This window comes from Haemaphysalis longicornis, unplaced genomic scaffold (assembly GCF_048455015.1).
Source record: "Haemaphysalis longicornis isolate Haplotype H1 unplaced genomic scaffold, Haemaphysalis longicornis Haplotype H1 scaffold_12, whole genome shotgun sequence".
In the NCBI taxonomy this organism is placed as follows: domain Eukaryota; kingdom Metazoa; phylum Arthropoda; class Arachnida; order Ixodida; family Ixodidae; genus Haemaphysalis; species Haemaphysalis longicornis.
In genome coordinates, this window is record NW_027526225.1 from 35723415 (window position 1) to 35795503 (window position 72089).

General features: G+C 47.7%; 1 long non-coding RNA gene across 2 annotated transcripts; it reads right to left on the bottom strand.

Moving 5' to 3' along the window:
• Nucleotides 1-6104: 6104 nt before the first annotated feature.
• LOC144161919 (uncharacterized) lies at nt 6105-19697 on the bottom strand. Of its 2 annotated transcripts, XR_013320530.1 has the most exons (4): nt 19501-19697; nt 18805-18891; nt 14464-14638; nt 6105-6205 (listed from the first exon to the last, which is right to left on the bottom strand). It is a non-coding gene; the product is annotated as an uncharacterized LOC144161919 (long non-coding RNA). The 2 variants fall into 2 exon arrangements; XR_013320529.1 differs by lacking the exon at nt 6105-6205 and having other exon boundaries at nt 13789-14638.
• Nucleotides 19698-72089: the final 52392 nt, after the last annotated feature.

Below are 72089 nucleotides of genomic sequence, written 5' to 3' on the forward strand. Positions count from 1 at the left end.
GGTACACTCGGGCACATTATTGCAGAATGTAAAGTGACGCCACAATTGCCACCCCTAATATTCTATTCCCCGCATTGCACGAGCAGTGGGAGACACTGCTGTCTTGCCCTTCCCATGCCGAGCCAGCTGATCCTCGTCGAGAGGGCAGCCGTGGTCAAGACGTCCAATGGATTCCCGTGCATAGGGAACCGCTACCACATGATCATCTGAGCAATGCTCATAATAAAAGTGGTTCTCTCTTCCTGATGTCAGTGGCTCTCTTCCTCTCAATGATGTCACTTCCAGCAACGAAACACATTAAGGAGCCTAGTTTCTAGCCTTGTAGTCATCTCATAAATTTATATCTCTGTATTAGTACCGGTACCTGTTATTAACCAAGATTCTAAATACCCAGTCGATAAGCTATATAATTACTGGATAAAGTTCCAAAGTGTGGCCCTGCATTAGGACATATAGCACTTAGATTAATAAATAAATTTATGATAGCAATCAACACAAAAAAATTTGAAATCAATTCAGTAATTAGGCAATAGCAACATTTCACATAAGACACACAATAGGGTAGATTTGTTGTAAAAATAGCTCTAAGATCTCTGTTCTACAACAAGTACAAACATTCACGGCAAACAACGAACTATCCCTGGAGGACTATATATTTACAATAACATCAGTAACTTTGGCGAAACTAGTTGTATTGCATAATGCGTACCTTTTATGTTTATTTCGCAACAGTTCTTAGTGAATGGACGTACAGAGGGATGGACGTATGCCGGCGGACATGATCAACAATATGAAAAGCTTATTTGAAGTCAAGCAATGGGCCAATAGTAAATTTTGTTTCTTTTTTGCATGTTTTTCAATATTTTGTCTTTGGTAATTCAATAGCCTATTCCGTGATATTTTTGCGAACCATATTGGCGTTCCGTGATGCATTGTAATTTTCTAAAAGACGTCAACTTGCATCAGAAGAGCCCTTCAAATACTGGATAATCCCGACGATCATTATAGGCTCATAATCAGATATGTCGCCTCGGGCAACACTTTTGAACATTGCTGCTCCTGGTGCAGGTATTAGTTGCTCATAGAAAATTAATGTAGAGATAGAGAGAGAGAGAGAGAAACATCTTTATTAGCCCTTCTCTAAACGATTCTGCGTTGTTGGGAGAAGGGGCTGGTGTTACCAGTCGCCCCCAAGAACTGCCTCAATGTATTGGAGGAGGGCCTCCCAGTGCTGCTCTTCTGTGAGTCGTAATGAGGAGGAGGTCAATTGTGGGACTGAAGGTGGGTACCGGGCGGCGGTTTTCGTGCGCTTGCGGAGAGTTACTTTGAGCTGTTTTGCGGATCCTCAGGAGGGCTAAGCCACTCTGCCCAAGTGCCAGGAGAAGGGAAAAGGGAGCCTGTATATATGTTCCTTGTCTGTAAAATCTCTAAGCAGTCCCACATGTAGTCCTGGTTGTTAGTGTACCCGTGACCGCAGCTAGAGTGGCCAGGTGTATTTTCTATTTAGTGCATGATATGTGGGGTGCGTAGGATACCTGCTTGAGCTCGGCGGATGATATTTCTCTTCGATCGCGGCCAAGAGATGGGGAACGCAGTGTGGGTCTTGATCGGTGCGAAGCTGTACCAACGTTTTGTGCCTGGCTTTTTTTCTTCGACGCGGCAAGTGTGGTGGCCGTAATCCTCCGGGAGGGGAATTGTAAGCTCAGACTCGCGGAAGAGAGTTTCGCGCTCGAGTTGGTGAGCCGCCACATTTCCTGGTATTCCTTTAGGACCTGGGATCCAGCAGGGTTCAATTGAAAGCTCTGGTTGCGAGGTTAGATGCACTTCGAGAATGTTGCGAATATACGTGGCTATTTTGTTGCGGCAGAAGAAGCGGATCGAACCCTGGCTGTCAGTCAGTTTAAGCCGTTACCGTCGGCCGGTGAAGTTCGTGATGACATCTTCTATGGCTAACGCTTCGGCATGAGCAGCATAACGAATGCCCAGAAAGCGACGAGTACTTTTTCCATTCCCGTAGTACGCGGCGGTAGCAACTATACCGCCGTTATACGGCGGCATCGGAGTAGACCGGAGTGTAACCCTGGTCTATCTTCTGCGCCACTAAATGGAATGGCGGGTGGCACGCACTCTGCGGACTCTGCGCTCGTGCCCATTTTTTACACTCATGTGGCGGGGGATAGGATGTACAGTCAGCATCGGAAGGTGTTCCCAGTTAGGGCGTTCTGTAATTTAGCCTTCTGGGTCCTCAATTTATGCCCCTTTGGAACGGAGTATAGCTTGACCCTGTCTAGACGCACGCTGGCGAGACACTTGGGCTTCTTTGTGGATGTCTATGCTGAGTGATATTGGAGTGTGAACTCCCGTTCGTCGAATCTCGTGGAGTGGGGTGTAATGTGGGAGTCCCAAAGCAACACGAATGGGTTTGCGCAGTTGCGTTTCTAGTTTGTCTATCTGAGGGCGTGTTAGCCGCATGTACATGATGCGGGCTGCGTACATGATGCGGAAAATGATGAACGCATAGAAAATTCGTAATAGTTCATGTCCTTTTACCCCATGTCGCTTCCTTGAAATCCGTTTCATCATGTGCGTGATCTAAATGATCTGAGTCATGATTTTAAAACCTAAGTGTCCGCTTTGCCTTGTTGGTGAAGCAAAAAGGCGAGCACTCAGATTTCTTCTTTCCTTACTATGGTGCCGCCGTGTACTGGTAATTTGATCAAATTGCGACTATGGTCAGAGCGGCCGGGTGCACCATCCTCCACGACGATGTATTCGGTCTTAGAGGGGAAGCAGCTGAGACCAACATCGTTCATGTATGCGGTGACGACATCAATCGCTTCCGGTAGTAGGTGCTCCTGGTGCCCCGGGGAACCCTGACAGCTCCACAAAGTCAGATCATCAGCATATAACTTGAAGTGAACGTCAGCGATGGGGTTTAGTTTGGTGGGCAGGTATTTGAGGACTATGCTAACAAGAGTTGGGGAGAGATTAGAGCGTTGCGGTACTCCTTTACTTGGTTTGAAAGGGCCTAGCAAGCGGCCGTCTACAAGCACCTCAGTGGTTCGGTCAATTACACACTAAACTTTTTTACACCCTTTTTGGCCAAAAAGGGTGTAAAAACCTTGTCCCATGGCTAACACCTTTAAAAGGTGTTTTCGCCAAAAAAGGGTGTACGGATGAAAAAAGGGTGTAAGAACAAAAAAAGGTGTTGAGGATGCTCAACACCCTTAAAGGGTGGTGAGGACGCTCAACACCCTAAATAAAAGGTGTTGAGCATCCTCACACCGTTTTTTAAAGGTGATGGCATGCGCAGTACCATGGTGTTGCGCATGTCATCACCATAGCCTTGGAGGCTTGCGACCTATCACCATGGTGTCCTAATGCAATTCATGGCGACAGGTGTATGTCTGGAGGCTCTGTAAGTAAATGAAATGCAGCAATTTATGACTAATGGCACAATTTTAAGTTATATATACAGTGATCCCTCGTGGCATCAAACTCGGATATCTTGAAATATCGGTTAACTTGACATGACACACAAAAAAAACGTAGTAGTCTGAACCAAAAAAGAAGAAATAATAGAACTTCCCAATTTCATGCACGTGACGATCACAACATTGGTGCACTAGAGGGACCACTGAAAACCGTTATCAGTGTGCTCACTACACATTAGCATTCAAGTGATACAACTAGACAGAACTAGACCCCCACTACAATTGCAATCATGTTTTCTGGTGGTAGCTTCCAAAAACAATATCCCATGTGATGTGCACCCGTAGAGAACTTGTATTGGTATTTGTCGTCACAACTTTTTTAAAAGGCAGACAACCACATTTATAAGTTCTATTGACCATAAATTGCACAATTTCTTTTGTGTCAAAAATCTTGAGACTCAAGCCGAATGAAACCACGTTTTCCGAACAAACTTTTACAATCGACAGTAAATGTTGCAACACAAAAAAAGAAACAAGAATGTTTGCAAAATTCAAATTCACAACCATAAACTATGATTGAGGTGTCTATTAATAAACATTTTGGCAACTTCTCTTAAAACTTTACAGCCAAGCACATACCAAATATTAAGATACAAGCAATTATGAACTTCCTTCCCTCCGAATGCAATGAGGTGGACACAGCAGTCTGAACTATAAAGAACATTTATCTTTGACCCATCCTATAGCCAGTATTCATTGAAAAGTTTAGCTGTCAATTTCTTCGTTTGGCAACACTGAAATAGCCACGAACATGGCTGATCGCACGGTTCGTGCCACTGCGGCCGCACGCCGAAGAAAAATATAACACCGACGTGCGTCGCCTGCTCCGTTTCAACCGATTCTCAACAGTGGTGTCATCAAAGTTGTTATTAAAAGCACTCGCGTTGGAGTCAAGGCATTACTTTGCGTTCGGCGGGCTAGAGCTTGGAATGTCCAAACCATATCATGCGCTTAGCACAGACAAGTACCGCCAGAATCCAAGCACACCCTTTAGGGTGCTTGGATTCTTTCGCCGCAGGAGCACCCTTTTCTGCCCAAAATATCATAGGTAGGAGCTTTTCCTGCAAAAGCACCCACCTAAAGGGGTACAAAAAGGGTGCATCATCCTCGGTTCACAAATGGCGCTGCAGGTGTGCAGCCACATATGGCACAGTATGACACACAATTACGGTATGAAACATTCGTGCTTTCCAAGCTCCGTTCTATGAGACATTCCATTAAAGCTCAATGTCAGCTGATAATTTACTTGAACTTTCTGACCCACCGATTTTTTAAACATCCATTTATAAAGTCTAATATTACAGCCAAATCGCAGTACAGAAGTTGTATCATTAGAGGATGTTGATTATTCGAAACGGTGTTAAAAATTCAATTTTATGTTCATTTTGCTAAACTGCAGCGCACATCCTTCGAGCTTCACTGCACAGCATAAACGTGTTATGCAGTGAAAGCAAGAAGGCGTGCAACAAATCAACTGCACAAAAGTTCTTCGAACCTTAAAACCCTTGGCTTCTCAGCATTTCATCAAACTTCCAATCACGGTAGCTACTCGCAATGTTTAGTGCCTTATTCTTAAGCTGAGCAGAAAAGCTCAATATTAAGGCAGACCAAATACAATATGTATACTTCCCTACGTACTGTGGCTTTATTCTACCCATAAAAGTTGGGTCCCCACTGCCACTTATTTTATTTTCCATTTTTCTTTTTGCTTCATGAAAAATGACCCCACATAGCAATACCAAGAACTGTAAACATCACAGAACAATGCATATGAGTTCCCTGGTTGAAATGTGATGACATTGTTGTTATAGCAGTATTTTATCATGAGTCTAGCTTGTGCATGGTGCCTTGCATTATGTCCCTGCTGGTGGATGTGGGGTCATTTTTCGATGTTGCAAATGAAAAGCCAACAGCCAGTGCCCATTAGTTTCGTCTAGTATTACGAGGTGCGTCATGGGAACCATCAAACCCGTCTATAGCCCTTTTAAGAATTGACTAGAAGTAAAATCAGCAATATTATCAATAAAACGTTTAGCATCTTTTTTATTAGCAGCTTTACTGTTGCTACTTGCCATATTTAGGTTTTTTCTGCTTTTCTTAATGACATTTTTGTTTCGCTGAGAAGGTGCATAACCAATGAAAGCTTTTCTGTAAACCTTTGGTAGCTATGCAATTGTTAGAAAATATTTTACTAAATAAGGCAGCTTAAACTTAGAATACTTGCATTTAGAAACATTAAAATCAATTTAAATTGATCATACATTTCTGGCTGTTTTTACACAAAGCTGCACATGGGATATTAAGTGCACCGCGAGGAGGGCTGTGGATTAGCTTTGGCAACTTTGGGATATTTATTGTGGACTTAAATCTCCACACATGGGCATTTTCACTTTCTGCCTCCACCAGGAAAATGGCCACCAATTTAGAGAGCTATTCTTACTAGTATTTGATGTACATTTTAAAATAATCTCAAGTATTATAGCCACAAAATTATTCTCTACAACAGCACCCAGCGCCCAGCGGGTGCTGTTATAGAGAGATTGTGCACTACACCAGACAATGTACTACACTGTCGAGAGCTTTGACATCTACAAAGCAAGCTAATACTGGTAAAATGTTTCATACCATAATTACTGTGTGTTCAAAGCTCACGTGTGAAGTACAGATACTGGTGCTTCAGCAAGAACCGAGGATGAGCACCCTTCCTGGTTCTGAAAAAAAAATAAACATGGAAAAATGCTTTAAGCAGGATTAAGAAACAGGGTTGAAAGAAAGTGAGCAAGCAATTATTTCAAAATATGCAAAGCAATGCAAACAAATATTTATTTCAACTTCATGTCTACAAAAGACAATCTCATTAAGGCTGGTAATGGGGTCTTGGGTAAAAAAAGAGCAGAGAGCACTTATATAAATGCTACAGGGAACCTTCAAACCAAAAATTGCTTGAGCACTTAAACTAATCACTGTTGAACAAATTCATGAAAATTGAATGGATGAAAAACCAGCGGTAAACACAGGACACAGTTAAGAGAGAACAACAGGACAAGCTTACCCCGTCGTTCTCTTCCGTACCCTGTGTTTTCCACTGGTTTTTCATCCATTCAAACATGTACCAACTAGCACAGTTCGATGCCTTGGTATCATAAAAAGACGAATTGTCACTCCTTACAGACAGTTGAAAAAAAAGAAAGTATAAAGCAGGTGACAAAATTAAAATGACAGCAGATTGGTTAACTTTTAATTTTAAGTGATAATATAAAAAATAATGGCATGAATGAAAGTGAGCAGCAACCACAGGACCATGATGCTAGGCCAACATTCCACTTTGAAGCAAAATATCCGCTTTCAACGCTACATAGGCCAAACATGCAATGCGGCAACCCTTTAGGCCCACAAAACCTTCCATAATCTTTAAAAAAGCTACAATTTAGTTGAGAAAAACTGACCACAACAAATTGGAATTGACAACTAGATACAGTTGTCACACCAACGCAAGCCGGCGAAAGATGAACAGATATCTAGCTGTTATACCCCCTATTTGTGCCCTAGCCTCTGATCCGCTGCAGCAAACAAAAAAATTGTTTATATGTAGAACTATGGCTCTTGGTCAAACATAGACAGTTCTAATGAAGGAGCCAAGTAGGTTCCGAAACGTTGGGAACGCTTCGGATAAAGTCCTTGGTTAGAGTATTATATTTGTTTCCATCAAACACAAAAAAAAATGCATGGTAAAGCGCTAACATTAACTTTGTCTACTGCGGTTCCTTCATGGTGACATCACTACAGGATACAATACAGTGCATTATAAAGGGGCCATTCGGACAACATAGAAGTTCGCTTCGTTCGAAATATTTCCTGTTTTATAGTGCCCCACCGCTTCAGCAAATGATGCTGCATTCACTGAGAAATTAATTTAGGTTAAAAGTCTGATTCTCCCAACATATCGTGTGTTTTTGGGATGTCAGCAATGAAGCCGTAAGTGCATGTAATCAAACAAACTACTGCGTCACTCGGGTCTGCAGCCTTGCTAGCCATCAGTCCTCCCAGGTGGAGCTACCATACTCATCCACAAATCGTTGTTTGCCATTGCTTTGTTTTTGACCGCGTCTGCACCTGGCTTGTTTTCGTTACTGTAGAAAGCAATGGTTTTGTGAAACATGAGGTATCCTCGACAAACAGGGTCACGTAAGACAACATCGCCTATGCCAATCGGCCAGGGCCGTGCAAGCCAACTCCAAAGCGGCGGAGTGCTGTGCAGCTAAAACAAGCATAGTGCACGCCGTACCAACAGCAGTGCGCATTGGTACTTGTATGTGTACGCGTATTTTCGTAACTTTGTTTACTGCCCCATTTTTACTGCTGTAAAATGAATATGCATTACATTTAAGTGCAAATAGCTCATTCGGCATGCTTATAAGGCCTGCCCAATTTTCGTTTGCTTTTGCCGGCCTCAGCCAATCGCACAGCTGGGGACATATGAGATCATAGGTACTGCTGTGGGAAATGAGCTAGTGGGTCGCATGGCCATTCCCTTTTTCCTAATTATATAGCTTATTCGAGTGAAGTGCAGCTAAAAATGGTGTCAGTATGATTCTAACGAGGCAATCTGTCGAATGAATCAAACTTGTGTGTTGTCTGCATGGCCCCTCTAAGCAAAGACAAGGCAGCCAATTTTTTTAATTAGGCTGCCTTCATGCACACAGTACGGGACTCCTGACATATTTACAGTTGCAATAAAAATCAGAAATAGAACGAATATACATTGAACACTCCACAATGTACAAAAACAAAGGAATAATGTGCGAGTGAGCTACCTAAAACACTGCGACAGAAGATCATATACATCAAGGCAACTAATAAAAACCATGGCTAGTGCATAGCCACTACGCAGCTCATTTGTTAAGAGCTTATGTGCGTCCCCACAAGTTGGCTGTGTAAACCCACTGACACCTAACAGAGTCCAAGGTTCGACGAAAACTCGTCAGGGGAGGGTGATTCATTGATGAAATACAAGCAGGCACTCGCCTGGTCAAAAACAAATAAATAAAGACGCCTTGTGGCCCCTACTGGCCCCTTGTTCACAATGAAGAGGGGGTGAAAGGTCGCGACTATCTATAGGTTCGGTGGCGCAGATTGCGCATGTATATCTCGGGGAGATTACCCCGCTACCGGTTAATCGTGTTTTTAGTTGGTTGAATATGCTCTGATCCTAAAAGTAGTCGTGTTGACAGGCGCTTCTCTGATGCGATTATGCTTGCGGAATCCTAATCGATGGAGTGGTCAGTAGCCAGGTGATGATCCGCCGAAGCAATTCAACTTGCATTGCCTTTTTTGACATCGTTCTGGTGCTATTGAATTCTTTTAAAAATTTCCAGTTTCACCTATGTAGGATTAGGAACGAAAAAGAGACGCCGACCAGTCCAAACAAAACGTACTGACGTTTGGGCTTCCAGCACGGAAGCCTTGTTCACAATAAATGCATCACCAGAAGTGGGTCGTTTAAGTGGGCTTAAATAATCGCTGCAAAGAGCGTGCGTAGATCGGGTTTAGATTTCCGTCGTTACGATTGACTGTGTTAGATGTGGTCTGAATGATTAGTGATTCCAGATGTAGCCGTGATGCTGTCACTTTTTCTGTAGCGACGATTCTTGCATTGTACCAATCAATCTTGTGGTCATTCACGACGGCGTGTTCGGCTAAAGCATTGTTGCGGACGCTTTTATTCTTTACGTCACGTGCGTACTGCTGCAGACGATTCTTATACTTTCCTGATTCCCTGATATACACGCCACTGCAGTCTGCACAAGGTATCTCGTATACCACACCGGGGAAGCGCTCCTTGGGCAAGCGGTCCTTGACTCTCACGAGCTCATGGCGCATCTTTTTGGCTGGAACGTGGGCCACCTGCACGTCATATTCCCGTAGGATACGTGCCAAACATTCACTTGTTCCTGGAAGGTAGGGCACAGGAGCTCGCTTCATCGGGGCAGGAGGCACGTCCAGTTGTCCCCGTCGGGTCAGTTGGCGTTCCGTTGCGTTTTTAAAGTGCCTAGGGTAACCGCAGCTAGCCAGGTCGTCCCGTACCTTTGCCGTGTCCACCGCCGCATCCTCGGGCTTCGAGCACAATCTTTTCGCACGCTGCAGTAGCGTGCTAACAACAGCCGTCTTGCGGGAAGCGGGGTGCACGGAGTTGAAGTTCAGGTAGCGGCCTGTGTGCGTTTCCTTGCGGTACACGCTGAAACGTAGCCTCTGGCCCTGCCGAGACACGAGGACGTCCAGGAAGGGAAGTTTGCCATCGGCCCCCTCTTCTGACGTGAACTGAATGGCACGTTCCATACTGTTGAGGTGGGCCAGCAAGCTGTTCGCCGCGTCTTTCTGAACGACGCCGAAACAATCGTCGACATAACGCAAGAACACTTTTGGTTGAGGGGCAAAGGAGGCTAGCGCGCGTGCTTCCTGCGCTTCCATAGTCAGGTTCGCCGCCGTGACCGAAATAGCAGCACCCATTGGAGTCTCCTGCCTTTGCTTGTAAAAATGGCCTATAAAGACGAAGTACGTATTGTTGAGGCAAAAATCTAGAAGCCTACGTAGTTCTGGCACATCCATCGGTGATCTCTTGGGCAACGTCTGATCAGCCTTGAGAGCAGCGGTGCATAGGTTGACAGCCAGGTCAATCGGAATGCTCGTGAAAAGGGACTTCACGTCCAAGGACACCATCAAGTCGTCTTTCTCGATCACGGTGTTGCGAGTCTTCTCGACAAAATCGAAAGAATTACGAATGTGAGTGGTCCCTTTACCAACGAGCGGAGCCAGAACTTGGTGCAGGAACTTCGACAGGTGGCCCTGCACCAAGTTCTGGCTCCGCTCGTCGGTAAAGGGACCACTCACATTCGTAATTCTTTCGATTTTGTCGAGAAGACTCGCAACACCGTGATCGAGAAAGATGACTTGATGGTGTCCTTCGACGTGAAGTCCCTTTTCACGAGCATTCCGATTGACCTGGCTGTCAACCTATGCACCGCTGCTCTCAAGGCTGATCAGACGTTGCCCAAGAGATCACCGATGGATGTGCCAGAACTACGTAGGCTTCTAGATTTTTGCCTCAACAATACGTACTTCGTATTTATAGGCCATTTTTACAAGCAAAGGCAGGAGACTCCAATGGGTGCCGCTATTTCGGTCACGGCGGCGAACCTGACTATGGAAGCGCTGGAAGCACGCGCGCTAGCCTCCTTTGCCCCTCAACCAAAAGTGTTCTTGCGTTATGTCGACGATTGTTTCGGCGTCGTTCAGAAAGACGCGGCGAACAGCTTGCTGGCCCACCTCAACAGTATGGAACGTGCCATTCAGTTCACGTCAGAAGAGGGGGCCGATGGCAAACTTCCCTTCCTGGACGTCCTCGAGTCTCGGCAGGGCCAGAGGCTACGTTTCAGCGTGTACCGCAAGGAAACGCACACAGACCGCTACCTGAACTTCAACTCCGTGCACCCCGCTTCCCGCAAGACGGCTGTTGTTAGCACGCTACTGCAGCGTGCGAAAAGATCGTGCTCGAAGCCCGAGGATGCGGCGGTGGACACGGCAAAGGTACGGGACGACCTGGCTAGCTGCGGCTACCCGAGGCACATTATAAACACAACAGAACGCCAACTGACACGACGGGGACAACTGGACGTGAATCCTGCCCCGATGAAGCGAGCTCCTGTGCATTACCTTCCAGGAACAAGTAAATGTTTGGCACGTATCCTACGGGAATATGACGTGCAGGTGGCCCACGTTCCAGCCAAAAAGATGCGCCATGAGCTCGTGAGAGTCAAGGACCGCTTGCACAAGGAGCGCTTCCCAGGTGTGGTATACGAGATACCTTGTGCAGACTGCAGCGGCGTGTATATCGGGGAATCAGGAAATTATAAGAATCATCGGCAGCAGCACGCACGTGAAGTAAAGAATAAAAGCGTCCGCAACAATGCTTTAGCCAAACACGCCGTCGTGAATGACCACAAGATTGATTGGGACAATGCAAGAATCGTCGCTACAGAAAAAGTGACCATCACGGCTACATCTGGAATCACTAATCATTCAGACCACATCTAACACAGTCAATCGTAACGACGGAAATCTAAACCCGATCTACTCACGCTCTTTGCAGCAATTATAGAAGCCCACTTAAACGACCCACTTATGGTGATGCATTTATTGTGAACAAGGCTTCGGTGCTGGAAGCCCAAACGTCAGTACGTTTTTTTTGGACTGGTCGGCGTCTCTTTTTCGTTCCTAATGTACCCTCCCGGCCAGACGGGATTCCATCATGCTCTCGATTTCACCTATGTAGGATGCGTCGCAATCCTTGCATGGAATTTTGTAGGCAACACCGGGGAATCTTGATTTTTCTAAAGGGTCCTTCACGCGTACCAGCTTCTGATTAAGCCTGTTCGTTGGCACGTGTGCAATTTTAACGCCATATGTGCCAGACACCCTTGCAAGAGCTTCACTGATGCCTTGCGTGTAGAGGACGGCAGCGCGGTTTTGCCTGTATTTTTCAGGAACCCTTTCGGGGGAGGCAACTGAAGCCCGCAATTGTTGCGTCCTCACAAGCTTTGAAGGGTAGCCATTGCTGCAAAGGTCCTTCCTTACCACGGCTAGCTTTTGCTTGCGCAGACCAGGCTCAGAGCACATTCGTGATGCGCGTGAGAAGAGTGCAGCGGCGACGGAGCGTTTTTGGCCTATAGGATGCGCAGAGTCGAACCCCAGGTATCTACTCGTGTGGGTCGGCTTTCGATACACACTGGTTGAAATCCTTTGGCCGACCGTCTCACAAGTACGTCGAAGAAGGTGATCTGTCCATTATTTTCCTGTTCCATGGTGAACTGGATGCTTCGAACACAAGAGTTTAGATGCTCAAATAAAGGCATGACGTCTCGGCGGTGGATCACACAAAAACAGTCGTCTACGTAGCAGACAAACATCTTGGGGCCGTCTTGTACGAGTATAGCGCAGAATTTTCTAGAGCCTCTAGGACAATATTCGCACAGACTACTGAAACGGAAGCTCCCATCCCTGTTCGAAACCGCTGGTCCGTTGAAAACAAAATATATGTGTTCTGCAGGCCAAATTCCAGGAGACAATATAAGTCTTGCGTCTCAATTGGCGAACGTGAAGGCAGAGATGCATCGTTCTCGAGTAGATCCTTGCAACTCCGGACCGCGTAATTTTGCCTGGAATTTGGCCTGCAGAACACGTTTTGTTTTCAACGTATAATGTTACAAGCAGCGGTTTGGAACAGCGATGGGAGATTCCATTTCAGCAGTCTGTGCGAATATTGCCTTAGAGGCTCTAGAAAATTCTGCGCTATGCTCGTACAAGACGGCCCCAAGATCTTTGTCTGCTACGTAGACGACTGTTTTTGTGTGATCCACCGCCGAGACGTAATGCCTTTAATTGAGCATCTAAACTCTTGTGTTCCAAGCAACCAGTTCACCATGGAACAGGAAAATAATGGACAGATCGCCTTCCTCGACGTACTTGTGAGACGGTCGGCCAAAGGATTTACAACCACTGTGTATCGAAAGCCGACCCACACGGGTAGATACCTGGGGTTCGACTCTGCGCATCCTATAGGCCAAAAACGCTCCGTCGCCGCTGCACTCTTCTCACGCGCATCACGAATCTGCTCTGAGCCTGGTCTGCGCAAGCAAGAGCTAGCCGTGGTAAGGAAGGACCTTCGCAGTAACGGCTACCCTTCAAAGCTTGTGAGGACGCAACAATTGCGGGCTTCAGTTGCCTCCTCCAAAAGGGTTCCTGAAGAAGACAGGCAAAAACGCGCTGCCGTCCCCTACACGCAAGGCATCAGTGAAGCTCTTGCAAGGGTGTTTGGCACATATGGCGTTAAAACTGCACACGTGCCAACGAACAGGCTTAAGCAGAAGCTGGTACGCGTGAAGGACCCTTTAGAAAATCAAGATTCCCCGGAGTTGCCTACAAAATTCCATGCAAGGATAGCGATGCATCCTACATAGTTCACTGGAAATTTTGAAAGAAGAATTCAATAGCACCAGAACGATGTCAAAAAGGGCAATGTAAGCTGAAATGCCTTGGCGGATCATCACCTGGCTACTGACCACGTCATCAATTGGGATTCCGCAAGCATAATCGCGTCAGAGAAGCGCCTGTCGACACGACTACTTTTAGAATCAGTGCAGATTCAACCAACTAAAACCACGATTAACCGGTCGCGGGGTAATCTCCCCGAGATACACATGCACACTCTGTGCCACCGAACCTATAAATAATCGAGACCTTTCACCCCCCTTTCATTGTGATCAAGGGACCAGTAGGGGCCCCAAAATGTCTTTATTTGTTTATTTGTTTTTGACCAGGCGAGTGCCTGCTTGTATTTCATCAACACCGAACTAACCCGCCTGAATCACCACTTTATAGACATTGAGAAATTCTTTGAATTGGTTTATTGTAGCAAGCAACCACTTTATGGACATTGAGCAATTCTTTGAATTGGTTTATTGTAGCAAGCTGTCTTGTTTATTTCCTTATTTTTTTGGCATTTCCTGTCTCATTTGAAATTGGGAGACCAGATAGCTTTTACTACGGGTCATGCACTGGTCACAACAAATATTTGATTTCACTTTAAACAATTTTGAGTTCTGTTTTATTGCTCACCAGCCAATGACCTGGAATATAAGAGGCTCTTAAGACATGTGCTGGCATTTCTTTCCTGCACTGTAGTACAACTAATCATGACTTTTATCATATTTTGTTCACAAATTGTAATATTTAGAAAGTATTCAGCTGAATGAAAACGTTATTTCAGAAGCATGCGCAATCAACAAGGCCTCAATGACTCTCCCCACGTGGTTCACTTGTTTCTGTCACAAATAACCTGATTGCCGCCACATTCCACCCAAGACGAAGGTAACATACCTACCCTCTGGGATGATGAATATTTAAAATGCCTTACGAGTAAGTGCTCAGCACATGAAATTGTGGCATTAAAACAGAAGATCCGTCTGCGGCATCCTTCACTTGGGGCACCGCTTGATCACAAACTTCGAGAAGCTGAAAAATGCTCCATGCGCCGCTCCAGCCAGCAGAAACAATGGAGGACGCAAGTTGGTAGGTGGACCGTTGGCATCCTGCGATTGTGAAGATTTTTATTTAGTAGATGCTCTTCTTTTTGTACCATTGTTCATTTTTCCTTTAACAAGCAGCTGAACTCCTGCAGGTTCTACGAATCATACAAGCATAATAAAATGCAGCAATGCAGAACAATTGGCAGGTTACCTCAATTTTTCTTTTCTAGGAATGAAAACAATGTAGGTAATCTATACACCACTACAATCAAACCTTTCAATTTTTACCTACTTCACTCCTAACAAGCCCGCATACACGTTAGACATGTGAGAAAGCTGCTACATTTATGCCCACAAACTTAATCAGGCATCAGAAATCGGCAGGGAACGACGTGTTACCTTTAAATGGCACTTTTTTTGTTCAAAACACGTAAATGGGCGAGAAAGGCCCATAACTATAATTTCGTACCCTTATCTGGAATGGTTTTCAGGCAATGCTTACATCTCACTTCAGTACCTTCAGGTGGTGGAGATCTTTGAAAACTCATTGCGGGCAAGTGGGTTGTGTTCAAGCTCTCGTATCTTGCCAGCACATGCTGGATTCCAGCATTCCCAATTCAACGTGACGACTCGAATGTGGTGGATGCAAGAAAGAATAAGCACACGCCAAGGGCGTAGCCGGGGGGGGGGTGTCCAGGTGCTCCCCCCCCCCTTCCCTTCTTCATAATGTTTTATGCCAAGGCTGGGGTGCGGTTTAGGCAGCCTGAAAAACCGCCTGAAGTTACCTGCAGTTTTAAGGACATTCTTGCTCACATAAAGCTGAAAACAAGGGCTATGTCAACGTCTGATCCCTGCGCCCGCTCCAGATGCTGTACCTGTCAATATATACAGCCCGGCTGCATTTCGCGCCGGATACACCGACAAGCGCCGGGAACCTGCTGCGAGCCGATCAAAACAGCCCCACTGTTTCAATGGCGGAACAGCACGGCCGGGGAATGGCAGAACAGCAGGAAAAGCCTCATATAGGCTTACATGTGGTCGGGAGCGTGTCATTCCTTGTCTTTACACTGGTACAAAGTATAATCACATGACAGAGCATGTCGCTGTATTTTGTTCAGTCAACTATCAATCCTTGATATGTTTATTTTTCTACCGACATCCCATTTCATTGACTATTGCAGATCCATAATTTCTGCTGCATAAAAAGCATTGCTCTGCCCATGTTGTATTTCCTCCACATCAACAAAACTACACAATTCTCCTTATTGCGGAGCTTTGTTTTTTTGGCACTATTCCACTGTTTCCTTGACCTCCCTCTTGGTTAGAATCAGCATTCTGTATTTGCTTAACCGGAATTTTACTGAAGCCATGTCTGTTTCGATTTAACAGATAGAAATATAATGAAATTTAAGAAACGTGCAACAAGCTCAACATTCAACAGCAGTGCAATAAGGTGTTCTGCTTAGCGCAAGTTTACTACTCACGTTACTAGCACAAAAAATAACAAAAGGCGATTACTTAAGGACGAAGACGCACGTTTGCTAGCTTCACCGCCATAATATACGAATGCGCCGCATGTACAGTCCACTGCGATTTGATGGTTGTCGCGGGAAAGCTACTCTTTCAAACGAAGCAGAAAGAACACCAGCTTTAGCAAATATTCCATGCAAGTTTCGTTATCGTCGGCGTAATAAAGGGCAACCAAGTCCAAGTCTGTGCTTGATAACAACGAATGTACAGCTTGAAACCCAAAGGGTGGCAAGTCAGTCGTGCGGGCCATTGTTGTATCATGGAACAGCCAACAAGGGAGCGAAGAGTGCGAAATCTCGATTTTCATGGTTCCGAAACGAAACCGTGGGCTGGTGGCACGCTTGGCCGCTCAATGCTGGCGCGATAACCTTCAAATCGTGCTCGACTGTACTTCATAGCTGACAAGAAAACTTAATAGTCCCTTTTCTAAAGGAAAATCTAAAACACGAGAATCTTGATAGCAAACATTCAGTGTTGGCCTCCACTTCCTCCCGACGAACTTCGGGGACCGCGCGCCACTCACGAGCGCACTCATGATCACGATCACGAGCACGGGTCCGCCTAACCACCTGCTCTGCGGACGAATGATTCGCCCGTGGTCTGCCCATAGACCAGCGAACGGGAATTTAGGTGATCCTAATTATCATCACCATCTAAGCTCCTTAAAGGAGCCATGAAGAGAAAACACAAGTTTGGTTCATTCAAAAGATTGTCTCGTTAGAATCATACTGACACCACTTTTAACGTAAACTTCGCTCAAATAAGCTACATAATTAGGAAAAACGGGAATGGTCATGCGACCCACCAGCTCATTTCCCGCAACAGAACCTATAATGTCACATGAGCTAAGCTCTGCGATTGGCGGAGGCTGGCAGAAGCAGACGCCAATTAGGTAGAGCTTACAAACTAGACGAATGAGCGATTTGCGCTTAAATTTAGGGCACATTCTTTACAAAGCAATAAGAATGATGGGACAAACAGTGGAAGTTACGAAAGCACATGTAAACATAGAAGTACTGATGCGTTCTGCTGTTCGTACTGCGCACAGCATGCTTGGTTTAGCTGCACAGCACTGCGGGGCTTGGGGTTGTCTCAGACGACACGGGCCGATTGACGCAAGCAACGGTGTCTTACGTGAACCCATTTGTCGAGCGAGCACTGTTTCAGGGAACGAATATTGTCTCCCAGAACAAAAACAAGCCAGATTTAAATGTGGGCAAAAACAAACCAAACGCTTGCCACGGTATGGTGGCGCCATCTAGGTTACAGAACGTAAAAAAAACGCGGGAACAAACCAACACCGCTGTACAGGGTGGAGACAACCTTTGAACGGTCCCGTGCCGCCGCAATTGGGCCAACAGGCTCAACGCGTTATTCTTTTCGTTTCCCACGAGACCTAGCAACGCGAAACAGACAATATGATTCAAACTTCAGTAAACCGCGTTGCGGCGATAATTTTAGCGCGGTTTTGACACAATGACTTGCTTCGGCGGTGGCGAGCGAGCAACCGAAAATGGCGGCGCCAGCGTATACGTGTCTCTGCCCTGTACGGCGGATGCGTGAATGAAGGTACTCTAGGCTGCAGAGCGGTCGGTTCCTGTGATGTCATTTGGGACCACGAAAACGCACGATTGAGCGGGAAAATCAAAATTTTAACCTAAATTGTTTAATTTCTCAGTGAATAAAGCACCGTTTGTATCCAGACAAGCGCTGGGGGCACTATAAAACACGAAATCTTTCGAATAAAACCAACTTGCATTTTCTCTTCATGGCTCCTTTAAGGTGGGCTCTACAGTTAGCGTTGAACATACACAAATCGCATGTTAAAGTCAGTTATTTCAAGCATCGTTTGCAAAACAACGCGCAAGATGCCTTGCCTACATATTTCCCCGTCCCATCTTTTGGTCGACCACGGCTCCCCCCCCCGAAAAAAAAATTCCTTGCGCCTGGCAAACGCCCAATCAGGAGTACGTTCAGCATGCACGTCGGTTGTTTAAAAAAAAAGGGTGTAATGTATTGCTCAGAAGACTCAATGCTTGCACGCATCTTGGAGCAGCAACGGCCTTGGCAGACGTGTTTGAGTGGTTTTCCTCTCTCATAACATCCACAGTGCTTTCAGGAAAAGCCCCAGGCCTAACAATTAGCATGTTCCAGTTAAGAATAATGCTGCGGATACTTTACATTTTTCAAATCTTTTTCTTTGTGGAAGGATGTTTCTTTATTGGCGGTACAGAACTAGCGTGCGTAAATCGCAGCCTTCAGAACCCCAATCAGGCCTGTTTAAATGGTACAGGCAGTTACATAACTATTTGAAAAAGTGGACTGCAAGGACTGTCAATTCACACGATAAACATCCAAAAAATAGCTGAAAACAGAACTGGTAAGGCTTTATCGAAGACTAAACTACAAAGGTAATAACATTTTTGTGTCACCACCTAAGAAATATGGCTTCACCGTGAACATGACTAACACCAGGAAGTATACATGGTGATTAACTGCTACGCCCACATTATGATTTTGGGTGAAACTTTGAGTTTTCCGAAATTAACAATAAAGGTTGCCATTGAGCGCCTACATGTTAGGTTATGCATGAAACACCAATAATTGTTACGGGGGAGAGAACTTGTACATACAAGTGATCGAACAATATTCAAGTATGATAGCCCACTGTGCTACCAAAACTGTGTTTGAAAACTTACGTTCTGGAGGCCAAACACTGTTGACAATGCTTGTGGCTCTTGTCCGGTTGAATGGAGGGACGTGATGCGCTCAGACCGTCCAGAGGTCTAAAACGGGATGACACATGATTACCACACATGCAAGAATGGAAATGATTAGGTGCAATACATTACACCCTTTTTTTTTAAACAACCGACGTGCATGCTGAACGTACTCCTGATTGGGCGTTTGCCAGGCGCAAGGAATTTTTTTTTCGGGGGGGGGAGTGCACGAATGTTACGTCTCGGGCACACAACATTCAGCCAAAATCACTGCCCGCGTACCGCGGCACCGTACACATGGTGAGGTGGCTCGCCGCAAACGCTACGAAGCTTGCGAGGCGCGCACATTCGCTCGCAAACGATTCTCCCTCGCAATTCCCAACACGGCACAAACGACTGCGGTGATCAACGAAGCCGAAAACGCTGCGCAGCACAGTTTAGAGGAGTAGCCGCCCGTGTTCTGATAAACTACGCGTAAGACGTGGTTCGCAGTGGTGAACTCTGAATCTTTCGCACATCGCCTTTCTAGAGACGAGCCCTCTAGGTTCAACCTCGCCAGTTCAGTTAAACAATTCACACACGCGTGCTCCTGTTAACGAATCCTTAAAGCGGCGATGACAGCTACAAACGACATCCAGTGACAAGAAAGGCGGCAAATGTGACGAGACAGCTTACCGAGAGGAGCCGACGCAGAAGAGCGAGCGACGTTCAGAGGCAAGCGCCAACGAAATTAGCCGTCTTCAGGTGGCAAAGTTGTTCTCAAATACTTCATCGCGAAGTCGAACACGACAGACACAACCGAAGACGACGAGGTGCCCAATTAATCATAATAACTGCGCTTGTTTAACCGCACACCACAGTAAACACATAAACAATCGATGAAAGACGGGTCACGTAGAGTCCCTAAATAAGATACCCCCATGACACTAGGGTCACGGGGTATCTGTTCCGGAACCCGGCCACGCCGCCGCGCGCCGTACTCAGGGAATCGGCCGTTGGCAGGGAGTTGCGTAAACAAATTAAAACGACAACAATAAATAATTGCCTCTTTTACTGAATATAACATAATCTTTAGGTTTATTATTTATTGGTGTGTATTATAATAAAGAAGCTTAGATATTTAAAGTTTACAAACACAAAACGCGAACTGAAGCTTTTGGCGCTCGATTTGAACGTTAAAAAAAGCAGCAGATAGTAAGATAACACTGCGAAATGAAATTTGGCAGTGTTCTAGTGTAAGTAATCGTATTATTATTTGGCGTCTGTTTATTTAGCGCCCGATTTCATGCCCCTACCTCCCCAACTTTTGTTTTCTTTTGATATCTGCCTTGTTCTCCAACGTTGTTTCTGCAGGAGAAACTATGTGGTCTGTTTATTGCATTTGTAGACAATATTTACGGTCGCTAACAATAAGAATGGAATAAAATTGTGATTGCTAGTACGTTATAACTCCACTGAGTGACGAGAATGACTGTTGTCAGAGAGGGCTATGATTGTGCTGGTGGGGCAGGAGAGGAACAGGGAACGACGGAATGATGATACAGATGTCACAGTTCAAGGCTGTGCTGTGCTCCGTGCAAGGCTGTAGAAAACAAAAAGTGGGAGGGGGAGTGTTATTCTGTCGAAGTCGTAACAAGCAAGGGCTGATATTTTTTCCTGTTTCAACGTCGGTGCTGCCGATGCTTTTTATTGAATTTGGCAGCTTTTTTTTTTTTTCTTTTGAACATTTTTGACGAGGTTGGGAGGATGGTGCAATGGGATGTCTTTTTGAAATTATATTGCATGCATGGCCTCAATCAATGAAGAGCTGAACACCTTTCCCACACCCTTTCAACACCTTTCCTAAAACAGGGTGTTGAGGTTGGTCAACACCCTTTTTTTCACAAAAAAAGGGTGGAAAGCAATGAAAAAGGGTGTTGAGATTCAAGAAAAAGGGTGTGAGGGCCTCCCAACACCCTTTTTTCAATTATTTTACACCTTTTTTGGCCAAAAGGGCGTAAAAAAGTTTAGTGTGTACAAAGTTCCATATGTAATTATGTATTCGCTCACCGCATTTCATGTTGTGGAGCTTTTCTAAGTTGACTTTACGACTTGCGTGTTCAAATGCCTTTTAGATAGAATGCCTTGTAGTTGCGCGCTGCTGTGGAAGTTGATAATATCGTGCTTGAGCTGAAGCATGCAGTCTTGAGTCGACACATGCCGCCTAAATCCTGTCATGTCTTGGTGCAGCACCGCTTTGATGTTTATCACCCACGTAAGGCGCTCTAGAAACATCATCTCTGCGAATTTCCCACAGCATTACGTTAGTGACTGTGGACGGAATTGCTCAAGGCGATTGGGTGGCTTCCTTGGTTTTGGTATGGGTGTCATTATTGTCTCTTTTATTCTTTGGGAAGAACGCCTGATATCCAGGCTTCCTTTATGAACCGAAGTAGTTCATATATAATATTTTCTCGAAAATTTTTCATGTTTGTATGTGATTCGGTCCTTTCCTGGTGCTGTGTTTTTCTTTATTTTACTTAAGCAGTTGTCTAGTTTTTGCGTGGAGAACGGTGCGTTGATACCGTCATCCAGTGATTCCCCAGGACCGGGACTGTAATCGGCTAGAGTTTCTGGCTTGTAGCTGTGTGGGTGTATCGTTCGGTGGAACTCCTTAGCGAAGTCTTCGTCTGAAAGCCCCATGGCAATCTGTACCTTCGTTGTGTGCCTAGGCATAGCCTGTCCCAGCAAACTACGCAGGGTTTGCCACGCTTGCTTCGCGTCCAGTGATCTGTTAATTTTTCTGTAGCGGAAGTCCATCCACTGTTTCGAGGTCAGTCCATTGGCGTAGCGCACCACATCCTCTGTAATGTTCTGCACGATCTTTTTGGGTTGTTTGTCTCTTTTATTGTTGTTGTTGTTGTTGATCCTGATAATTAATGGCGCATACCCAATCAGGGGATCGGCCAAACAACAGAGGATTGTAAAAATGAATGGTACTCTTATCAATTCACGACACGCCTAGGAAGGATAATTTAGATCAGTTGGTTTTGAGAAGAAAAAAAAACTGGAAAATTAGAGCGAGGATGACCAATCTCAATCATAAAGAGAATGGTTTAGAATTTTCAATGTAGCGCAGGAGAGCAGAGCATACATCCCGGCGGCAAAACCCCGTTTCGGATGCCCCGAACGATAGTATAGCCGGCCCTGTTAGTGGTATCCCCAAACTGCAAAGCGGCACCTCCAGGGACTGACGTCTCAGTCGGGAAAAACGTCGGCATGTCAACAGGTAGTGTTCGACAGACTCGTCTTCGTTGCAATAGCTGCGCAGAGCTGTTGGCGCCAGACGAGACCTGTGCAAGTACCTATTTAACTGGGGTACTCGACAACGTAAGGCTGTGATAACCACCTCTAAGTTGCGTGAAGGGCACCATTCAGGTTTCCATGAGAATTTAAGATGATTAAATTCACTTATATTCTTGCTCCACTTCTTCTTTAGTTTCCTTTACTTCGCTGGAAGGTTTAACAAGTACCGGTCTGCAACGGCCTCCTTGAATTCAGCAGGGAAAGTTGTAGTGTGCAGTTGTAGTAAGCCTCTAGAACCAGTCGGGTACAGTCACACTAGGGAATGGTCACTGTCTGTGCGTTCCCTACAGCCTCTAGAAAGTTATCCCAGTACGTGTTTTAATTTGGCCGTATTCCTCTTTGCTGTTGTTCCCAGGTCCAAATCCGCAAGGACGCAGTGATCGCTGCCTAAAGGTTTTAAGGTTTTGCTCCATAAGATTTATTCTTGTCCCTTTTTCTATATAAGATTGGGATTATAGCCTCTCTGTGATTTGTTCCCTTATCTTGTGGGCATCATTAGATAATTCGCAAGAGTCATTTGGTGCTGTTACACGACATGTTCGAGGAGTCCCCCGGATTTTGATGTTGAGGTGTAGCCCCATGCTACGCGCGGGCTGTTAAAATCTCCTGCAATGACTACGTCTTTGTCTCGGTGCTTCTTTAGCAGCCCATGCAGCCAATTCTTGGAACTGTGATCCGATCCTCCTGGGAGCCAATAAACATTAACTAGGGCTAAATGACGATCTGAAAATCCCGGGAGCATTTCAACGGTGACATGTTCTTGTCTGTTGTTGTTGCGATGTGTTGAACCATGCTGAATGACTGCCAGTGGTTTGCGGACCAGCGTGACACACATTGTGGGGACGCTTGTTTCTTCGCGATTGCCTTTCCTCGTGTTTTGTACGATACTCTTCTGGGAGAAGGTTTTGTAACCTGAGAGTCCAAATACCCCCCGTGTTACTTGCAGGAGTATAACATGTTTTTTCTCTTAAGTATCCAAAGATTTTGCCAGCAAATTTCTTTTATGCTTGAGGCCGCGACAGTTCCATTGCAGTATGGTCAGGGTTGGTCTAGGGAAAGGCTGTCGTGGTACCAGGAGATCATTCTCCCGGGCACTTCTGATTATGACCGGACGTGCTGTTGTCACTGGCGTAGTTCTTGCGCGCTTTTCTGCGTATCGGTGAAACAGTCCTGGCCACTCATCATTGGGTGAGTGACTGGCTTCTGGCGCAGACAATTTAATGGCTCCTCTCTTAGGCATTTTACGTATAAGGACCTTAATGTCACTTATGCGTTCTTCGAAGCCGTCGGAGAGCCTGGCAACTACAGAATCTATTACCCGCAGTGCAATAGTGTCTGTTGTAGTATCGATTAGGCGATGATGGGTTGCCTATTTATTTCCCTCGACTGTGCGTAACTGCTCTTCTTTTACATAGTTCATTTCCGAGGGTAGTTCTTGGAGCATGGTGAAAACATTGCTCATGGGGGTGACGGGCGATCCACTCGCAGCATCAGTTTCTACTTGAATAGGTGGTGGTACGCCTTCGTTAATTTCTTGGACTGGGTCATTCGTCAATAGGGAGCGCGAGTTTGTGTCTAGTCCTAATGCTTGCTTGTATATTTTGGTGGCTGTTATTGGTGTGATGTGTGTGTTCCGTGTCGCGCTTACCTCAAATCCGGCACCAGATTCTCGCAACCTCTGCAGCGCCGTTGTTACCGTGATGGTGTGGTGGCGGGTACCGTATTTTCTTTGGACTCTCCGAAGGTGCTCCTCCTTCGGCGTCTTTCAGATGAGGCACCTCGGAGGGCAGGGGGGGGGGGTTTCACCGGTTGATCAACCGCAGTTGTTTGGAAGTTACCCGCTGACTACACCTCCCGGTGGCTGCTGCAGTTAGACACGTCGTGGCAGGCAAGGTTCTTGTTCGTCGACCTTTGCGTTCCTGCGCGACAGACTAGGGCTTCTTCGCGGAGAGTTCGGGGTACGCTTGAGCCAGTTTCCCAAAAATTCATGAGTCCAGGCTGGTTTATCTTCTCTTTCGCGGGCATTATTAGCAGCGATAAGATGCTTTCAACGTATGTTTGCCAGTCTTCTTGCATTGTCGTCCGCGGCAGTTCTCGCCTTGCAGTCGGGGCCTGTAGCAGGATGTTCACCTTTGCAGTTGTAGCAGCGCGTCTCACAAGAGTGGGCCACCTCCAGCCCCGGGTTGGCTGCAAAAATGCCTCTGCAGTTTGGGACAGGTGACAGTAATGCCTTTCTTGGGGCATACTTCGGATTTGTGTCCGATAACCATGCAATTCAGGCATATCGTGCTTTTTGTGTGATGAGGATAGCAGCGCATGGCGGTAGAGTGAAATAGCACGTAGTGGGGCACCCTGAGGCCTTCAAATGGACAAAAGTGATGTTGGACCGACCCATGGAATGGGCGAAGAGAATGCAGGTTTGTCTGATTTCAGGTGTTGCCGGAGCTCTTGTTCGGTTGTTTCAGCAGAGATTCCATGTACGACACCCTTGCATGAGTTCTCCGGCGTGGCAGTGTAGGCCGAAAACGGATGTGAACCGTCCTCTAGAGACTCCTGCTTGATGGCTAGAATTTTATCCTTGGCGGACTTGCGGTAGATGTGGATCACCTTCACCTTCTGTCTGGGGCGACGTTTGAAGTAGGTGTCACGTCGTTCCGCCTAGTTCAGTCCCGCAGCATTCATGATGGCATTGGCGAGAATTCCGCGTGGGACAAATTATAAGAAGGTTCCGTCGGTTAACGTTGCGATAATTGTAGAGCTGGTGGCATCTTTCTCACGTCTGTAGGAGACTGTGACCCAATTGTCGCCCATCTTCGTGAAGAGAGAGCCGGCGCTAGAACAGGTGCTCGAAGAAGGTGAAAGAGATCGCGCCCTGGCCGCCGCTATACGGGAGCCCGGGGTCACGTGAGGCTTAGCACACGTAGAAGAGAAAATGGGTCAAAAGGCGAGAAAAGAGACTTGCCATCGCCGAATTTGCGCTGCCCAGGGGTGCAGAAGGATGAAATCGGTGTTTGAATCCAAAAACTGGCGTCAAGGGGGCGTTGGCACGGAAGAGACCAAACAATTAGCAGAGCGGCATGAACATGTGGCTGTTCGAACAACAAAAAGAAGACAACAACCTCCTGTAAAACAACAACCTCCTGTAAAGATTGACATGTATTTAATGAACGCGGACACATCAGTGACTTCATTTACCTTGTGCTCAATAACGGGCACGGGTTTATATCTGTTGAAGAAATAGAGCTACCGAGCGCGAGGCCTGAGTGCTTCTTACAGCGCTTCCATTATGCCGCAAAAGATATCACTCGTGTACCGCAGTATTATTTTTAATACTACTATCTTTAACATTTTCAAAAATTTTCTCTCCTATAAAAAAATCCCTGCAAATATTTTTAGCAATCTCCGTTGCCTTCTCGAACAACATCGTTTTTTTAGTTTTTATATAAGAATGGCTGTCTGTGTTCAGTAGGGGGGTAGCAAATGCTGCGGAATCATAATGAGGTGACTTCTTCGGAAAATCTGGCGGCCTCTTTGCAACGCGTGGGGACCTACACTTCGTAGGGCCTCACGGGCTCCATATGACATGTGCTAGCGGAATTGCGTATTATTCTAACTGTGCCATTTGCGCTGGCTCTTCGCATGACAGCGCCTGTTACTACTACTCTAACATATGGCTTACCTTTACACGATGTACTCTATGGAAGGATATATATGGTGTTATATGGGAAATATATGATCTTTATCTTCTGAGTACTGGCGAAATATGTAGGCTGAGACAATAATATTCTATAACCATGACGGGCACATAAGATTACGGCTGCCACTGATTTTGAATATGACCGAGGGTATGACTTATGACTGTGTTATCCCATTAACATGGTAGCATGGCCATATGGAATTTATATGACGATTATATTGTGATGACTGAGTTATGTATATAACTGGAAATTGGATGTCAATTTTTCGGAACTTCTTCGTTTTTCTTCTTGGTACAGGATTACACAAATTTGGGTATTTTGCAAGTTCTTGGCTGAGTGGCGCTACATTAAGAAAAATTGTGAAAAGCACGAACAACAGAATATTAGAAACAATGCAGGAGAACAGTACAGGGCTGCCTTTTTGGCATGCTCTCTGTCTACTCATCCGTTGTAATTAACTCTTTAAGCGAAAATTAGTATAATCAATCGCTGATAATTTCAAAAAAGTTTTCCTAACTAGCAACTATGTCGCCATGAAAAGCCTAACCCCACTTTTGAAACAAACTAATAAACTGTTTTAGTTGGGTTCAGGTTTCGACAACTTTCAGTGAATGATAAACTCACCATCCTAATGTCATCGTCGGGAATAGCAATTTCTGGAACTTTGAGTGGTTTCTTCCGACTTGCCGAGCAGACAGCCAAGATAGTTAATGCTAGAAGTGAGACGAACATTATAGTATTGCTAGAAAACACAGCAACTACTGCGTCACTAGTTCACTGTTTCTTAAATATAGGAAAAATGGTAATGTGAAAGTACGTCAGACATTTAGAAGTCACCGAAACACGCGCCCTTTTGAGGGTCAATTAAATCGCAAGCTTTCTTCTCGCCGCTTTAACTCGGAATAAAAGGGTGAAGAATGAAAAAAAAACGTGACCTTTGTACACGAAACGGTCTATGACTCCTGTCTGCGGTATTATTTGTGGAAGAAGAATGCGCTTTGCGCTAAAGCAACAGCTTCGCTACCCCCAAAAAAATCAAACTTTCATTCGCTCCTGATACGACTTCATTATTAGATGGGCTACGTCGACAAAGCTATTGCGGCGCTGTATGCGCTTTTGCCTCGTTCTGTAACTAGGTGAGTGATAGAAGAACAGATAACAAAATGTACATTGAGCGTGCCTACGATCAACACGTGCTTTCACCAGCGCGCACGTTTCCAAGGACACGACTAATCATGCGCCGTGCGGCAGGAGCCTCGACTTCAAAAGGACTTCACCCGAGGCCATTTGTACTTGCCGTATCACAGACACCATAAGCGACCACAAAACCGTACAGGGTTACCTGACAGCAGTTGTTATAAATACCTTAACGGCGGAATTTTGTACTGAGTAACACAGAGCCGCTGCTTTATATCATTACAGACACATAACAAAGCACTGTGTATTGAAGAACTCCCTTCTGTTTCGGTTATTGTAAAGCAATAGCCCACCCATGATTTATTAGGCTGACTAACTGAAGAGTATTGCGAATCGAAAATTACGAACAATAGCGTTTTTATGTTATGCACAGGCTTGGAATGGGGTTCGGGCTACAGTTCTTCGTATCTTGCTTGGCTTCACCCTTTATACTCATTCAAAGCATATATTAGGCGCATGTTTTTTTGGGGGGTAAATAGTGTCTCTGATTAGTGTTAAAGAAGGGTTGTTCTATTTACCAAGAAAAGCGCGGGGGGGGGGGGGCAATGTGTCAGGAAGATTTTATTTTTACCTCTTGCAAAATTTATTTTTTTAATGTTATCGTGCACCTAATATTCAAAAACCTATTTCCCAGTTCATTGAGAAATTTTTTGAAGATCTGATAATAGATTCAGGGGTTCTAAAGGACATTTACAAAAAACAATATTGACATTCACAAAGAAAGACTGTGTTTATAGGGAATTACGGGAAAACTGCTTGAATTGCAGACTTTTTTTGGGAAAGCATCAACGCCGACTAATTTTAAATACCCATATCAAAAGCCTAAACCAAACGCCGGAACTTGTTCAGAATCCTTCCACAATTTTTAGGACCATAAAATACCGGTAATGTAACTTAAATTTCGCCCAACTTGCAATAATCTTAACGTTTGTGGAAGTGCGTAAAAATGTTGTTACTGACCCGTTCTTACTTTTGTATTAAAGGGGTACGAAATACCTTCCACCGATGCATGGATGTACATGTAACCCAAAAAAGCAACATATTAGCCTTCTCCTCCCGCAAGGATTTTGTTAAAGCGATGAGTATTAGCTGAGCAATCGTAAATCAAAAACCGCGCATTATCGTCGCGCCGCGTTTCCGCCTCCTTTCAACTCATTCTTTGCTCGTTGACGGCACGGTAGCCTTCTCTCCCATGATTCTGCGCTCCTCAGCGGTGACGTACTTCCGCTATTGCGCTCCTTAGGCTGCTGTCTGCTACGGGCAAGTTTTGTTGACACCATGAATCCCGCACTTCGCTCAAGGCTGGAAAACCGAACGAAAAATCTGGCCGCATGTGTGCGGTGGCCTGGCCTTGCCCTTTCGCGGTGAACAGCGCTGCAGTTGCTATCGGCGGCGAACTCGCAGCCGCATGGGGAGGATCGTGCGCTCGTTCCCTTTGATGCACCTCTAACTGTTTATCCAAAAAGCGCCGTATCAGATGTGGCCCCGCTGGTGCTGGGTCTTATTGTGGGGCGGTGGTAATTCCTGCCGGCGGCATGTTAAAAAGACATTTTAAACCGATTCAGCACCCGTGCACAAAACGCTTCAATCATGTGACCAGTTCAGCTTGAGGCGACGTGTGGTGGAGAGCGGCAACTTTGGCAAAACATGCTCCGCCGCGGCTCTGAGCTTTCAGCGCTGGAGCGAGCGGCATTTCTCTGACAATCTCAAACATCGGTTGCCTTGGCAAAAATGCACAAACCGCTCCAGAATTCAGTTACGGTTGCATGATCCCGGTTCAGCTCGGGGCCCCACCTCGCGGCATGTGGGCACTGCAGGCGTACCACTCACTACCATTGGGAAGTGCGAGATGTGTTTGGCATTACAGGAGGCGATGGTGTGTGTGTTGTGGACGCCTTTGTTTCGCGATGAAATGCGACGTTGTGCTTCTGCGGTTGGATTGTGCTTCCCATGGTCTGGATTATCTTTCTCGAGCGACGTACGACTCAACCTATCGTGGGGTATGTGCAGTGTGCGTGGCTAAAAGCCATTTCGGCTTGTGCGCCCGAGTTAAGTGACTTGCTGTTCGTCCCCGCAAACCGCACGCGAGGTGAGTGCCGAGTTTACGACGGGCAGGAGGCGCCAACCCATCATCTGTCAATCGCGGTTCAGACTTGCAACGCATGTTGTGACATTGTGTTCGTTCGAAACGCATCTCTGGATTGTTTTGAAGTTGAATAAAATGTATGCGCCAAACTCGGGCATTCGGCTCAGGGCGTTCTCTCTGATTGCACAAAAGAAGTGCCACGGGGCTTCGACGCTTCCTTCATGGAACGTACTCAGGTAAGAGAATATCCATGTCGTGTTATGGCCGTGTTGCATTCAATACAAACGGTTAAGCTTTTGTTTACACTTGTTTAGTTTGTCGTAAAATGTCCAAGCACTCCGGCACTCCGCTGGCAGATCAGCCGGTGAGCCGACGCTGAGCAGACGACTCATCTCTTTGCCGGAAGTGCGTGAAAAGCCGCCCAATAGCAGGATGTCTAGATGTCTAGCTCATGACGAACATCTGGGAATCGATGATGTAGACATGTCAAAATGGCGGCGTATAAAAACACGAAGGGAATGGTGAGAAAAAAACGACAAACTTTGCAACAAAAGTGTGAGCTTTCCGCTCCGCGTAAAAGAGTAATACTTGGCACAGATGACGTTGCGACCCTATCTAACGATTGCGCTAGTTAATTTAGTGTGCTCAAAACGCCTTTCAGGGCGCCTTTTACAAGTCAGCTTGTTGAAAAACCATTCTCGAACGCCAAACACGTATGCCCGACCCGCCCCTGCTTTTTTAAGGGACATTGAAGTGATTTGTAAGCGTAGCGGGATTACTAGCGCAAATTGTAGTTTGGAGTTTCTACATGATGTCTCGACCACTCTCGCGGCGTTTACGCGATTTTATTCAGCAGAAAAATTAATTCGAAAATACTGTTGTTTCTGCATTCTCCTTCCGATTTCCTATGACGGTTCGTACGCAAGATAGCTTTGCTTGACTGCGCTATTGCAAGGTCCGCCGATCCTTCCACAGAATCAAGCGGCCCAGCGTTTATTCGACCGCCGGCCCGCGGGTCGTCGCTATTCATTCGCTCAGTTTAAACTAAGCCCCGGCACGTTTGTGCCAGGAAGGAAGTGCCTTTAGATCGTTAGCTTGTCGACTGTATCAAACTTAATTCCAAGTCGCTCCACACAAGCGCACATCCGACGCTTCGCTTACTAGTACGCTAATAGAAACGTCTAAGGCCAATTGAAAGCGGGAGAAGGGACAGTGAAATTGATATAGGTACTAAGGAATCAAAATCAACCAAAACATTTATCGTACTGCGTAATACCAGGCGGCGGGAGGCACTTTTTTTTGCTGGGTGAACTAGAAGAGCGTCGGCAGCACAACCACATAAATGTGAACGCTTTTCATTGAGGAATTCAGTCGCTAGACATGAGATATTGTTGGAATTTGGGGGAAGCCTACTGCCCGAGTGTTATTCAAGGAATAGTCGTATACGCTGCTTTAAATGTTAGAACTCAATAAAAAACTATACTCGCTAAACATTATAAACTTTATATTTTCGCTCCTGTCATCGTTATGGCTGAGAGGTCGAGAGCACTGGGCGAATTGTTTTGCAGTTTGCAACTTTGAATCCGCGATAGTGCATTTTTTTAAAATGATTTATTTGTTTTTTGGCAATGTTGTCTATGGTTAATTCATTATTTGTGCGATGTAACCTTCGTTGCTCCACGACCGAGTTCGCAGAACGCATGCACACTGATACTGAAGCGCTGGCGAGTTCTCGTTGGCATGGTGTTGCCATAAAAACTGGCTGCTTGTGGGCATTGACCGGAATTGGCCTACCCGTGGCTCGGTGCGAACAGGCCTTTTACGATAGAGACACGAGCGAGGCAAGCTCCAAAAACGACCGGAAAAGCGCATCGCATTTGAGTGTCTGCGGTTACGCCGAGGGCATTCATCCTTTGCGTACGCCTCGGAAAATGATTGTAACTATTCCAAGCCATGCTGCTAGGCTTGTCTGACGCATTTTACAGCCGACAAATGCCAGTAGCACCGTATGCCGCTTGCTCAGCTATCGAGAATGCCCACCCAACAATAAAGTCGAATACAAAGCATGTTGTTTCATTGCACCGAAACCAAAACTGGTTTGAAATCTATTCTTTGACATTGTCCAATCACGTACCACCTTGTGTTGACGTCACTGCTGTTGTTGTGCGGTCACCTCAAATCGCGCATGGTAGTTTTTCTTATTTCACTCTTTTTAAAATATATACCATCCTATCGCACGGATAACCGATGACAATTCTATTTTTTCTTATCCAGTCTACGCAGTGCAAGCAACCACAGGAGCTTGACAAATTCACTTCAGTGTCCCTTGCATGCAAAGATTTCACACTAGGAAACAGTTTTATGCTTAGCCTCCTTCAGTCCTTATATATCGCCGTAGTAGAGCTACGTGCCGTGTACTTTAGTAGTCAACAACCAGAACAAACCGTCACTGGAGTCAAGGAAATATTAGAGGCTTTAGCAAGTTGTAACTACAATAACCTGTGTTTATGTCTATGAATAATACCGTATTTAATGGGGTACTGCGTTTCTAGGGACTTCATTTGACGCTGTGCTTGTTATGAGTTAGTGTACGTGGTTGTTATAGAATGTATTCGTTTCATAAATATAATATTTATCTCCTTCTTGTTCCTTGTTTTCTTTATTCTGCACTGAGTGATTGTTTTGTGTTTCACAGATTCTTCCCCTTGTTAACAACGAAATATCCACTGCTCTTTGCAGGCGATTGACCCGGAAGATGCATCCAGAATTACAAGACAGCAGCCTTTCTCACAGCCTGGAAGCATTATATCATCACCATGTATGACTGGATTCAGCTTACAAGAAAAAAATGCAGCTTTGGCCTTTGACTAACGACAAACCACTAGTGACGATTGTTTTTCTATAGAACCAGTTGAGCATGTTTCATTATATCATGCGGCCGAAATGGCACCAAGATCGCACGTTCTTCGAGACATGGAGCGACTTGAAGAAGGTTAAGCAGCTCTGAATGCAATCCTAAGACCTGTCCTTGCCCTTAGAAGCAGCGACGGGCTCTAAGAAGTTGGTGTTTCTATTAGGAAGACATTGAGCACATTCCAAAATTGTGAATTTTGTCACTCAAGCTGAAAAATAGCCCGCCATCGCCCGCTAAGTAAACGTAAAATGTTTTTTTTCATCCGGCCCGCTTCATTCAAGGGCAGGATTTGTCCTAGATCCCAATCGGGAGCAGAGAAGCATGCAGGCAAGTGTACACGCCAGAACAACCATCTGATTTTTTAATAGAGAGCCTTCTCTACCTATGTTGGATTTAATTTTTATTAAATTATCATCATTGGTCGTCTCATCTCGTCTGCAGTTTTTATCTGCGGAGCACGTGGTTGGCTGTTCACATACGTGCACTCGTTGCTAATAAAATTCAACCCATTGCCTAGACTACCATTGAACATAGCTCCACCTCGCCGCAGCCGCCAAGGCTAGAGTGCCGGGCGACGACATTCGCATTCCTAAAACTAGGCCGGCACATGGTTTTTTCAAATTCGACGTTACCGACGAACGACGAATTTGAAAACCACCTTTTAAGAACACTTCCGGTCTGTTTCGTGACCAGCATAATGAACCTTATGTAACCCCGAGGAATGCGAAACGTGTGACACGCCGGAGACGATCCGGCACGTCTTACGCGAGTGCCCACGCTACTCGCCTGAAAGAAAAATGCTGTCCTTAGCACTGAGGAACCTGGACTCTCGGCGGCCATTTTCGGAGGAGAAGATTCTGCGCTACTGGCCCTCTCCGTCATTCGCTCAGAAGGCGACTAAGGAACATTTACGCTTTCTACGGGCGACGAACGTAAACGCCAGACTATAGACTGAACGCCTCCAGTGTCTATCAGTGTCAGTGCTTCAGTGCTGGGCATACGTGGCTACTCCAATTTCTTTTCATTCTTTCTTTTCTCTTTTTTTTTCTTGTTCTTTCCTCTTTCGTTTCTCTTTTCCACCACCGGCGTAAGCGGCCGTGTGGTGGAAACAAGGGTTTCAATGTGTCAGGAGCACCGAGCCAACTCAGCCCGGCGTCCAACCACCACACACCCGGGGTGCGGGTAATACCGGGCTTGACGACGACTTCGGCCTAGCCGGAGTGGCCACGGACTCGACCTACCTAAGGTCCCTAAAATTACTAAGGTAGCGCCAATTGCTCCCTCCTTCTCCGCTGCCCTCCTCTTTTTTCTCTCCCCTCACCCGCGGCGCCGCGGATCCTTTAACTCCGCGGCGGGGCCGCCATTTTTGTTGGCTTCCTCAGAGCAGACACCCTCGGAACGCTTCGGGCCGCTCGCTGCAGTTTTTCGTGCAGTTTGCTCTTGTTTTCGCGCTGCAATCGCTTGTTGGTAGCATTAATAGTATTTCTAGAGTCCCGTTTTACCAACACACATTAAGTGAGGCTGTTTTGTTGTATATTTTTGTCTAGAAGGGGATATTTGCGGGGTGGATTCCGCGCGCGCATACGGACAGCGCGGTGTTTGTTTACGTGTGCGGCATGCTCAGGATAGTTCGTGAACGCGAAAGGATCGAACGTGGACGTTTCAAACTGCTGTGTTACATAGTATTTCTAGAGCCCCGTATTACCAACACGCCCTACGTGAGGCTGTTTTGTTGTATATTTTTGTGTAGAAGGGGATATTTGCGGGATGGATGCCGCTGGTGCATACGGACAGCGCGGTGTTTGTTTGCGTGTGCGGCATGCTCAGGATAGTTCGTGAACGCGAAAGGATTGAACGTGGACGTTTCAAATTGTTCTGTTACAGTAATTCCCTTCTTGCGTTTGCGTGATTAAGTTGTGGTCGTGCAAGCGCTGCACAGAGGGCTTGCGCATGGTTCGCGGTGACCTTGGTTCGCGGCAGTTCGAGCACTGCGCTGGCTTTTTTGCGTTCGCGTTTTTGCGTTAGTTGTAGATCATTAGGCAGCGCTCAGTATGCGTACCGCATTAGCTACTGACATTCATGCTACCTTGATTCCGTGCACGGTCCGGTGCTTTGACGCTGTTGCAAAATATATGCCACCTTCACGTCGTTATAGGCTGCTGTCAGGGTCAAGGTTCTCGCGTCTCCTCCTTGGCCTCGCCTCTGACGGCTGTACTTTTGGCAGTGCGTCCGTGGCATAGCAATGTTCGTGCGATTGGCGTTCACAATTACTTCGAGTAAGGGCCTGTCGGGCATATCTGGAAAAGGGTGGCACAAAGAACGCGCAGTTAAAGAATGCGGTCAGCTTACAATTAGCTGTAGTGCCCAGTTCTATAATAACTACCGTATTCCAAGGCCAGAAGGGCGCTAATAAGCGCAATTGTGAATCCTTTTTATGCTGTACAGCTAACATTGATTCATGTGTGGGCTTTGATAAATTACAGCTTGCTACAGCCGAGCTGGCCGTGACTGCACTGACAATATTCGAGCAGCCGAAGGCACAACAACTCGTCATCGCGAAGCTACATTAAGTTGCGCCGACGCAACACCTGTTTGAAACGAGCAGCTGACTCTTCGGTTGTTATCGGTTGTTATACGCTGGCGGCTTCGATAAGCCCTGCTCCGAGGCAGCTTAGCCTAAAATGGCGAATTGTAAATGGACAGTGGCGGCGAAGAGAAGAAAAAGCAAACAACGCGGAGACGAGGTACTACGTGACTGGCCGTTGGCCAATGGCGCGCGGCGTTCGCCGGCGAAAAAGAAAATAGCAAAAAACGAAGGAGGAAAGGAGCGCGGGCGAGGGCGAAAGGCGGCGAGATCTAAAGATGGCGCTACCTTAGTAATTTCAGGCACCTTAGACCTACCCACTTAGCGGCTCATGCACAAACTGTGTCAGGGCTGACCTCTACCCCATCCGGGACCCCGGTGAGCAATCGGCCGGAGGTCTCCGTTCGGGGGAATGTCCCCCTAGACCAGTTGCTCGTCTGATATGACAGAGTTCGCGAGTGGTTTTACTGGGCCCGGAACACTACGGCATGGATGGTTATCTGTATCGCACACTACGACCCCGTGGACGCGTCAGGCTTCCGGGTGCTAATGCGCGCGCACTGGGAATTATGCTGGAGGCTAGTCCTCAACTGCTAGTCGCCCTTTGCGCAGCCGTACAGGGAGCGTGTTCCATCTTGCGTGTCCCGAGTAGGAGACGATGGGTTCGCCCTGTCCGTGCGATTCGGCAGGTGGGACTCCGGTGGGCAGTGCTGGCGCTTCGGGCAGCCCCTACCTCCACGATTTTGACCCCCGCACCCCAAACACCAAACAACAATGTTGGCAGTGAGGTTTCCACCCATTTCCATACAGGTGAGCGTATCTTCTTTCCGGAGAGTCTTGTGCTCCCGCCTTACTCATCCTAGATGACCGGTACGTGGCATCTGGTTGAGAAGACCGGTCTCGTGGGTCCTCCTCCAGCCGGATTCTTTCTCACCGCGGGTGGTCTCCGCATTACAGCTCGTGCACAAGCTCACTCGTGCCCAACCTCACTGCCAACCTCACTGCCAACATCGTTGTTGGTTGTTTGGGGTGGGGGGTCAAAATTGTGGAGGTGGGGGCTGCCCGAAGCGCCAGCACTGCCCACTGGAGTCTCACCTGCCGAATCGCAGGGACAGGGCCAACCCATCGTCTCCTACTCGGGACACGCAAGATGGAACGCGTTCCCGGCACGGCTGCGCAAAGGGCGACTAGCAGTCGAGGAGTAGCCTCCAGCAGAGTTCCCAGTGCGCGCGCATTAGCACCCGGAAGCCTGACGCGTCCACGGGGACGTACTGTGCGATACAGATAATCACCCATGCCGAGGGCTGAGTAAAACCACTCGCGAACTCTGTAATATCAGACGAGCAACTGGTCTAGGGGGACATTCCCCCGAACGGAGACCTGCGGCCGATTGCAAACCGGGGTCCCTGATGGGGTAGAGGTCAGCCCTGACACAGTTTGTGCATGAGCCGCTAGGTGGGTAGGTCGAGTTCGTGGCCACCCCGGCTAGGCCGAAGTGGATGTCAAGACCGGGATTACCCGCACCCGGGTGTGTGGTGGTTGGACGCCGGGGTGAGTTGGCCCGACGCTCCTGACACATTGAAACCCTCCACACACACGGCTGCTTTGGTCGGTTGTCTCGCACCCCTTTAGCCGTCGGACTCGTGAGTGCCGACGTTTCCCGTGGGACACCACATTAAGGCGGGTGCGGGCAGGGGGGAGTGTACGGCAACTCGTAATACTCCCCCCAGAGCAGATGGTCAATGCTCCTGCGAAGGAGAACCGCTCCGCATGCTTTTTGGATGATATCGTTTTCCTCGAAGGCCATTGGATCCCACGGAAAGAGAATTTGCGCCTGACCTTCTAATTTTTAGGAAACACAGGCCTCAGTGTCTTCTGGGGAATTCCCACACACAGCCACAAAATATGTTGATCGGGGGAGCAATTGCCGCCATACCACGCGAGGACCGGTCTATTATTTAATAAACATCATCACCACAACTAGGGCAGAACGCCTGCCGTGGTGTTTTGTAGTTTCCGTGTTAGCTTCCTTTTACTAAAGGCAGTGGTTGGAGCATTTTTTGAAGCGATGCTTTGTCCTCACTCATACTATTGTAAGCTAATACGCCCTGCAGAAAAGCCAACTTTCTCTCAAGATGATGATGAATGATTGTGTGTGAAGTGAAAGATAAAACGCTTCCCGTGGACGGAGCCGAACCTGGGTCCTTCGCGTCATGAAGCTGGCGTCTATCGAACTGCTCCCATTCGACATGGGCGAAGCGCACGCCAAGCAGCAGGTGCCGATGCACGCCGTCCACCCCAAACCCAGACGTTGGGCCTCCTACGGTGCGCACACCGGAAAGTTGCTGTGGGTATTCTAGAAAAGTGAGGCGTACCTCCAAAGTAGCACATACTCGTAGTGTGGGATTGCCCAACCAAAGAATCCATTCCGAGAAAGCTTCGCGTTTACCATCGTCGTCGTTAGACGGAGGGGTTATGATCTTTTACGGGCGGAGCCCCTTAGGGGCTCGGGCTTTCCCCGTCTCATGTCGTCATCGTAACGATCATCTCATTTTGTGACGGTTCTTAAACACCGGGACACTCGTTTACGCCTCGCGGTAGAACGGAACGCGTACTTTAAACACGCCGACAGACAAATAATTTTATTCAGGTCTTGAGGGTCTGCCTTGAACCGCACTTTTCAGGGGCAGTCTGTGAAAATCACGGGCCGCTCCCACGCAGGGACCGGAAGTCCGTGACCCTCCGCCCTCTCGCAGGCCCTCTGGACAGCCGGAAGCTGAACCGAAAGGTCGCCGCTCTTGGCTTGCTCCCAGTCCTCTTCTTTGGTGAACTCTGCATGGCGTAACGAAGGACATTGCCAGAATATATGATCTAGTGAGCAGTGCGCCTCCCCGAAGTCCGTACTGTGCGGTTCTATGTTGTGCGAGAAGTGGTAAACCTTCCCCTAGAATGGAAAGATCCCGTTTAAAGCATCCTGGATGCCAATGGTTGAGGTCGAGCGAGGTGAGGGTGAGGAAGCGGGAAAGTCCTCCGAGAAAGTTGATATAAAGTCGTTACCTCGTGGAAGGTGAGGAGCGAATCCCTATACCTCCCGCCGACCCTGCATGCGAATTCGCCGGGACCGCAGCGGTGAGCGAAACCTCGCGCACGGTCATGGGCAGACTAATTAGCGGTGGGAACATCGGGATGTACGTTGGTGCCCATGTGGGCCGGAAGCCATTTTATGGTGTGAAATCCAGACACCCTCGCTGCCGAGGATAGCCACTGCCTCTCCCAAGATGGAGGCCAAGGCGAAAGCCCTAGCTTCGGACCGCGAATCTGTGAAGATACCTGGACGCGATGGGTCTTTCATTGCTATAGCAATGACGATTTTTATGAAGGATGCTCTCCTTATAAAGGATGATGGCTCAATAAAATTGACAGTTGGGCTAGTTGGTTTTGATTCATCGTAGGTAGCGCTAGAGACGGCACACAGAAGAGGAGACACAACGCCGTCGTGTGTGTCTCCTCTTCTGTGTCCCGTCTCTAACGCTACTTACGATGAAAGGATGATGGCCATTGCCATAGCAATGGCCACCGTTGCCCATGCATTTCTAACTGAGGCAGAACATATACGTTTGCAACTATGTCCGAACGATACGACTGCGAAGCAGTCGGAGCGCTAGTACTGCCCTGCATCGACAAATGTCGCGAGTTCCAGACTCTGCAACCGAGGTCAATAAAGGGCAGCCCGAGCTAAGCGGCGGCCTACATTGTATTGCGGATGGACCTTTCTTGGAAGCAGAGGTACTGTAGACGTACTTGTGATCGAGGCCAACAAAGCCACTTTACGCTCGTAAGACTCCTTAAGACCGCCGCCAATGGATTCCAGGATGCGCCTACCAGCCCGCGAGGACAACAGACGCGCGACGTGAGCCGTCTTATGGGCCTCGATATCCTCGTAGAGGGAATTATGCATGCTCAATTGCATGAGCTTCTCAGTACTTGTGTTGAGAGGCAAACCTAGAACTCGCTTCTGCTTTTGCGCGTTAGTGCATGGATTTTGGCCTCCTCCGTTTGAAACCAGTGCAGAGCCGAAGCGACGTAATTAATGTGGCTCATAAGAAACGCACGGTAGAGCCGAAGGAGATTGCTCTCGCTCAACCCTCCCTTGCGGGTACGGACTCTGAGTATGAGCCTAAGCGTGTTCTCTTTCTTGGAGGTGATGCGGGCTTTAGTCTTAGAATTGCGCCCCTCTGACTCCCGTAGAAGTCCGAGGATCCTGAAGGATCGCTGGGGATTCTCTGCCCATCCCGTGTATATATAGCTATAAGAATCTGATCTAAACGGGTGAGGTTCCTCATCCCCGGTCGAGTGGGTCTGTAGAGTAATAACTCGGACTTTGCCGGTGACATGCTCAGTCCCGAATCGACTAGAAAAATTTCCGTTATGTCTAATGCCTGTTGAAGCGCCTGCTCTATCTCAAGTTCGGACCCTCCCATTTACCACACGGTGATATCGCCCGCGTAGAGAACATGGTTGGTCCCGCGCACTGTGGCCAGTCGCTCCGAAAGGCCCTTCTTGGGAATATTGAAGAGAAGTGGAGAGATGACTGCACCCTGTGGGGTGCCTCTCACTCCCAAGATAAATTCCTCAGATTTAATTTGACCGATTTCGATCATAGCCTTGTGATCCCTGAAAAAGGAGCTAACATATGCGTGGAAACGCTGTCCCAGGCCCATACCCGAGATCGCCTCAAGATCGCGAGATGTTATCAAAAGCTTTAGCCAGGCCTAGCGCGAGTATGCCTCTAGTATCCCCGGTGTAGTTGTGAATAATTTGTTTATTGAGAAGGAGCATGACGTCCTGTGTGGATAGTGCGGTACGAAATCCTACCATATTGTGGGGAAACAGCTCCTGGCTTTCGATGTATAGAAAAACCCGAGTGTGAATCGCATGTTCAGCCACCTTGCCCACACAGGACGTAAGCGAAATGTGTCACATGGTGTCCGGCGTTAGAGGTTTTCCTGTCATTGGGATGAGCACCACTGAGGCCGCATTCCAGGAATCTGGAACGAGCCCGATCTCCCAGATTTTGTTGACTTCCTCAGTTAACTTCGCAATAGATTTTCCGTCCAAAGTTACTTAACAGCTTATGTCAGATTCCATCCGGGCCCGGTGCAGAGTACCCGTGCAGCTCGAGAAGGACGTCCCAAATTTCTGGTCCAGTGATAGGTGCGTCCAGCTCCTCCACCGTTCCCCACCGGTAACGAGCATAGTCCGCGTCCCCGGAAGGGCCCAGCGGAAGATATCTGTCCGCTAACCCCTGCAGGAGGGCCTCTTCGGACACCACCTTTGCCTTTTGGCTGTGAACGATTCCGTCGATAGCCAATAACTGATCACCGTTGGACTGCGACTCCTCAACTAATTGTCTGAGGAGGGTCCGATTTCCACCCACTCTCATCTGCCCGTTAACCGAAGCACTTAATTTGTTCCACTGCTGTTTAAATATTTCAATAGAGTTTACCCCAATCTCGCGATTAACCGGCGACATTTTCTTGCCAGTCTGCAATTGAGCCTTTGCGTCCTCCATCGGCTAGGATAGAATTCTTGACCTCTAAAAGGTGCGCGACACGCGCATCTATTCGATGAACCCTCAGGTCCGTTTCGACAACCTTGGTCGCAGAATTTGCATCCTCCTTGAGCCTTGCGAAAAGGCTGTCCAAGCTGTCGTATTCATTCTGGTCCTCCTTTCACAATTTCCTAAAGCCATCCCAGTCCGTTACTTTATATTCCTTTAGGGGAGCTGCGTGGATTGCTAGGGTAATAGCCACTATGAAGTGGTCGCTACCTAAGTTCTCTTGTAAATTTTTCCACCTTGCCCCGGGAACGTTCTTGATGAACGTTAGGTCCGGAGTTGTGTCTCGGACTACTGACGTCCCAGTTCTCGTCGGGTAGTGCGAATCCGTAATCAGTTCCAACGAACAGTCCTGTACCACCTTTAGGAGATTGTTACCCTTGGTGGATGGCATCGGGTAGCCCCAGGTGCCATGCGGAGCATTAAAGTCTCCCGCCACCACGATTGGGGCTCCCTTGGCCAGAGTCACCGCTTTTGACATGATCGAAGCAAACTGTTGTCCGACGGTGAGCTGTAGACATTTAGGATGAACACACTGTTTTTGAGCCAGATGTTAGTGATGATTTCGACCATAATAACCTCCGCCCTGGTTTTGCCCAGCTGTAGTGTGCGTTCCTGGAAGGAGAATTTTTCTGCGATTAAGGTTGCCAAACCCCGCTTCCCCCCCTCGCGCACCGAGATGACTCTATATCCCAGGAAGGTTAACGAATCCGCGAGAGTTTCCTGCAACATTATTAGGTGTGGTTTGACAGCCTGCGAAGCGACAAACTGCTGCAGTGGAGCCCTGGCCTTTTAAAGCTAGCACAGTTCCACTGCCACGCGACCAGCTCATTAGTGTGATTACTGTTCTGAATTAGCCACTCCCTTGCCGGGTTTTGTTCTACCACGCCTGCCGGCGACTGTGCCCTGCTCGGGCCGTTCGAAGACGAGCGTGAATTAGCCAGTGCTGCCTGAGTACTTTCAAGAGACGACATCCTTTTCAGTAGGGTAGTCATGGTATCAGCAAGTTGTGTAATAGATTGTTGCACGCATTCCAGAGCTTTTCTGTTGGACTCGGTCTCCATAGGGTCTCCCTCCCCTTCCGGGTTGGAGTCCCTACGTTTACTCGAGCGCGCCTGTGCCTCCCCAGGCGGAGGCATCTGCTGTCTCTCGCCCTGTGAGGAGTGAGATTTGCGGAACGGCTCAAAGTCAGCCCTCATCTGCTGAAGCTCTGCCTTTAGGCGAGCATTCTCTTGAATTAACGTAGCTACGTTGGAGTTTTCCATATGCTCTGGCAATGCAACCTGCGACACCCTTGGTGGCGGAGCCGCATGCTTCAACTTGACCCGATCCGCCCAGGTAGACTCTTCTTGGATCCGCACCCTGGAGTGAGAGCGGCACCTGGAATGGCTGCGTCGGTGGCCTTCTGGTGTAAGAGAGCACCCCCTCCTGGGAGCACCGGCGCGCTGGAATCACGTGACAGGACCTCCTGGGTCAGCTGTTGCTGAGTCTTTTTGGCGCGATTACAGCTCTGTCGTCTCCGTCGCACGACGTAAGGAACTTGAAAGCGTCATTGGCACATTCTATTCGCCGTGGGATGTGGTCCTCCGCAAAGGGCAAATGTCGGCGAGCACTGGTGATCTTAGGGTGGGGAGGCTATTCCACAGCCTCTGCACACCCTTTTGTTGGGTTTGGGGCAGACGTCAGCCCTGTGGCCCAGGCCTCCATACGTGTAGCACACGTCTGTTTGGCGCTTGTAGAGCGTGCTTCGCAGCAAGCTGACGCCGCACATGACGTAGATTAGCACCTTTTTGCCGTCGAAAAGCGCTTCCATTGCGGTGGTTTTCTTGATCCTCTTGGCTTCTAGAGCCTTCGGAGTCCGTTGGTTGACAATCATCGTTGGGAGCTGGGCGTCGCTGATGTCTCCGTTTACTCCTCGTATGACACCCTTAGAGGTGTTATCGGGGGCCGCTATATATGCCGCCACCTTATACGATCCTTCGCTTATACGAATCTCTTTGATCCCAGCGTATGCGTTTGCATTCTTCATCGCCTGAGTGGAAATGAGTAAAATGTTCTGGGTTACGTTAGTGCAAACGATGTCACGCGTTCTCCGCCGGGGCTAGAGCAGCCGCCATGGCGAGAACTTGTTCGAGCCTAATTTTGCTTACTTTTCTGACGTGAAGTCCGTCCTTCGGCCTGACGATAATACGTATGCGGTCCCTCGGCAGCCGCGGGAGCCTCGGGAACCCACGTGTGATGCATTGCCCGCCGAAACTGGCGTACCTATGCGAGCGTTCTTACTCCTACCCAGCGATGTCGTCCAACCCGGGCTATTCGCTTCTTCGCGAGATATTTCCTCTCCCTCCACCATCTCAACTTCGGGCATGGTGCCCCACTTCAGCGGGTTAGGCCTCAGCCTACCGCGCCCCGGCGCCGACGTAAGCTGAGTCGCGGCATGGTCCAGGAGAAAAGTTCTGATAATTCGCCAAAAGAACCACTCGCCGAAAAACGTATGGTATCAACGTGTCCTCAGAAGAAGCGACGATGAGTGATGCACAATATACCCACTGGGACCACAAATTTCCGGCCGAAAACATTTACAAACGCGGGAGCCGAATTTTCCACGTCCGCACTGGTCGGCGCCCCCTGGCGGCCCCCTCTAAACACACCGGGACGCTCGTTTATGCTCGCGCTGGAAAGCCTCGAGCTTAAAAGATTTGGTACGTTTAAAGCCAAGCTGTATACCTCTACTCCCCAATGGTTTCATCTCTGTTGGCGCAAACGAACATGCCCAGAGAATACACTTGTACACTGCATGCTTTGACCCTCCCCATGTTTGACGTTCATGAAGATTGCCGGGGAGGGTCAAAGCATGCAGTGTACAAGTGTATTCTCTGGGCATGTTCGTTTAAATCTTTAAATTCTATTAAAACTTTCATCGCTAGGGTTAGTTTTTGGTGTTTTCATCTATTCCTTTCATTTTATCACGTTACGTTCGGTAAAGTACGCTACGCTACATTACTCTACGTTAGGAAGAGCGGAGTGGTGTCCTGCAAAGCGTTCTGTTTTCGAAACGCTGGTGGACGTTGCCCTATTGTCTGTGTATAGACCCAGCTAGAATTCAAGTTAATTTCAACAGTCTCACGAGAGTGTGTGGCCTTAGAGCAAAGCTTTAGTATTCTCATTGATGGCGTCTGTAAAGCAAAAGTGCAAAAGTGAAATAAAGAATCACTTCCCGCGGCCGGAATCGAACCTTGGTTAATCGCGTTATGAAGCCGGCGTCTATCCGATTGGTCAATTTCGACATTTTTTTTTCTTTATTGCCGGGTTTGGACATCAACAAAAACAAAAAGGCATGAACAACAAGGGTAAAACCGCTAAAGCTATGGTCGCTAGCGTAGCTCAAATTAAAAACGCGGCATGTTAAATACTTTTTCCACTTCCAAAATCCAGTACGGTACACACGGCTGGACCTTCCACACTTCTACTATCCGTACGACGTTCTCGCAGAATTACTGCCTCGCTGGCCTGGCATCGATATCACTGTTGCGGAAAGCCATGCGAGACCTCCATCTGCCGTGCAAGACCAGAAGCATTAACAAATCATAAGGTACACCATTACAGTCTTCTACACACAGGAACCGTATACCGTGACAATCAAGAGGGAAATCGTTTTCAGGGTACGCTGTAGCACGTCCCAAAGAAAGACCGCGTCCCAGCAATCCAGGAACACATGTTCGATTGTTTCGGTCTTCTTACACGGGGTACAGTCCACACCCCACGGGACAAATAGCCCCTTCTCCTGCATCCACGTTTTCACAGGTAAAACACCCGTGCCATTTAAAGGAAATGATTTGACACCAGGTGGAACCGCCATTACTTTGACCCGTTTCAGTACATCTTGGCCAGTTCCTGCACGATACAACGTTCTATACAGTGTAACTGGCAAACAAACATCAAGGAGATCTCTATACAACTTTTTCCTCGGTACTTTGCACAAGTATTCCATGGAAAATCGTGCGCACAGAAATTTAGGCGCTTGGACAACTTCACGCAAATAACCATGAATACCGCCGGCTAATGGTTGGGTTGAACTGACAACATACTGTGGTAAGACCCTGCCCAAGCGTACCTGAATAACAGTGCGTAAGAAAGGATCTTGCACCTCGCGCAGAAAAAAAAGGCGGTTTACAACTTGACGCAGAAAAAGTGGTCAATTTCGACATGGTCGACGCGGCTTGGAAAACATAGAGGACAACCAATAAAATCCGTCACGAGAAAACTCTGCTTTCAACCATCGCCGTCGTTTGATGGCGCACTGCATGATTTTCGTGTTCTTTTTCATAGGTGGATGCATGTTTTGGCAGAACGTATGTGGGTGTCGGTATGAACGGGTATTGCATTTTGATAAATTGGTTCCGCGTTTTTCTTGTTTACAGTTATATGGGAGACATTAAAGCGTGAACGTCAAATCCGATCAGTACTGACTTCATTTTGTCTGCGGTTCTAGGAATTCTGGCGTTGTGCTGCTCAGCCAAAGGACGCGGAATCAATCCCGGCCTCGGTAACTGCTTCCCAGACGTAACTGGAAAGCGAAAATGCCCGTTCGTAGAGATATCGGGGCGCCTTAAAGATCCCGAGCAAGATATAATAACATATAAGCACGATATAAAAAAGCCATATATATATATATATATATATATATATATATATATATATATATATATAAATATGTATGCAAGATAAAAACACCCACTGCCAGATATGAAAAACTATAGCCCGTTTCTAAAGCAGTTGGCAAGTACTTAACGATCCTAAGTATAAATACAGTGAAGTGGGGAATGTTTGAAATTTTAGAACCGCATACAGTGTTCAAAATCGCCGGGAAATAAGCTTCCACGATTGCTAAATGAACTTAGGGATAAAGAAATTGACTTCGAAAAAGTCACTGTTAAACTACTGCGGAATCATTTTCTCCTGTCGTCATGATCACTTGCTCTGTTACCTGTAAGTTTCTAAAGAATGTATTTTTGTGTCCTGTTTCTATTGACGTGTATTTTTGTATACTGCTCTGTGTTTTCTCGCGATATGTTTGTTAGTGTCTTGCCTTTTTTCACTGTTTTGGAAAATGAGTATGTATTTGTGGTGTTGCAAAAGCGATAAATTAGGCATTTGCTTTCTTTGTGGTGCTGTTTTTATGTTTGCAAGGCAAATGCGCCTGTATTTCACATTCCGAAATTTATTATTTGTTTCCTGCCTTATACGCAACAATTCATTTCACCTATAGTTGCTCCTTTTTTTCTCGTAGGCCTTCTGGTACGTTTCACTTGCATTTATCACGCGTATGGGTCCTTTTTTAGGGCAAATGCGCCTGCATGTTTCGCATTTTCAGAAACTACATTTTTTTAAAGCATTACACGTTTCGTTTCATCCCACATGTACAGTGACGATTCTTCTTGTAATAGACCTGTTTATTTTCTGCGTATGATCCGCAATATTTTTATGAAAATGTTACTGCTGCTGCCATGTGTTCGGGTAGGAGGAGGGGACCTGCGGCCTTGTCAAGCTGGCATCATGCGAGCTTTTTCTGCAGGTCTCCTGCATCACGTTTCCTCGATGGCAATTAAAGTTATTATTTATTTGATTATTTTCTATTTATTTATTTTTTTATTTATTCAATCCGCATCCCCTCTCCATACGTGCCCCATAACGCGGATAGAGCTTCAGCGTGCACAGACCCCAGAATTTGTTTGATTTTTTTACTGTGGCCAAAGAGAGAGATCCCTTCAAAGGCTATTCACATCCGACCTAAATTTATCCTGGCTGTAGACTCATGCCTAAAAGCAGTGCGTCTATACTGATGGTGATGAAAATGTTTTGAATTCATATCGCCTCTGCATGATACATGTCGCCCATACATTTATGCAAAACCCCAAGAAACTCTAAAAGGTATTCTGCAGCATGACGTTCATTAAAAATGTTGGTCATCGTCACCCTGGTCATTGCCACAACATATCTGAGTTCAATGCTGAACTAAGGCCTGTCCCATAAACTCCAAACCAATCCTATCCAGCGATTTCCAGTACAGAGGTCACCAGGAGTCACCAGAATGTTTCATGGAGTTGCTGAACCTGACCTGTTTATAAATAGCCCCTCTGCCAAAGCAGTTGGATGCAAAGAGAAATGCAACTTGACCCTGTAACATAAACGCCAAGCGAAAAATGCCCGTTTGAAGCATTTGTAGAATGCTGACCTTCCGGGTCGCTGAATAATGTATTTTAGACTAATGCATGCTATGCCCCCCGCACGATTTACTTAAACGAGGAAAATGACAATTACAAAAAAAAACATGCACCGCCTCAAATCCCGTCCTCCCCTACGATTAACTCCAAAGAATAAAACAAATTCAGCGGAGCTTGCAAACATGCGCAAGACTTGAATGATGGAGCAATTGTAGGGGATCATTGCCGGACACATAGTTAAGTTTCAGTATCATTTTTTCTTTTCATAGTAGCGGTGCAAGTAATCATCGTCTTTGCAGCGACTAGTGGATGGAAAGTCATCCTCAGCATTGTAGACTTCCACCACCTCTTCGTCACCGACTCGAGGCAGTGGTGGCAAGACTTGCAAGCCGTCTCGGAAAGGATGGGCACTCTCATAGCCATGTCTCAAATTAGGCATAATGACTTCTAGGGAACGTGGTGCCCCCGGTGACCTCTTCCAAGGACAGTGGTCAATTGTAGCATTAGAGCTGGAGCTTCCGTTTCACATTCGTGGTCGCGCTTGACGACAGCGCTGGGGATTTTTTTTGCTAATCCCATTGCGTGAGCCGGATACTCTGTAGTCGCAGTGAGGCACTGGTCGTCTGTCCAGCTAAGGATGCGGACCGGGAAGCCTACATCGCTCGTTTCAGTACATTGTCCCAAGGACAGTGGTCAACTGTAGCATTAGAGCTGGAGCTTTCGTTTTACATTTATGGTAGCGCTTGACGAGAGCGCTGGGGTTTTTTTTTGCTAATCCCACTGCGCGAGCCGGATACTGTGTAGTCGCCGTGAGGCACTGGTCGTCTGTACCGAAACGAGCGATGTACGCTTCCCGGTCCGCATCCGCAGCTGGACAGACGACTGCAGAAAATCGTTGGTCGCATGGAAGCGGGGTCGCTACCGCATTCTGTGCTCCTGGACAGGATGTACCCAGCCGAGCACGACAGCTCGTGCCCGTTCTGCAAGGAGAAGAGAGGCACTCTTGCGCACATCATAGGGGAGTGCACAAAACTCAACACCTACCCACCTTCCCTTCCACCTACCCCTATCCCCAACCCCTCGAGCGATGGGATACCTTGCGGTCCAGCCCCTATCTCGCCACTTAGTACGGACTTGTGGACAGGGGCCAGGAGCCGCTGGACACATATGGGCCCCGTGACTAGAAAACAACCCCATCTGGTGTCTGCGCGCAGACACCTTCTATAAAGAGCTGAGTATCTATGTATAAATCTTTATTAGGAAAAGGGGTGGCCAGTGGCCTATGAAGGGGGGGGGGTGTTTGGAAGGCGGTGAAGGGCTCCAGTAGGCCCTAAATTCTTCGGGCTACGCCTGAATCTTTGGGGAACTCCCCAAGGGAAAGCCATCTCTCCTGGGCATGACTACGATCCATGGGTGTAGTCCACTCTTCGTATGATGGCACCTGTTGGGCGTGCCGGGCTAGGTGTTCACGGAGGCCCCCACAGTCCCACAGCCGGTGTCCAATGTCCTGCTTGACTGTGGAGTCCTTGCAGTACAGGCAGGGGTATGGTGGGTCGATGAGAGCGCCGGAGCTGTTGCGTCTGTCTGGATTACTACGTGCCGCCACTTGAACGTAGGAGCGCCACTTGAGCATCACATCCTCGGTAACGGCGGCCCCTGTTCGGGCCTTGTAGGTCAAAACTTGAGCCCCTGTGTTATTTCTGTGTTATTTATGTGTTATTTCTACGAGCCCCTCATTTCCTATTCTGATTCGCTACATGCATAGCGAGGGCCTCTGTTCAGGCAGTCTTGGTGCCATAGGGAGCTTTAGAGGGTTCAGCGCTGGTTGACCACTCTCGACATGTCGTAGACACTCGAGTCACGGCGCAGGGATTAAAAAGAACGTCCCCTTCACCCCGAGAAGTCAGAGTGGCGCTGGCTACCACCCCCAAGCACAGGAAAAAATTACATTGATATAAATACCCCAGAAAGCGGGGGGGGGGGAATCGCCCCGCCGGTAGCGTAGTGGTTATCGCACCAGACCGGTATTTTGGAGGTCGTGGGTTCGGTTAGCACATGGTGGGCATTTTTTCGCCACTTTCTTTCTTTCCGAATTGTTTATCTGTTTAAATAACCTACCACACCCTCCCCTTTGCTTTACGAGGTTTTCTTGACTGCCAACCCTTATTTCTGTGTTATCTCTACGAGCCCGTCATTTCCTATTCTGATTCGCTACATGCACGGCGAGGGCCTCTGTTCTGGTAGTCTTGGTGCCATAGGGAGCTTAAGAGGGTTCAACGCTGATTGACCACTCTCGACATGTCGTAGACACTGGATTCACGGCGCGGGGATTAAAAAGAAGGTCCCCTTCACCCCGAGAAGTCAGAGTGGCGCTGGCTACCACCCCCAAGCACAGGAAAAAATTACATTGATATAAATACCCTAGAAAGCGAAGGGGGGAGAGGGGTAATCGCCCCGCCGGTAGCGTAGTGGTTATCACACCAGACCGGTATTCTGGAGGTCGTGGGTTCAGATCCACCTGGCGGGCATTTTTTCTGCGCTTTATTTCTTTCCAAATTCTTTATCTGTTTCAATGACCTACCACAACCCACCCTTTGCTTTCCGAGGTTTTCTTGACTGCCAACCCTTATTTCTGTGTTATTTCTACGAGCCCCCCTCATTTCCTATACTGATTCACTAGATATATATATATATATATATATATATATATATATATATATATATATATATATATATATATATATATATATATATATATATATATATTCTGATGGCCATCAGAATTCGCAGAAACTCTCCTAATACAGCAGCTTTATTAGCCTAATGCGGCTCAACAATGCCATTTGTCCTGGGGAGGGAGGCCTCATTCCCACCACCACTTAAGAATGTTTAACTCTTTGTGATCTATTCATGTTTAACCTTTTGTGACCCTACCTATTTCCTGTTCAATTGCTAGCTTCTGTGAAATGCTCTTTTGTGCCCCCTATCTATTCTCTTGACCCGCGGGGGGCACACGCATCTTCGCTTCCCCCGAACCAGTCTCCGCAGTCACTGAATACCTTCCTGTATACTCTTCCCTTTCTTTTCAAACCGCGGTTGTTCAGTTTCCCCCATTGTCTGAACTTGCAGCCCGCGCGGCATACGTCGACCCGTCATGGTGCAACCTTGAACGCTGCATTGTTAACACGACCCCTTTTTTTCTCTCTCGCTTCCCCCCCCCTCTTTTTATTTTTCTTGTTTGTTTGTTGATGTTGTAACATAGCCGTAGCCTGACTGTATGCACACTCCCCATTTCCGAAACATTTTCCGCTCTTTCTCAGAGATTTATGCAAACCTATATAAGAAATGTGTTCAAAATGTTTGCGACAGTAAAATCATGTAACTTTACTCTGATGAAGGCAAGTCCCGTTGCCGCTACGTAAGTAAACATTGTTTGTTATTGTTCTTGCTGTGTATCCGACTCTTTACTTATACTATTTCTGCGCGCTTTGTGAGTTTATCTTTCTCTCTCTCTCTCTCTCTCTCTCTCATATATATATATATATATATATATATATCTATATATATATATATATATATATATATATATATATATATATATATATATATATATATATATAAATCTAGAGAAAGATAAACTCACAAAGCGCGCAGAAATAGAATAAGTAAAGAGTCGGATACACAGCAAGAACAATAACAAACAATGTTTACTTACGTAGCGGCAACGGGACTTGCCTTCATCAGAGTAAAGTTACATGATTTTACCCAGTAAAATCATGTAACTTTACTCTGATGAAGGCAAGTCCCGTTGCTGCTACGTAAGTAAACATTGTTTGTTATTGTTCTTGCTGTGTATCCGACTCTTTACTTATACTATATATATATATATATATATATATATTTATATATATATATTCCAATGGTGTTTAATTCGATCAGTTGTCCAAGCGAGAGGCGAGGAAGAGCAGTCTCTTCAAATAACGGCGAAGCTAGAGATAACCTTGCAAGACGCACAGACAGGCACTGATGATGACCGTTGCAGGTCCGCAGCACATACCCGCGCGTAGATTGGCCATGGTTCCGCACATACCGTTCCCTGCTCCAATTGTTCATTACAATCACCCCCCACCGAAGAAGGAGCCATCCTGGTGACTTACGGCGAGTCCAGGACGAGAGGGTCGTAGTATCACTTTAAGCGGCTGATATGAACAGTTTCGCGACCACGACAGCGGAGATCGGCTGACGGAGTTAACGGTTCAACCACGTAGTTTACAGGTGATAGAGAACTGATGACACGGTAAGGGCCGTGGTATTTGCAAAGCAGCTTCGTAGAAAGACCTGGCGTTGTAGAAGGTATCCACAGCCAAACTAGATCACCAGCATGAAAAGTTGGCGAGGAGTGGCTCTGGTCATGATGCTGCTTCTGACGACCCTGGTCATTTGCCGTGAACGAACGGGCAAGCTGTCGGCATTCCTCGGCATGATGCCTCACTTCGGAAAGATGACGGCGTTCGGAAGCGTCAGGGCTGTATGGTAGGATAGTGTCCATGGTACAAGAAGGTTCGCGGCCGTAAAGTAAAAAGAAAGGTGAAAAACGCGTTGTGCTCTGTACCGCCGTGTTGTATGCGTACGTCACAAAGGGGAGTACCACGTCCCAGTTCGAATGGTCCGAAGCGATGTACATCGCAAGCATGTCCCCCAGCGTACGGTTGAACCTTTCGGCGAGCCCGTTCGTTTGCGGATGATATACGGTCGTGGTGCGATGCACAATGTTGCATTCGGTCAGAAGCGCTTTAACAGCCTCAGAGAGGAATACGCGTCCGCGGTCACTGAGCAGTTCCCGGGGTGCACCGTTGCGTAGAACAAGGGAACGGAGGATAAATCCCCCGACATCGCGCGCAGCGGCAGTGGGCAACGCGGCTGTTTCAGCGTAGCGCGTGAGGTGATCTACAGCCACGATGATCCAGCGATTGCCAGAAGGGGTGTGTGGTAAAGGGCCGTAGAGGTCGATACCGACTCGCTCGAATGGACGAACGGGGCACGGCAAGGGCTGCAGCGTGCCAGCTGGCTTCGGAGCAGGTGTCTTGCGTTGTTGACACTCGGGGCATGCGCGAACGTACTTGCGCACGAAGGCGTACATTCCCCTCCAGTAATACCTGTCGCGCAGCCTAGTATAAGTCTTCAGGACTCCTGCATGGGCGCTCTGCGGATCCGCATGGTGGGCGAAACACACCTCTTTTCGTAAGCTACGTGGCACCACTAGCAACCACTTCCGACCGTCTGACATGTAGTTCCGGCGGTAGAGGAGGTTGTCTCGAATAGAGAAGTGGGCAGCTTGGCGACGGATGGACCTAGACGGAATTCGTTTTGAAGCTGGCGACAAGAAGTCAACGATTGCAGCAATCCATGGATCCTTCCTTTGTTTGGAGGCCATGTCTGTGAGGGTCAGCGATGACAATAAGGGATCCGTGGGGTCGATGCATGTAGCATCAACAGGCACAGGGGAGTGCGAGAGTGCGTCGGCATCAGAATGCTTGCGTCCAGACCGATGGATAACACGAATGTCATATTCTTGTAAGCGGAGGGCCCAACGGGCCAGTCGTCCCGTGGGATCCTTTAGGGACGACAACCAACACAGGGCGTGATGGTCGGTGACAACGTCGAAGGGCCCGCCGTAAAGGTAGGGGCGAAACTTTGTAGGGCCCAAATTATCGCCAGGCATTCTTTTTCAGTAACGCTAAAGGTACGCTCAGCCTTGGTGAGAGTTCTGCTCGCATACGCAACGGCATTTTCGTCGCAGTCGGGCTTGCGCTGAACGAGCACGGCACCGATACCAACACCACTGGCGTCGGTGTGCACTGCAGTAGGAGCGCTGGGATCGTAGTGGCGGAGAATAGGTGGTGAGGTTAGTAGACGTCGCAGGGATGTGAAGGCGTCGTCACACTCAGAAGACCACGCGGATAGACTGTTGTCGCCGTCGAGCAGCCGCGTGAGTGGGGCGACGATGGAAGCAAAATTGCGAACGAAGCGCCGGAAATAAGAGCATAGCCCTATGAAGCTGCGGAGGGTCTTCATTGAATTAGGCTTGGGAAAGTTGGCAACGGCACGCAGTTTTTCGGGATCGGGTGACACGCCGTCTTTCGAAACAACGTGGCCCAGGATGGTTAGTTTACGTGCACCACAACGACCCTTCTTGAGATTGAGCTGTAGTCCAGCTGCAGTGAGACAGCTCAGTACTTGGTGCAAACGAGCAAGATGTGTTTCGAAGTCAGGAGAGAACACAACGACATCATCTAAGTAGCAGAGGCAAATATGCCATTTGAGGCCGCGCAAGATGTTGTCCATCATTCTCTCGAAGGTGGCTGGCGCGTTGCATAGCCCAAAGGGCATGACGTTGAATTCAAAAAGCCCATCGGGGGTCACAAACGCCGTTTTGGGCCGGTCACACTCAGCCACCGGCACCTGCCAGTAGCCGGAGCGCAAGTCTAGGGAGGAAAAGAATTCGGCACCGTGAAGACAATCGAGAGCGTCATCGATCCGAGGTAAGGGATAAACGTCTTTACGGGTAATCTTGTTAAGGCGTCGATAGTCGACACAGAACCTTAGGGACCCATCTTTTTTTGTAACCAAAACTACTGGCGACGACCAGGGGCTTTGTGACGGACGAATGACGTCGCGTTGCAGCATGTCTTCGACGTGTTCTTTAATATTCCCGCGTTCTGACGCCGACGCTCTGTAAGGTCGCTGCCTCAAAGGTGCGTGCGTCCCAGTGTCGATATGGTGGACTACCGTTGACGTTCTACCCAGGGGAGCTTGTTGACAGTCAAATGAAGAACGGAACGCGTGCAAAAGGTTCAGTAGCTGCTTTCGCTGGGTAGAATCCAAAGCGGTGTCGAGAGACTTCGTGAACACGTCGTCGGATAGAAGCTGGTCGGTGAGACGGGATGACGTCAGGGCAGTTAGCGGCAGGGTAGGCGCGTCATTGCAAATGTCGAAGCTGAGAATGGAGGAAGTAGGTTCAATTTGGCCAATCGACTCGCTGCGAAGCAGACTGACAGGGTTGTCTGTGAGGTTGGTAATAAACATCGTGGTGTGTTCAGCACGCAGCGTAAGGACGGCGAACGGAAGAAATAAATGCTTTCGGCGAACAAAAAGGTCGGATGGCGTAAATAGAACAGGGCCATCCGGCAGGGTACCACAAGAAAGAGCCACTAACACTGAACTTCGCGGCGGAATATCGACGTCTTCGGAAAGTACCAGTTTTGTGTCACCAGAGACGTCACACTGTGGAAAAAGTTCCAGTTCAGCTCGGGCACAGTCGATAACAGCGTGATGACATGAGAGGAAATCCCAGCCGAGGGTGACATCATGGGAGCACGAAGATAAGACAACAAATTCAATGGGATAGCAGGTGCCTTGAATACTCACTCGAGCAGTACAGGCTGCTATCGGGGACACGTGTGCTGCACTCGCAGTCCGAAGCGAAAGTCCAGAAAGCGGCGTCATTACTTTTTTCAGCGAGCGGCAGAGTGTAGCACTTATAACAGATATGGCGGCACCGGTGTCGACTATAAGCGAGAGCAGGGACTCCTTCAACAACTACATCTATAACGTTCGGTGGATAGGCACGAGGACTTTGAATTTTCGCTGAGTACGCAGTTAGTGCCTCTGGAACTGCGGGTATTAGTTTCCCACTTCCGGAGGAGCAGGCTGACGGCGCATAGGCGACAGGGAGTGGCGGCGGGGAGAAGGCGATCGGCGACTGGTGAACGTCGGCTGGTCGAGCTCAAATGACGTTGGGGAAGGCCTCGAGGATACGCGATGCTGAACGTGCCTAGGCGTGTATCCTGGAGTGTTGAAAACCTCAGGATGCGGCACCACACGGCGGCAGTAATGGGCGACATGTCCGGCGTATCCACAAGAGTAGCATATAGGGCGATTGTCCGGCGTGCGCCACGGATTGGATTGCTGCGCGACCACTTGCACTGGACGTTGAAATTGGGAGACTTGCTGATAGCTGGACGGCACAGTCCCTGGGATGGTTGGTTCGAACGAATGGGTAAACGGTCGGGGTGGCTGTGTGACACATTCAGCATACGTCAGGGGACCGGTTAATGCAGCCGGTGAAGCCAGGGGAAGAGCAACAGTAGCTACCTGGGGAACAGTAAGGGGAGCAGGAGCTGCTACCACTTGGCGATTAGTTGGCAGGGCCTCGGTGACCTGTTCCCGGATGGTGCGCTGAAGAGACGAAGGAAGGCATGAAGGCGGTGCCTCCGTCCGCTGGCGTGGCTCTTGAACGAACGGCACAATCGATAGTTGGCGTGCTACTTCCTCGCGGACGAAGTCCTTTATCTTCGTCTCAAGTGAAGAGTGCTCGGAAGTGAAAGTCAAAGCGGAGAGTTCTGCATTTGTCCCCAGAGATCGCCGGACCAGTACTCGTTGCCTGCGCAGCTCATCAAAGCTTTGGCAGAGGCTCACGACCTCCGTCATGGTCTTCGGGTCCTTGGCAAGCAACATAGTGAACGCATCATCATCGATGCCTTTTAAAATATGCTTCACCCTATCTGCTTCAGACATGGCCACGTCGACGCGCCTGCACAGATCTACAACTTCTTCGATGTAGCTGATGAAATTCTCCCCCTGCGTCTGAGCTCTTCCGCGGAGGCGTTGTTCCGCTTGTAGTCTGCGTACGGCCGGGCTGCCAAATGCTTGAAGGAAGCGGGTCTTAAAATAGCCCCATATTTTGAAGTCACATGCGTTGTTCAAAAACCACGTCTGAGCCAATTGCGTGAGATAGAACTCGACGTTGCTTAACTTGGCGGGATCATCCCACTTGTTGTGAGCACTCACCCGCTCGTATGTCGAATGCCAATCCTCAGCATCATGATCGCCCTCGCCATTGAAGAATGGGGGATTGCGCTGACGGATGGAACCAACGCAGACGATCTGTGGCATCGCTGGTGCTTGTCGATCAACAGCGTCAACGGGGGTAGTGGGCATTGGGAGCCTGCGGCTTCGAAGCTCCAGGATTCGTGCTGGTTGACGTTGAAACCGTACCTCCACCACTTCCAATGGTGTTTAATTCGATCAGTTGTCCAAGCGAGAGGCGAGGAAGAGCAGTCTCTTCAAAAAACGGCGAAGCCAGAGATAACCTTGCAAGACGCACAGACAGGCACTGATGATGACCGTTGCAGGTCCGCAGCACATACCCGCGCGTAGATTGGCCATGGTTCCGCACATACCGTTCCCTGCTCCAATTGTTCATTACAATATATATATATATATATATATATATATATATATATATATATATATATATATATATATATATATATATATATATTCATTCAGCGCAGCCGTCTCAATGATAGAGAACGCGATAGGGCTTTGGCGTCGCGAATATTGCGGCCGGAGCGGTAGACGATGTTAATGTCAAATTCTTGGCGGCCAAGAGCCGAGCGGCTGAGCTGGCCAGAAGTGTCTTTCAACGACGTCAACCAACAAATAGCATGATGGTTCGTAACCACATTGAAACGGTGGCAGTTGCGGAATTTGTTGATGGCCCATATGATGGCCAAGCACTCTTTTTTCTGTTACTGAATAATTAAATTCCGCTTTTGTAAGAGTACGGCTGGCATGCGCAGCATCGTAAAATCGATTCCCGGTTTGCGCTGCGCGAGCACAGCAACCAGGCCGCTACCGGTAGCGCTGGTGTTGAGTTCGGTCGTTGCTGAGGGGTCGAAGTGTCGAAGTATAGGTGGCGTTGTAAATAGTTCGCGCAGCCGGTTAAATTCATTGTCGCCGGATGACAACCAAGCAAATGATGTCAGTGCCGCTCCGGAGAAAGCGCGTTAAAGGGCACATATTAGAGGCAAAGTCACTACCCAAAGGTGGAAATAAGAACAGAGCCCAATCAAACTGCAGAGCTCCTTCATTGTTCTCGCTTGGGAAACTCTGCTACAGCTCGAAGTTAGCAGGATCCCGTAGAATGTCCTCTCTGGAAACCACATGGGCAAGGATGGTAAGCTTGCGGGCAGCCAAGTGGCATTTCCTTAGACTGAGTTGAAGCCCAGCTGAAGTGAGGTATTTCAAGACTTGTTCCAGACATTGGAGGTGCGTATCGGAGTCGGGACAGAACTAGACTACATCGTCTAAATAACACAAATTTAATTTGCACTTCAACCCACGCAAATGCTGCCCACGAAATGCTCAAGTGTACCTAAATCATTGCAGAGGCCGAATGATTTTCTCGTGCGCACAGTCAGGTGTAATAAAAGCGGTTTTGGGGTGATCGGCGTCCGCGATAGGAACCTGCCAGCAGCCAAATCGCAGGCCTCAGGAAGAGAAAAACTCGGCGCCTTGCGAACAGTTGAGAGCGTCGTCTATATGGGGTAAAAAAGTTGCGTGTTTGCGGGTAATTTTTTTGAGGCGTCGGTAATCGACGCAAAATCGAATGGAGCCGTCTTTCTTTTTGATCAGGACAACCGGAGATGCCCAGGGGCTGCTGGATGGTTGAATAACATGTCGTTGCAGCATATCCCTGACTTTTGCTTCACTGACATCACGCTCCGTAGGTGACACGCGGTATGGTCGCTGACGCAAAGGAGCAGGGGTTGCGGTGTTAATGATGTGACGAACATTCCAAGAACAGCTGAAAGAAGTTTGTTCATGGACGAATGAGCCAAGGAACTGGTTCAAAAACGTGATGATGCGATCGCGCTGCCCGGAGTAGAGACCAGGGTCGATGGAAGGTAGAAAAACATCTGATGTCGATGCAGAGGTTGAAGGAGTGAGAGCGCTGACAGCAGGGCGAAGGGTATCGCCAGACACGTCCGCGATGAAGGTAGGGTCTATAACTTCGACGAATCCAAGGCACTCTCCGACAGTCAACGCCAGTGGAAATACAGAAGTATTGCAGACTGGAAATGTGGAAAAAACATTCTTGATGTAAGGAAGAGCGGATGGAAGTGTGAGGTTCTTGCGTCGTGAGGACAGTTCGAAAGGCCTGACGAGGATCGTTGGTTCGGAGACAGATGCAGACGACACGGGAACCAGAACGGCAGAAAAAGGAGGAATATCTGCACATGTAGCGGCTACAAGCTTAGAAGGAAGAAGTGGTTGCCTAGCGGACAATGCCGCTCTACACTGGTGAAACAGTTCGACTTCCGTGTGGGCGCAATCGACGGGGGCTTCGTGATGTGACAATAAGTCCCAGCACAATATGATATCATGTCAACATAACGGCAACACCATAAATTCGACGAAGTAAAGAACGTCTTGAATTACCACTCTGGCCGTCCACGCAGCCAAAGGAGCCACGTGATGAGTGCTGGCTATGCGAAGAGTAAGGCCAGGTACCGGAGTTGTTACCTTTTGGATTTTGCGGCAGAGCTTCGCATGCATGACGGACAAGGCACCTTGGGTATCTACAAGAGCATACGTGACGACTCACGTTGTCACGTCATCACGTGACGATGTGATGACCTGACGACGACTCTACAAGGGCATACGTTTTAACCCCCCGGGGCCCACAACCTCCCTTTTGCTTTCCGAGGTTTTCTTGACTGCCAACCCTTATTTTCTGTCTTATTTCACCGAGCCCCTCATTTCCCATTTTCTGATTCGCTACATGCATAGCGAGGGCCTCTGTTCTGGCAGTCTTGGTGCCAAAGGTAGCTTAAGAGGGTTCAACGCTGGTCGACTACAATCGACATGTCGTAGACACTCGAGTCATGGCCCCGGGGGGTTAAAACGAAGGTGCCCTTCACTCCGTGTAGTCCGAGTGGCGCTGGCTACCAACCCTAAGAACAGAAAACAAAAAAATACTTTAACATAAATACCCGAGAATCTGGTGGAGAAACAGCACCCCCTGCAGCGTAGTGGTTATCGTATCAGGCCGGTATTCTGGAGGTCGTGGGTTCGGATCCCACCCGGCGGGCATTTTTTCACCAGTTTGTTTTACTCACAAAATTGTTCATCTGTTTCTATGACCCACCACAACCTCCCCTTTGCTCTCCGAAGTTTTATTGACTGCCAACCCTTATTTTCTCTCTTATTTCACCAAGCCCCTAATTTCTCATTTTCTGATTCGCTACATGCTTATCGAGGGCCTCTGTTCTGGTAGTCTTGGTGCCAAAGGTAGCTCAAGAGGGTTCAACGCTGGTCGACCACTATCGACATGTCGTAGACACTCGAGTCAGGGCCTGGGGGTTAAAACGAAGGTCACCTTCACCCCGTGTAGTCTGAGTGGCGCTGGCTACCACCCCCAAGTACAGGAAACATATACCTTAACATAAATACCCAAGAAACTCGTGGGGAAACAGCCCCGCCGGTAGCGTAGTGGTTATCGCACCAGACCGGTATTCTGGAGGTCGTGGGTTCGGATCCCACCCGGTGGGCATTTTTTCACCAGTTTCTTTCTGACTCGAAAAATTCTTCATCTTTTTCTATGACCCACCACAACCTCCCCTTTGCTTTCCAAGGTTTTCTTGACTGCCAACCCTTATTTTCTTTATAATTATGTATGTATGTATATATATATATATATATATATATATATATATATATATATATATATATATATATATATATATATATATATATATATATATATATATATATATATATATATATATATATATATATATATGGAGCAGTAGAACTTTGAAGATGGTAGAGAACACGAGAAGAAAAACTTCGAACAAGGTAGAAGCACGATTGTGGCCTACGTTTCAGGAAAGAGAACTTGCTTTCCTCAGGGCAATCTCTCGCCTGGCAGGCACGGTTTATATAGGGGTAGGACCCCAGGTGAAAGGCGAGAAGGAAAGATGGAAGGGAAATTGAGCAAGCTGATTGGTTAGGGAGTATATCGGGGGAGATGTTGTGGGGGAAAGAAGGTTGTATAGTTTGAGCTGCGAGGTAGGTCACAGGAAAGTAAGGCGGAGGGGGGGGGGGTTTAATTCCGGGATTTTTTCGAGGGAAGAGATGAGAGTGTGTTTGTTGACGCGCTGCAGGTGCATGTGTAAAGGTTCCCAGAACCGCTGGAAACAGCCCGGGGGGTGAGAGTTGGGTCCTTATCAGAAACTATCTGCAAGCCTCAGGACAAAAGAGCAAGTAGAGAAGGGGGGGGGGGGATATGACCAGATATGGGAAAAAAGAAAAAGAAAGAGAAAAAAAAGAAAACGAAAGAAAAAACAGGGAGGCAAAATACAGAAACCACACCCAAAAGAAACAGCGATAACCCCACTGTTGAAAAGGCACGTTCCGCCTAGGGCGACTTCACTGGAAGAGGCTTGTCCTGAAACTCAAAAACGAAAAGATAAAGTTTGACGTCAGGGCCACAAGACAAAGCGAAGAAAAAAAAATAACAGAAATAAAATGGAATTCCAAAAGCAAAGGTTGGGGATGCGGGCGCGTATTAGCTGGAAGCGAAAGAACCTGGTCACCTGATACCTTTTGTTTTGATTCTTTCGCTTCCAGCTAATACGCGCCCGTATCCCCAACCTTTGCTTTTGGAATTTCATTTTATTTCTCTTATTTTTTTTTTCTTCGCTTTGTCTTGTGGCCCTGACGCCAGTCTAACTTTATCTTTTCGTTTTTGAGTTTCAGGACAAGCCTCTTCCAGTGAGGTCGCCCTAGGCGGAACGTGCCTTTTCAACAGTAGAGTTATCGCTGTTTCTTTTGGGTGTGGGTTTCTGTACTTTGCCTGCCTGTTTTTTCTTTCGTTTTCTTTTTTTCTCTTTCTTTTTCTTTTTTCCCATACCTGTTCATTCCCCCCCCCTTCTCTACTTTCTCTTTTGTCCTGAGGCTTGCAGATATTATCTGATAAGGACCCAACTCTCACCCCCTGGCCTGTTTCCAGCGGTTCTGTGAACCTTTTCACATGCACCTGCAGCGCGTCAACAAACACCCTCTCATCTGTTCTCTCCAAAAAATCCCGGAATTAACCCCCCCCCCCTTCCGCCTGACTTTCCTGTGACCTACCTCGCAGCTCAAACTATACAACCTTCTTTCCCCCACAACATCTCCCCCAATATACTCCCTAACCAATCAGCTTGCTCAATTTCCCTTCCATCTTTCCTTGTCGCCTTTCAACTGGGGTCCTACCCCTATATAAACCATGCCTGCCAGGCGAGAGATTGCCCTGAGGAAAGCAAGTTCTCTTTGCTGAAACGTAGGCCACAATCGTGCTTTTACCTTGTTCGAAGTTTTTGTTCTCTTGTATATATATCTATATATGTATATATATATATATATATATATATATATATATATATATATATATATATACATATATATATATATATACATATATATATATATATATATATATATATATATATATATATCAAGGTTGCAGTCGTCATTGCCAGTGCTATTCGGCTTTTTTTTCGAAATATATAATAGGGCCGAATGACGTGTGCTTGTCACGTTTCTTTGATTCATTGATAAATAAGCGAAAATATAAGTCGAGAAAAAATCCGCCGTTTTCCGGGAGCGGGACTCGAACCCACATCTCCGCATAACCGGTGCGGTGCGTTAACCAATTACGCTATCCCCACAGCGGCTTCTCTCTCGACTTTAAAGCGGGGGTTTATATTTACAAGAGCTCTGAGGCCGGTCAACTAGCGCCGCCCCTCGACTACCGCGGGAGACGTAGAACGTCTTCTTTTTTCCCAGCGGCCGCCACGTAGAACGTGGTCGGAGGTCGGGGTTAGCAATTGGCATATCCGAACTGCTGGAGCCAGTGCCTCGTAATGCATGTAGCAGAACAGAGAGATACGGGACGAGGGACTCGGTAAAGATACATATCAAGGTTGCAGTCGTCATTGCCAGTGCTATTCGGCTTTTTTTTCGAAATATATAATAGGGCCGAATGACGTGTGCTTGTCACGTTTCTTTGATTCATTGATAAATAAGCGAAAATATAAGTCGAGAAAAAATCCGCCGTTTTCCGGGAGCGGGACTCGAACCCACATCTCCGCATAACCGGTGCGGTGCGTTAACCAATTACGCTATCCCCACAGCGGCTTCTCTCTCGACTTTAAAGCGGGGGTTTATATTTACAAGAGCTCTGAGGCCGGTCAACTAGCGCCGCCCCTCGACTACCGCGGGAGACGTAGAACGTCTTCTTTTTTCCCAGCGGCCGCCACGTAGAACGTGGTCGGAGGTCGGGGTTAGCAATTGGCATATCCGAACTGCTGGAGCCAGTGCCTCGTAATGCATGTAGCAGAACAGAGAGATACGGGACGAGGGACTCGGTAAAGATACATATCAAGGTTGCAGTCGTCATTGCCAGTGCTATTCGGCTTTTTTTTCGAAATATATAATAGGGCCGAATGACGTGTGCTTGTCACGTTTCTTTGATTCATTGATAAATAAGCGAAAATATAAGTCGAGAAAAAATCCGCCGTTTTCCGGGAGCGGGACTCGAACCCACATCTCCGCATAACCGGTGCGGTGCGTTAACCAATTACGCTATCCCCACAGCGGCTTCTCTCTCGACTTTAAAGCGGGGGTTTATATTTACAAGAGCTCTGAGGCCGGTCAACTATCGCCGCCCCTCGACTACCGCGGGAGACGTAGAACGTCTTCTTTTTTCCCAGCGGCCGCCACGTAGAACGTGGTCGGAGGTCGGGGTTAGCAATTGGCATATCCGAACTGCTGGAGCCAGTGCCTCGTAATGCATGTAGCAGAACAGAGAGATACGGGACGAGGGACTCGGTAAAGATACATATCAAGGTTGCAGTCGTCATTGCCAGTGCTATTCGGCTTTTTTTTCGAAATATATAATAGGGCCGAATGACGTGTGCTTGTCACGTTTCTTTGATTCATTGATAAATAAGCGAAAATATAAGTCGAGAAAAAATCCGCCGTTTTCCGGGAGCGGGACTCGAACCCACATCTCCGCATAACCGGTGCGGTGCGTTAACCAATTACGCTATCCCCACAGCGGCTTCTCTCTCGACTTTAAAGCGGGGGTTTATATTTACAAGAGCTCTGAGGCCGGTCAACTAGCGCCGCCCCTCGACTACCGCGGGAGACGTAGAACGTCTTCTTTTTTCCCAGCGGCCGCCACGTAGAACGTGGTCGGAGGTCGGGGTTAGCAATTGGCATATCCGAACTGCTGGAGCCAGTGCCTCGTAATGCATGTAGCAGAACAGAGAGATACGGGACGAGGGACTCGGTAAAGATACATATCAAGGTTGCAGTCGTCATTGCCAGTGCTATTCGGCTTTTTTTTCGAAATATATAATAGGGCCGAATGACGTGTGCTTGTCACGTTTCTTTGATTCATTGATAAATAAGCGAAAATATAAGTCGAGAAAAAATCCGCCGTTTTCCGGGAGCGGGACTCGAACCCACATCTCCGCATAACCGGTGCGGTGCGTTAACCAATTACGCTATCCCCACAGCGGCTTCTCTCTCGACTTTAAAGCGGGGGTTTATATTTACAAGAGCTCTGAGGCCGGTCAACTAGCGCCGCCCCTCGACTACCGCGGGAGACGTAGAACGTCTTCTTTTTTCCCAGCGGCCGCCACGTAGAACGTGGTCGGAGGTCGGGGTTAGCAATTGGCATATCCGAACTGCTGGAGCCAGTGCCTCGTAATGCATGTAGCAGAACAGAGAGATACGGGACGAGGGACTCGGTAAAGATACATATCAAGGTTGCAGTCGTCATTGCCAGTGCTATTCGGCTTTTTTTTCGAAATATATAATAGGGCCGAATGACGTGTGCTTGTCACGTTTCTTTGATTCATTGATAAATAAGCGAAAATATAAGTCGAGAAAAAATCCGCCGTTTTCCGGGAGCGGGACTCGAACCCACATCTCCGCATAACCGGTGCGGTGCGTTAACCAATTACGCTATCCCCACAGCGGCTTCTCTCTCGACTTTAAAGCGGGGGTTTATATTTACAAGAGCTCTGAGGCCGGTCAACTAGCGCCGCCCCTCGACTACCGCGGGAGACGTAGAACGTCTTCTTTTTTCCCAGCGGCCGCCACGTAGAACGTGGTCGGAGGTCGGGGTTAGCAATTGGCATATCCGAACTGCTGGAGCCAGTGCCTCGTAATGCATGTAGCAGAACAGAGAGATACGGGACGAGGGACTCGGTAAAGATACATATCAAGGTTGCAGTCGTCATTGCCAGTGCTATTCGGCTTTTTTTTCGAAATATATAATAGGGCCGAATGACGTGTGCTTGTCACGTTTCTTTGATTCATTGATAAATAAGCGAAAATATAAGTCGAGAAAAAATCCGCCGTTTTCCGGGAGCGGGACTCGAACCCACATCTCCGCATAACCGGTGCGGTGCGTTAACCAATTACGCTATCCCCACAGCGGCTTCTCTCTCGACTTTAAAGCGGGGGTTTATATTTACAAGAGCTCTGAGGCCGGTCAACTAGCGCCGCCCCTCGACTACCGCGGGAGACGTAGAACGTCTTCTTTTTTCCCAGCGGCCGCCACGTAGAACGTGGTCGGAGGTCGGGGTTAGCAATTGGCATATCCGAACTGCTGGAGCCAGTGCCTCGTAATGCATGTAGCAGAACAGAGAGATACGGGACGAGGGACTCGGTAAAGATACATATCAAGGTTGCAGTCGTCATTGCCAGTGCTATTCGGCTTTTTTTTCGAAATATATAATAGGGCCGAATGACGTGTGCTTGTCACGTTTCTTTGATTCATTGATAAATAAGCGAAAATATAAGTCGAGAAAAAATCCGCCGTTTTCCGGGAGCGGGACTCGAACCCACATCTCCGCATAACCGGTGCGGTGCGTTAACCAATTACGCTATCCCCACAGCGGCTTCTCTCTCGACTTTAAAGCGGGGGTTTATATTTAAAAGAGCTCTGAGGCCGGTCAACTAGCGCCGCCCCTCGACTACCGCGGGAGACGTAGAACGTCTTCTTTTTTCCCAGCGGCCGCCACGTAGAACGTGGTCGGAGGTCGGGGTTAGCAATTGGCATATCCGAACTGCTGGAGCCAGTGCCTCGTAATGCATGTAGCAGAACAGAGAGATACGGGACGAGGGACTCGGTAAAGATACATATCAAGGTTGCAGTCGTCATTGCCAGTGCTATTCGGCTTTTTTTCGAAATATATAATAGGGCCGAATGACGTGTGTTTGTCACGTTTCTTTGATTCATTGATAAATAAGCGAAAATATAAGTCGAGAAAAAATCCGCCGTTTTCCGGGAGCGGGACTCGAACCCACATCTCCGCATAACCGGTGCGGTGCGTTAACCAATTACGCTATCCCCACAGCGGCTTCTCTCTCGACTTTAAAGCGGGGGTTTATATTTACAAGAGCTCTGAGGCCGGTCAACTAGCGCCGCCCCTCGACTACCGCGGGAGACGTAGGGGCGGCGCTAGTTGACCGGCCTCAGAGCTCTTGTAAATATAAACCCCCGCTTTAAAGTCGAGAGAGAAGCCGCTGTGGGGATAGCGTAATTGGTTAACGCACCGCACCGGTTATGCGGAGATGTGGGTTCGAGTCCCGCTCCCGGAAAACGGCGCATTTTTTCTCGACTTATATTTTCGCTTATTTATCAATGAATCAAAGAAACGTGACAAGCACACGTCATTCGGCCCTATTATATATTTCGAAAAAAAAGCCGAATAGCACTGGCAATGACGACTGCAACCTTGATATGTATCTTTACCGAGTCCCTCGTCCCGTATCTCTCTGTTCTGCTACATGCATTACGAGGCACTGGCTCCAGCAGTTCGGATATGCCAATTGCTAACCCCGACCTCCGACCACGTTCTACGTGGCGGCCGCTGGGAAAAAAGAAGACGTTCTACGTCTCCCGCGGTAGTCGAGGGGCGGCGCTAGTTGACCGGCCTCAGAGCTCTTGTAAATATAAACCCCCGCTTTAAAGTCGAGAGAGAAGCCGCTGTGGGGATAGCGTAATTGGTTAACGCACCGCACCGGTTATGCGGAGATGTGGGTTCGAGTCCCGCTCCCGGAAAACGGCGCATTTTTTCTCGACTTATATTTTCGCTTATTTATCAATGAATCAAAGAAACGTGACAAGCACACGTCATTCGGCCCTATTATATATTTCGAAAAAAAAGCCGAATAGCACTGGCAATGACGACTGCAACCTTGATATGTATCTTTACCGAGTCCCTCGTCCCGTATCTCTCTGTTCTGCTACATGCATTACGAGGCACTGGCTCCAGCAGTTCGGATATGCCAATTGCTAACCCCGACCTCCGACCACGTTCTACGTGGCGGCCGCTGGGAAAAAAGAAGACGTTCTACGTCTCCCGCGGTAGTCGAGGGGCGGCGCTAGTTGACCGGCCTCAGAGCTCTTGTAAATATAAACCCCCGCTTTAAAGTCGAGAGAGAAGCCGCTGTGGGGATAGCGTAATTGGTTAACGCACCGCACCGGTTATGCGGAGATGTGGGTTCGAGTCCCGCTCCCGGAAAACGGCGGATTTTTTCTCGACTTATATTTTCGCTTATTTATCAATGAATCAAAGAAACGTGACAAGCACACGTCATTCGGCCCTATTATATATTTCGAAAAAAAAGCCGAATAGCACTGGCAATGACGACTGCAACCTTGATATGTATCTTTACCGAGTCCCTCGTCCCGTATCTCTCTGTTCTGCTACATGCATTACGAGGCACTGGCTCCAGCAGTTCGGATATGCCAATTGCTAACCCCGACCTCCGACCACGTTCTACGTGGCGGCCGCTGGGAAAAAAGAAGACGTTCTACGTCTCCCGCGGTAGTCGAGGGGCGGCGCTAGTTGACCGGCCTCAGAGCTCTTGTAAATATAAACCCCCGCTTTAAAGTCGAGAGAGAAGCCGCTGTGGGGATAGCGTAATTGGTTAACGCACCGCACCGGTTATGCGGAGATGTGGGTTCGAGTCCCGCTCCCGGAAAACGGCGGATTTTTTCTCGACTTATATTTTCGCTTATTTATCAATGAATCAAAGAAACGTGACAAGCACACGTCATTCGGCCCTATTATATATTTCGAAAAAAAAGCCGAATAGCACTGGCAATGACGACTGCAACCTTGATATGTATCTTTACCGAGTCCCTCGTCCCGTATCTCTCTGTTCTGCTACATGCATTACGAGGCACTGGCTCCAGCAGTTCGGATATGCCAATTGCTAACCCCGACCTCCGACCACGTTCTACGTGGCGGCCGCTGGGAAAAAAGAAGACGTTCTACGTCTCCCGCGGTAGTCGAGGGGCGGCGCTAGTTGACCGGCCTCAGAGCTCTTGTAAATATAAACCCCCGCTTTAAAGTCGAGAGAGAAGCCGCTGTGGGGATAGCGTAATTGGTTAACGCACCGCACCGGTTATGCGGAGATGTGGGTTCGAGTCCCGCTCCCGGAAAACGGCGGATTTTTTCTCGACTTATATTTTCGCTTATTTATCAATGAATCAAAGAAACGTGACAAGCACACGTCATTCGGCCCTATTATATATTTCGAAAAAAAAGCCGAATAGCACTGGCAATGACGACTGCAACCTTGATATGTATCTTTACCGAGTCCCTCGTCCCGTATCTCTCTGTTCTGCTACATGCATTACGAGGCACTGGCTCCAGCAGTTCGGATATGCCAATTGCTAACCCCGACCTCCGACCACGTTCTACGTGGCGGCCGCTGGGAAAAAAGAAGACGTTCTACGTCTCCCGCGGTAGTCGAGGGGCGGCGCTAGTTGACCGGCCTCAGAGCTCTTGTAAATATAAACCCCCGCTTTAAAGTCGAGAGAGAAGCCGCTGTGGGGATAGCGTAATTGGTTAACGCACCGCACCGGTTATGCGGAGATGTGGGTTCGAGTCCCGCTCCCGGAAAACGGCGGATTTTTTCTCGACTTATATTTTCGCTTATTTATCAATGAATCAAAGAAACGTGACAAGCACACGTCATTCGGCCCTATTATATATTTCGAAAAAAAAGCCGAATAGCACTGGCAATGACGACTGCAACCTTGATATGTATCTTTACCGAGTCCCTCGTCCCGTATCTCTCTGTTCTGCTACATGCATTACGAGGCACTGGCTCCAGCAGTTCGGATATGCCAATTGCTAACCCCGACCTCCGACCACGTTCTACGTGGCGGCCGCTGGGAAAAAAGAAGACGTTCTACGTCTCCCGCGGTAGTCGAGGGGCGGCGATAGTTGACCGGCCTCAGAGCTCTTGTAAATATAAACCCCCGCTTTAAAGTCGAGAGAGAAGCCGCTGTGGGGATAGCGTAATTGGTTAACGCACCGCACCGGTTATGCGGAGATGTGGGTTCGAGTCCCGCTCCCGGAAAACGGCGGATTTTTTCTCGACTTATATTTTCGCTTATTTATCAATGAATCAAAGAAACGTGACAAGCACACGTCATTCGGCCCTATTATATATTTCGAAAAAAAAGCCGAATAGCACTGGCAATGACGACTGCAACCTTGATATGTATCTTTACCGAGTCCCTCGTCCCGTATCTCTCTGTTCTGCTACATGCATTACGAGGCACTGGCTCCAGCAGTTCGGATATGCCAATTGCTAACCCCGACCTCCGACCACGTTCTACGTGGCGGCCGCTGGGAAAAAAGAAGACGTTCTACGTCTCCCGCGGTAGTCGAGGGGCGGCGCTAGTTGACCGGCCTCAGAGCTCTTGTAAATATAAACCCCCGCTTTAAAGTCGAGAGAGAAGCCGCTGTGGGGATAGCGTAATTGGTTAACGCACCGCACCGGTTATGCGGAGATGTGGGTTCGAGTCCCGCTCCCGGAAAACGGCGGATTTTTTCTCGACTTATATTTTCGCTTATTTATCAATGAATCAAAGAAACGTGACAAGCACACGTCATTCGGCCCTATTATATATTTCGAAAAAAAAGCCGAATAGCACTGGCAATGACGACTGCAACCTTGATATGTATCTTTACCGAGTCCCTCGTCCCGTATCTATATATATATATATATATATATATATATATATATATATGTGGGTGTGTGGGTGTGTGTGCGTGTGTATTGTATGAATGTCAGAATACAAGAACGCAAACTGAACTGCATTGGGAGTCCGCAACAAGAGGGTAAACAGCCCTTCACTTTATTCAAACATATGGCTAGCTGAAATTACAGTGAATGATTAATGCAAGAACTTGGACTGGTGGAGAAAGTCAAAATGTCAGCTATAAATTGTGCCAATCCATACGGCAGGTTTGGCTAGATATTGTGTAGTAGGGCTCTCCACAGTGTGCAGTAAACATTAGCACGCAATATGTTGCAGATGATCCTAGTTGCGACTGCTGCACATAAATTTCACATCCAATATTGTGACCTGTGTGAACCCAAAGAAAAATATTTTTATAAAACAGTTCATTGCTATAAGATTGTGCAGAATACAGAGTTTATTTAGCTTGAGGATAGTTTTTCCCCGCAATTTTCCGAGCTTTTTGGCATATAAGACAGCCTGTTTAGGTATCCAGTTGAACTGACGGCGTACGAAACACATGCTTATTGAAAGCGGTAGTATACATGTGCTGTATATGACCTTTCGCAGTAATCAATAGTCTATTGGGCTTTAAGAAAATCAATGGTAGGGAAAGCTTTCTGACGTTCTCGTCTCTCCCTGCGTCAGAAATATAATCGCCTGTGCTCATAACATTGTTTTCATCTGCAACCATATCCACAAAAATTTTTGTTCTTTCTGATACATAACGCGACCAGAAGCACTGAGTGGGCATGAGAATACTACTTACATGTTGACAAATACTTGTCCTAAAACTTGCTGTTACAAATAATTTCCCGCCAGTCGGCTGACTTTGTTGGAAGCGTCGTCGAAAGACAATAGTCGTTTGGCGCACCTGCCAAGTAAACGCCTCCCTTCTCTTTTGCGCTCAACTGTCCTGCTGTTTCTCTCCCGTCTCGCTTAGCTGAAGATAAACACGCTATCGGTTTGCTGAAATAATTTAGATTTACCGAGTTTCTCTTCTCCATTAGAGAAGCCTTGATGGAAGAGCCGCCACATCGGGCGTGAAGTGAGGCAACCTAATCCTGCCGCGTTCCACGCGCCATTTATGGGAGCCTTTTATTACAGTTGCTGTTTCACTGCCTAGAACGCCGCCAGGAGCACCACGGGTGACCGCGTTTCTATTTTTCTGCGTGCATTTTTTATTAAAACAAGTATCAATGTATTTTTAATAAACGAGCACTGCAAATATCACTTATGTAGTGATGTGTTGCCTCAGATATACGTAATATTTTGTTTTATCACAACAATGATGACAATTATGAATATAGCAACCATACACAAATTTTTAAATATGACCGTGGATATTGCCACTGACACCGTGGATATTGCCGCTGTGGATATTGACGTGGACATAGCCACCACACATGTATATTTAGAAACGTATTTTTAACATCTACAGTAACGTTGTACGGCAGCTGAATCGACAGAGAGACAGGCAGGCAGAAACGCCATATATATGCACAGAACATGCGCGTGTTCAATTAGCAGAAGAAACGCTCGTATTTAAACTCTCCTTCCTGCCTACATCGCTCCAATACCGGATGCCGCTAGCTTAAAAATCTGATACAGCCCGTTCGTCAAATGACGTTTCGTCATACGCAAGTTAGTAATAGGGCGATTCCTAACAGCGGGACATTCGTCATGGGCTGGTTCGACAAAGGGAAATTTCATAATACGTTCGACGGAGAAAAATCTCCGCGTGTTTTTTTTTTACACCCAAACGGGGTTCAGTGAAAAAGCCAGGACTGTTAATGGTTGAAAAGACAGAGGAAAGGCAGACAGGTTACACTATAAGGAAAACGATTTGGAACAGCGGTAATGAGGAACCGTATACCCCTCTTCATTGTTGTGGCCCTTTTCGCGTCCTTGAGCACCCTAGGAGGACCCAAAGATGAAGCAGGGAACTTTATTAGGAAAGGGCTTCAAGCCGGACACACCAAGATCTTACTGCGTGATATTCTTCACGGAAATGTCATCACCAGAAAGATTCTATTGACGCGGCGGCGCGCGGAGTGAGTCGATCCAGCGGTGTCTCTTGCCGCAACGGGAGGTGCCAGGTAATACGCGAACTGCGTTACGAACTCAAGCGGTAAGAGCATTACGAACGCCACTCACTCGCGGTGAGCGCGACAACGGGCGGTGCTACGAAGCGCGGCTTCTTGGCGTCGGCTTAGGCATTCTCGCATTTGTCGTCTGCTTCTCTGGGGCTCCCTCTCCTAGCTGTTTCTTGACGCTCAGTAGACATTTGATGCTTGTCCGCATAAGATTTTGCGTATGCGTAACTGTTTATCATAATAAAATGGTTAAAAAAAAATAACATACACTAGCTCAAGGCGTGATTTAAAGTATAGTTTTTTTGTACCGCTCCACAAGAAACATTGCCAGGGTAGCCGCATTCCATACGAAGCAGGTCCTGTGCGGCGTGCGAAGAGTCGGAGCTAGGGGTAAACTTCAGCATCCAGCAATATTTCGAACAAAGGTAACAACCAGGGGTTAAAAACCGACCAAAGAGAAAATGCAAGCCCAAAATGAATTCCAGCACTTCGAAGCTGCCGGCTTTGCCGGAAGGCGTTACGATTCCCGATTATCGTACGTCAGGCAAACACTGTTTTCAGCCTTGCCGAACGTTCCAAACTATTGTATCACATCACTTTACGCTGTCGCGTCATGAAAGTATGCCGACAAGCAGTATGGGGCGCAAAACATGTTGCTTGGGTTCAAAATAAACTACGGTGTGTAAAGGCGCTTGGTGGTTTTATACCAAGCTTCTAACCAGCACGGAAGAATATTGAGCAAAACGAGTTACGTGAGCGGCAAAATTACACCAATCGTATGTTCTTCAGAACGGAGGGATATTTCGGTACATTTCCCACAGCCATAGCTTCCCAATATTAAGATATGCGCTGCAGTGAAACGGCACTTAAGGGGAGGAGGAGCTTGCGGAGGAAACTTATTAACAGGAAAATCGAGCTAGTTACTGGGAGGGGTCCTCAGTCCACGTCAAGAGGTTTGGAGTAATTTTCATCCATTCATGAAACGCCATCGCAAGTAGGCCAGGATTTGTTCTTTCAGTTTAAAAGGAATGAAAAACAATATTGAGCTGTTTGGACACATTCATATATTTAAAATTTTGTTACTCTGGAAGTTATAACATTTATTGTTTTCGTTAGCAGCTATATCAATCCTTCAACACCGTAATCATGTTATAACTGTTAAAGTTGAAGTTTGTTCGTTATAACGATGGTTGCGATAGAAATTCGGGACACAAAAACAGCCTTCGACTACTCTGGAGAACGTTTTCTGCGCCGTTTCCCAATGGCGTAGCACAAACCTTCTCGTAGTATTTGCATGGCAATAAACGCACGCATGTAATCTGCATATTCTTGCACGCAGCCATACAAAAGCCATATTTTGACGAAGGCACTGTATTTTTTACAGCCTGAAGAAAATATCCACACGAACTTTGTGGGCCTCCCCACCCTCCCCCAAACCTCCCATACAGCTCTTGTGACGGTGCCGAAAAACTAATGTGTTGGGCACAGAAAAAATTGCAGCATTTCAACTCCGTAGATGATGGCGAGGGTGTGGAGTTCGGAGACTCG